The 57,174-nt window shown below is 50.7% G+C and overlaps 2 protein-coding genes and 1 pseudogene across 5 annotated transcripts; 1 reads left to right on the forward strand and 2 right to left on the reverse strand.

The window, feature by feature from the left end:
- Window positions 1-3,488: 3,488 nt before the first annotated feature.
- LOC149864273 (proteasome subunit beta type-4 pseudogene) lies at window positions 3,489-24,282 on the forward strand (annotated as a pseudogene). The gene is made up of 4 exons (XR_016442583.1): window positions 3,489-9,483; window positions 10,296-10,611; window positions 22,452-22,550; window positions 24,097-24,282. The product of XR_016442583.1 is annotated as a proteasome subunit beta type-4 pseudogene (transcript).
- Window positions 24,283-25,355: 1,073 nt separating this feature from the next.
- CHMP2A (charged multivesicular body protein 2A) lies at window positions 25,356-31,352 on the reverse strand. 3 transcript variants are annotated; one of them, XM_090049046.1, is made up of 7 exons: window positions 31,242-31,352; window positions 30,562-30,700; window positions 29,626-29,823; window positions 29,349-29,528; window positions 28,840-28,970; window positions 26,692-26,753; window positions 25,356-26,331 (listed from the first exon to the last, which is right to left on the reverse strand). In XM_090049046.1, the coding sequence occupies exons 3-7, from the start codon at window positions 29,791-29,793 to the stop codon at window positions 26,210-26,212; spliced, it is 663 nt and encodes a 220-aa protein (XP_089905172.1). In that variant the 5' UTR covers window positions 29,794-29,823; window positions 30,562-30,700; window positions 31,242-31,352; the 3' UTR covers window positions 25,356-26,209. The 3 variants fall into 3 exon arrangements, with proteins under 3 accessions (XP_089905172.1, XP_089905173.1, XP_089905174.1); XM_090049047.1 differs by having other exon boundaries at window positions 30,562-30,599; window positions 31,242-31,332; XM_090049048.1 differs by lacking the exon at window positions 31,242-31,352 and adding an exon at window positions 31,092-31,186 and having other exon boundaries at window positions 30,562-30,599.
- A 903-nt stretch (window positions 31,353-32,255) lies between these two features.
- Window positions 32,256-46,242, reverse strand: UBE2M (ubiquitin conjugating enzyme E2 M). The gene is made up of 6 exons (XM_090049049.1): window positions 45,835-46,242; window positions 39,974-40,068; window positions 39,697-39,735; window positions 39,020-39,123; window positions 38,594-38,657; window positions 32,256-33,336 (listed from the first exon to the last, which is right to left on the reverse strand). The coding sequence occupies exons 1-6, from the start codon at window positions 45,941-45,943 to the stop codon at window positions 33,196-33,198; spliced, it is 552 nt and encodes a 183-aa protein (XP_089905175.1). The 5' UTR covers window positions 45,944-46,242; the 3' UTR covers window positions 32,256-33,195.
- Window positions 46,243-57,174: the final 10,932 nt, after the last annotated feature.

Genomic DNA, 57,174 nt, shown 5'->3' on the forward strand with positions numbered 1-57,174 from the left:
AAATGTTATATTCCATTATCCAAATAGTTAATTAAAATAGTAAATAGGATGAGATCTATGGCAGACACCTGTAAGATACTAGTGAAATGTCCACCCCATTCTAATCCATTAGAACATGCTCAACCCTGGCAGATTATGGAGTCTGTTGGGCAGCTATTTATAAGAGGGAAAGCTGTTCTGATGGGCCCTGGACACCTCCTATGCAGAGAAGGGAGTTTCCCCAGAGTGTATGCACTGGGAAAAACTCTGCAACAAATGCTAGAACCCTACAAAGACATTGACAGCACAGCTGCCTCTAGAATCACTCTTCAGACCTTTCTAGATCTCCACTTGGCCTTCAAAGACGGGCCAAATATTACCCCCCTCAGGGTCTGCTTGCACATTGCTGACACTTTTGGGGACAGGGCATTTTTACAGTGATCTGCTTTATTTGGTATGCTGGACTCCATTGAATTACATAAGTTTGAATATTACTCAGTATTACCCACCCCCTCCATATTTATCTTCCCTAGATACTTCAGCTCTCACCAGGTGAACTTTTCCATCTCTGGCCTTCTGGCCTCAAATATGTCATTCTTGTTCTCACTCTTCCCAGTGCTCACTCCCCTCTCTCTGGCCTCAAAAGGATTAAAACTCACAAGGCACTGTAAGGCATCTGCAACATAGCCTACAAGACTCCTCACTGCTATCCTCAATCCTCCAGTAGTTGCTGTCCTCATCATAACAAAAAAGTATAGCCCTTCAGAGTACTCACAAAAACAACCTAATATGAGCTCAAATCTTTACCCTTCCGGTCCACTCACCACCCAGAAAAGGTTTCTGCACCCTTGTACTCTGTGACCCTATGTTTCACAGTAGCCTGCCTGCAACCTCTTCATCCTTTCTCAACCATGGCTAGAGTGAACCCTCTAGACCAGAGGTTGCCAGACTTTTTCTTATTGCACATCCCCTTCCAGATTTACCAGCTGCCCGTGTACCCCTGCTAGAATACTTTTAATATTTTAACCCCTTAAATGCCAATTATTATTACAATGAAAATTAAGTCCACCATTACAGAATTCATCCTCCGTACTCCCCAGAGATATCTTGCATACCCCCAGGAGTATGCATACCACGGTTTGGGAACCCCTACTCTGGACTGTGTGCAATCCTTTTATATTAGTAAAACCCTCACCTTCTGGCCAGCTAATCCCAGCCTCAGCCTGAGTACAGGGGTCTCTTATTAGTCCTTTCTTTGGGCCATAAAAACCCTGCTTTTAAAGGATCTTTGTCATTTTTGTTTGCCCTGAAGCCTTTTCCCAGTAACAGTGCAAGGGTTTCTTTTTACAAGGTCTCACCTACAGGGATGGGACTGTGTCCTTAAAAACAGTGACTCAGAAAAAGGACTAAAGGTTCTGGTGGAAACTAGGTGACTATGATATTCAAAGACAATGTCATAGCTAAGAGGACAAAACAAGATCTTTTGGTGCACAACAAGGGAATATCAAGTAGGAATGAGGACGTGGTGTTACCACTGGAGATGACTCTGGTGAGATGACGATTGAACACTGTGGCAGAATGCCATCTCTGTCTCTACCCAAACTCTGCTATCAGGCTCATGCCTAATCTGACAATTTGGTTACCATGGTCACGGCAGAGGACAGACACCTCTGGCCCCATCAGCTTCAGGTAACCCTGAGTTGTAACCTGAGCTGGATACATTCTTGAGGGAGGGGGGAACCTGCTCCCTCTGCCTACATGACTGGCCTGACACACCTCAGTGGGGGCTTAAACTCCCTATTGTTCTAAGCAATGGGAGGGGCTAGAGACCCTGCCAGTCTACCCAGCAACCAGTGATGCATTTCAAATTGGTTGGCTGGCAGCCAGCGGTTGCTGGCCTTCGTTAGATCAGGTAAATGAGGTCATAAGGTCTATATAAGTTAAGGACTGCCCAGAGGTGGGGCAGCAGCCATGATGCGAACTCTCAGAGAAGCTGAACCATCTGAAAATCACTCTCTCTCTTAAAACTCATGGTCAATTAACTCCTTGCCTCCAAAGGAAATTTCCACCTGCCTCTTGATGATACTTGTGAGTAAGCGACTTGAAATCAAAATAGATATATAGCTTTCAGTAACACAGATGAACATGAGCCTTCAATGTGATGCTGCAGCTAGTAAAGTGAGCAAAATGCTGACTTACATCTATAGATGCTTCTCAAGCAAATCCCTGGACGTCATTCTCCCATTGTACTCAGCTTTGATGAGGCCTCAGCTAGAGTACTGCATCCAGTTTTGGGCTCCACAATTCAAAAACGATGTGGAAAGGCTTGAGAGAGTGCAGAGGAGAGCCACGTGCATGATCAGAGGTCAGGAAAACAGACTTTATGATGAGAGGCTGAGAGCAATGGGACTCTTCAGCCTAGAAGAGTGCAGGCTTAGGGGTGATCTGGTGGCCACCTACAAGTTTATTAGGGGTTCTCATCAGGATCTGGGGGGATATCTGTTCACCAGAGCGCTCCAGGGGATGACAAGATTGAATGGTCACAAACTCCGCCGCGACTGATTCAGGCCGGACATAAGGAAGAACTTCTTTACTGTCCGAGCCCCCAAGGGTTGGAATAAACTGCCATCGGAGGCAGTTCAAGCACCCACTTTGAATGCCTTCAAGACACATTTGGATGCTTATCTTGCTGGGATCCTATGATCCCTGCTGACTTCCTGCCCATGAGGCAGGGGGCTGGACTCAATGATTCCCTGGGGTCCCTTCCAGTCTAAACGTCTATGAAATCTATGAAGTCTATGAGATGCATAATCAAAGGCTACCAAGCTGCTGTTTGGTCTAAGGGATTTCTCTGATATTGCTTTACCCTATGCCCTATTCCAAACCTACTCCTTGTAACCAATATAGTTCTCCTTTGTACCTAGCATGGGAGAACTTATTGGGAGAGAGCCTAGATTATGCCGTGGGGTCCCCTTGGTGCAGCTGACTAAGGGAGACCACTATTTGTGCTACAGACTGAGGGAAGCACCCCAAGTTCTTGCAGTAAGTCAAGTACCTTCAAGAACTACTAGGCCTGTGTTTCCCAGAGGGCACAGGGCCAATATCAATCCAGACCCTGGGTGGTGGCTGCGTTACCTCAGGCTTGCAGGTGTTCTCCAGGAAGGAGGTCAGCCGGACATGAGGTGCTCCCAGGAAGGCACTTGGAACCTGGAAGGTTACCACTTACCAAGGCCTCATACACTCATTCTGCTCTGTGGTCCACTGTTTGGAAACCACTATTCTAAAGCAGCACTCAGCTACCTTTTGAGGCTGTGCACTGGACTGATGCATTTTGGGTCAAAGGCAGGCTAGTGAGTAGAAGAATAGGCACTAGGACCCAGCTACTGCTGCCACTTTTCCCCATGGCCAGGACTGGGAAAGCACCTACCATTGCTGCTTCTCTTTGTGCCCACACCACCACTTTTCCCTGCACCCTCCCCCCCAACAGTTTTCCTTACACCAACACAAGAAGTGTCCTAACAGCTGATTGGCAGTCCCAGCCCCAGGACAGTACCAGGGTATTGAAATTCACACCAGTGCAGTTCTAGGGCAGGTGGTCCCAGTGTCAGGACCATACCAGAGTGAGTTCAACACTCCTGTGTAGTCCCAGGGCTGCAACCTTCAATCAGCTGTAAGTAAGCATTCCCCACTCACAGAGACGCACTCCAGAGATTCCCCAAGGTGTGTCTCTGCAAAAGGGGAACACATTGCCTGTTGTCCCACAGGATCAACAAGCAGGAAAATGAGCAAAGTACATTTTTCCCAGTGAAGTGTGCAGTGAAACACAGCCGATCCACTTCATTTGGTGATATCTATGTACACCCTCAGTTTCTATAATGCTAGCTTGCTGTCTTCTCAGTTTCTCTAGCTGCTGTTTGTCCCCCTCACAAACACGTTGCTCCCTTTACCAAGGAATGGATCCAGAGAGGTGCAGCAGAACAGTCATACCTCACTTTAGCAGGGCTCCACATAATCAGTGAGAGCTCACCAGTATGTCAGCAGAGCTCCTGGTGGATCACAGCAAAGGGCTATGGCCACATACCTTGCAACTGTGTGGCACATGTGCAATGAGCTCTCTTTACAATGCCTGTAAAAAAAGTCCCTAGTGATATCCCTCTATATACAGCTGTGATTCCCAACTACCTTGCAGGTTGATAGTATTTGGGAAGGCAGCTCCTATTGTTTCAGCTGCCTCCCAAAGGAAGTTCAGTTGTTCTTTACATGCATCCTGAATGAAGGGAGACTATCAGACCTATCAGCTCCAATGAGATATTGCCCAACCCTAAGAGGAAGTCTGCAAATATCCTTGGTACAGTAGCTTAAACTGTTTTACCTCAAATAAAACAGCAGTAGCTCCTGTTTGGGCCTTTGGGGAGGTCCAACTCAGTCCTCCAAGCACTGGATCTCCCTCTGAACAGATCCCCTCCCTCCAAGGGCAGTGCCTAGCTCAAGAGCCAGGCTCCCTCCAACTTGCTCTTTACCTCTGGGCTGCCCACTGCAAGAGGAGGGGAGGAAGCTGTATGGTCACATGGGTCTTTCCAAGAACAAAGCTGTGTACACTCCTAGCAGACACAGCATTTCTACTCTGGTGTACTGCACATGTGTAGAGCTATGTTTCTAATACACATTGAACACATTGCATGGACCCAGCACAGAAGGACACTTCAGGCTGCCTCAGCATTAGGGCAGCTGGTGTTGTGCATTCCACTGATGATCATGCTATCAATTAATAGCTCCTTTCTCCTCTTGCCCTGCTCCATCTTCCCACAGGGCCCAAAGTCCTGCCCTAAGATTGCTCCCACCTGCCCCAGTTCTCTTGTTGGAAAGGGGATGGCATTGTGCTACACAACCTTTCCTGGAGCTGTGAAGGCTAGTGGGCTAGGCCTGGGACCTGCAGCATTTGTGTGGCTGGGTGGGACAAGTTTGGGGACTGAATTTGAAGCCCTCCTGAGAGTACCTGTTTCTGCTGGAGCAGGCACCAAATGCAATGTGGGTCAGGCTGCAACTCCTCAAGAAGTACAGGGTGGGGGGAGACAAGTTGGTGCAAGATGAATCTGTTAGTCACAGAATTCCAGTTCAGTAGACTGTACAGCCCAAATGCCTCTCTCAGCTTATTTCACATTTACTTGATCCCTATATAATGCTTTGTGGGCCCTAGTCAGCCCCACCGTAGTGTATGGAATGCCTAAAACTCTCCAAAACCTAATTCTGCCAAGGTGCCTAGACCTAGCCACAGTTTCCATGGTTCTGCATAGCCAGAAAAAGTGTGGGTTACAGAGGCATTGGTCTGAAAGACCACTGGGGTCTGGCATTAGGTGAGAAGTTATGACAGTAGCGTTTAAGAAGAATTCTTGTTTGCCAACATTTATTGCCTGCTTGCCATGATTTGAGTGAAGTTTGAAAGGTTTTGCTGAAAATATAGTGAGGACTCTGAACTATACATTGAGGTATTGTCTAGTGGTCAAAGCAGAGATTGGGAGTCGGGACACCCAAGTAATAATTTTGCTCTGCCAGCAATTTCAGTATGGCCTTACAGTAGTAAAATCAAGGGGAGTTTGTCTTTAGTGGGAGCAAGATCAGGCCCAGCATTACTTTCAACAAATGGCTCTACCTGCCTATGGTTCAGCTTTCCCATCTATAAAATGGAAATCAACAGTGCAGAAGCGACATTCATAGATTCATAGATGTTAAGGTCAGAAGGGGGACCTCAATAGATCATCATTCTGAATACTCCTTTGTAAAAGTTCCTTTGCATTTCTCTAAGTCTTTCAGCCTCAGACAGTTTGAAAAATCCTATCTAAATTAGGGACCAAGCATATGGGTGATATCGGTAAGAGTCTGAGGTTTGTTCTATGAGGGCGCTGTGATGCTATTTTGCAGAGACAAAATTGTGGCAGTGAAATCTCTGTCAAACATGATGGCTGGGATTTGTCCCCCTGATACTCCCTGAGCAGATGTCCCGAGCTGAACCTACTTCGTTGGGATTACTGGACTATGATCAAAGACAGGGCCTTACGCAGGCTGCCAGTGTGTGCTCAGCACCAAGGCACTTCCTCAGCAAAGTTCCCCAGCCTTTGCCAAGTTCTGGGGCCAGGGCACTGCTCCCTGGGTAGAAAGGCAGACTAGTGCCTGCCAAATTGGTGGCTGAGATCCCATCCCAGCCACAGAATTCAGAGATGCCAACCCTTATCCACACTGGCCAATGGGGTTCAACAGCATTGCCCGTGGCCCCAGAGAGCTGAGCCCCAGCTCCTGCTTGCACAAATATCCCTCTGCCCCACCCATCACATTTAAGCGGAAGGCAGGGCAGGTTAGCACTTTATGACTAACTCATTTAGAGAGGCATGAGCTTTTATAGACTACAGCCTGTTATACAGGTTTCCCTTGTTTTATGTGGGTTCTGCATGTACAAATTCACTTGTATGCAATGACCCTTTTTATACCAAAAATTCATTATATGTGAGGTAAATTCGCTCTTATGCTATTGGTGTGGTGGAAGCCCGCAGCCAGCTGCTTTGTGTGGTGCATTGTGGGAGTGATGCACATCAAAATATAGTCTCCTATGTAGAGCTGTGCTCTTTGCTCGTTGTCTGCAATACGTTTCTGTAGTCCCATCCCCATTATGGCTTCTAAGCATCCAGCTATCTTATCTCCTAACCTTATCTCCTACTGTTGGTGAGTGACAAAATTGCCTTGTAAACATGGTAGAAATGGATCCGGGGGTCAGTACGGTCAAGGTCTTGGAATGTATCCCTATTTGTTACATTGTAAAGTGGATTCCCTTTTTGTGAATTTGAGTTATGCACCGTTTTCCAGGGAAGTGTGTACAGCATAAAGCGAGAGAAACCTGTAGCTAGTGGCTTGTAATGTAGAACAGCCCTTTATTACATACAGGAACATATATAACCCTTCTGCCAGGCCCTAATTGAGTGTCTAAGATAGAGGCCATGGGGATGCGGGCACTGCTGCTGCTTGGAATGAGGACCCAGCTCTGGGGCAGCTCTATGTGCCAGGCTGAGGCCGCAGCTCCAGGCCAGTGGCAGGGACCTGCCCACGCGGATGCTAAGCCAGATGGTAACAAGCATCTTGGTGTTGGGCGCACGGTTCGAGAATGGCATGGTAGTGGCAGATGATATGCTGGTCTCCTATGGCTCACTCTCCCACTTCTGTAATATCTCGTGCTTCATGAAGGTGAACAACAACACAGTGCTGGAAACACCCAGCAACTATGCCGACTTCCAGAACCTCAGGCAGGTCATTGACGAGATAATAAGAGATAATAATTGATGAGGGGCTGCTGGGCAATGGCCACAGCTACAGTCCAAAGGCATTCACTCCTGGCTGACCCAAGCCATGTACAGCTGGCAATGCAAGATGAACCCAGTCTGGAACACCATTGTTATTGGAGACTTCTACAATGGCAAGTGTTTCCTAGGTTACATGGACATGTTGGGTGTTGCCTATAAAACCCCTACATTGGGGTCAGGACATGGAGCTTATCTAGCCCAGCTGCTGATGAGGCAAACTCTGGAAAAGCAGCCCATCCTGATGAAGGAAGAGAAGCAGGACCTGATCAAGCACTGCATAAAAATCCCCCAGTACTGGGATGCCCAGTCATTCAATCAATTTGAAATTGCCATAGTAATAGAGAAAGAAGTGGAAGTGGAAGGACCTTTTTGCTTTGAAACCGATTGATTCATAGTGTACTTTATCCAGGGCTTTGAATGAGCACTAAAGAACTGCTCCGGGCACCACTCTCACTTTGTATCTTATAAATCAGTTATTTCTACTGACAATTGACACTATGATCCATGTTGACATAAACCGGTTTTGTAAATGAAATAAACATGTTGAAAGAAACAAAAAGGGCTGGGTTCCAGTTTGGGGGGTTTTTTTCTCGAGCTCCCACCCATAAAATGGAAAATCTATACTACTGGGAGTCCCAGAGGAACAACTTCCTCACTTGCAAGCGACTAGAAGTGAGCAATTTATTAAAAATGTAAATAAATAATCCTCATCAATAATTAATCTTAATCTAATTTTCTGCTTCAAATATCAGTCCCCCCAACTGTTAAATAACAAACACTTCACAATATTAAGTACTTAGAATATTAACTCTTTAGCATATTAAAACTAAACCAAGATGGTGGTGGAGTCCTGCATAACTCAGGATGAGATCAAGAAGGAGCTGGAGAAGCCCATCGACCAAGAGAAGATGTGCCCACTGCTGCTGTGGCTTTCATCACCAACAACAGGTGGCCCTACCACATGGATGAGTTTTCCCAATGCAGCGTGCCCTCCAGCAAGCTGCAGACCTACACCTCAATGGATGCAACTTTAAAAGAGCTGACAAGTTTAATGAAAGAAGTCTTTCCAGAAGCATGGAAAGAGGGAACACCCTCCTAGTGAGAAAGTTTCTCTTAATGACTAACCTAAACTTCCCTTGCTGCAACTTGAGACCGTTGCTCCTTGTTCTGTCATCTGCCACCACTAAGAACAGTCTAGCACCATCCTCTTTCGAACCTCCCTTCAGGTAGTTGAGGGCTGCTATTAAATCCCCGCTCAGTCTTCTATTCTCTAGACTAAAGAAGCCCAGTTCCTTCAGCCTCTCCTCATAAGTCCTGTGCCCCAGCCCCCTAACCATTTTTGTTACCCTCTACTGGACTTTCCAGTTTGTCCACATCCTTTCTGTAGGGGGAGGGCAAAACTGGACACAGTACTCCAGATGTGGCTTTGCTAGTGCTGAATATAGGGGAATAATCACTTCCCTTGATCTGCTGGCAACACTCCTACCAATGCAGGGCAGTATGCTGTTAGCCTTCTTGGCCACAAGGGGACAGTGTTGTCATATATCCATCTTACTGTCCACTGTAACTCCCAGGTAATTTTTTCCAGAGCTGCTGCCTAGAAAGTCAGTCCCCAGCCTGTATTTGTGCATGGGATTGTTCTGTCCTAAGTGGAAGAATTTGTGTTTGCCCCTGTTGAACCTCATGATATTTCTTTTGGTCCAATCCTCCAATTTATCTAGGTCTCTCTGAACCCTAACCCTACCCTCCAGCTATCTATTACTCCCCCTAGCTTGGTTTCATCTCCAGACTTGCTGAGGGTGAACTCTATGCCATCTTCCTTGATAAAGATATTGAACAAAGCCAGCCCCAGGACCAACCCTTGGGATGCTTCACTTGAGACTGGCTGCCGACTAGACAGAGGTCCACTTACTACTACCCTCTGAGCCCAATGCTCCAGCCTGTTTTCTATCCGCTTTACACTCCAAAGTACACCACATTCACTGGTCTTCCCACATCCACAGAGCCAGTCACCTCATCACAGAAAGCAATCAAGTTGATCAGGCACGACTTGCCCCTGGTGAATCCATGCTGACTGTTCCTAATCACTTTCTTCTCCTTCCAGTGCTTAGAAATGGATTCCTTGAGGACCTACTCCATGATTTTTCCAGGGACTGAGGTAAGCCTGACTGGTCTGTAGTTCCCTGGATCCTCCTTTTTCCTGGATTAAATATGGGCACTATATTTGCCTTTTTCCAATTGCTGAAGACCTCTCCCAATTGCCATGAGTTTTCAAAGATGATGACCAGTGGCTCTGCAATCACATCAGTCAACTCCCTCAGCACCCTCAGGTGCATTCTGTGCAGCCCCATGGACTTATATATGTCCATCTTTTCTATACAGTCTCAAACCTGTTCTTTTGCTTCAATTGGCTGCTCATGTCCTCTCGAAACTGTGCTGCCAGGTGCAGTAGTCTGGGAGCTAACCTTGCCTTGCTGCGGCACAGAAGTATAGGAGTGGATATGGGGCTTTTGGCCCCCCCCAGAGTCAGAAGGCACCAATCACCTCTGATGTGGGGACTTCCCACACATTCCCCCCCAATGGCAAACAGTGTCCACCACTGGCAGCAACAGCAGCAGCAGCAGCAGGCACTTGAGGCATTCTTGTCCTGTGCAGCCACTGACACCAAGCAGCATGCAACTCCAGCCAGCACTGCACGTGGTGGCAAGGAGTGCAGCCTGGCTGGCTGGCCGGCCTGCCTGTATTGTACAGGGCTCTGTGTGGAGCACATGCACCTCCCAGGACTCGCACGCCACCAGGGGAAGCCCCATGCGATGGAGCTAGCTACCTTTGCTGCTCCCTGCTGTGCAGGTCCCAGGACTCTGCCAGAAAGCAGGGGCTGGGGCTCGCCTCCACTTCTGGTGGCAGGATGCTGGAGATGCATAATAGACTTCCTGGTAAGGGCGGGAAATGGACGGTATTTACCTGCAGGTATGGAGCTGGGGAAGACAGAGCGACAAGTAGTTCCACGGCCACGATTCATAAGCACCTGTTTTGTGAGGCTACAGGGGCATGCAAGACGTGATGCCATAGATGCTCATCTACAGTGACCTAGAAAAACATGAGTGGAGCAGAGCATGGGGGAACAGCAGAGTACCATGACTGTATGCAACACCACAGCAACGAGAATGATAAGAAACTGAGCTCGTTCCCCCCCAGGGGGGTATCCAGCAACCCGGAGATCCAGGACTGGCCAGAGGAGGGCTCTTCATAGACCCCGGCACCCTGACACTGGAATAAGGAGTATGTGAGTGCAACAGTGGCTGTGGCCTGTGCTCGGGCACAGCAAAGTCGTTATATGTCCTTTAAGCTTTCTGTTCTTTGAAAGAAGCAGTCAATATTTGAAAGGTCAGAGGCCACTGAGGTGTGGATAAAGAGCCCTGAGTTCGGAGGAGAGTCAGGCTTGGAATACTTGAATTGGCTGTGTGAGTTAACTGGAACCAGGATGACTGAACATCCAGGAGTTAATCAGGGATGAGCACCTGATTGTCACTCATTGTGAGTTAATTTATTGACTTGATTTATTTAAGAAAACTGGTGACTTTGTCAGGCACTTTATCTAATCACGTGAGCCTATGAATTAATTTTGAACTTGATTTATTTAAGAACTGAAGGAATGAATTTCAGACTGTGTTAATTTATAAAAAACCACGTGGTGTCTGGATTAAGGCTAGACTAATCAAAGTCCCTCAAAGGTGGGCTCCAGAGCCTCAGAACTGCTTAAAGGTCGGGCATCATCCCATATTCTAAGGGAGTCAGAAGCATCAGGCCATGTCCACCTAGGACTGGAAACACTGACATCAATTGACCACGGTTGGCAAGTAGATGGGATGTAGAGGAGGAGGAGCCCCCAAAAGGACCAATGACAGGAGCAGGCACACGGGTGGTCTGTACCATCCCAGGTCTCTCCTTTCTACTTAAGATCAAGGCACGGAGAGTGAATTGACGGAAACTTCCTGTGGGCACATTGCTTGGTGCTTGAGCAAAGAGGGAGCCAAGCCAGGGAGAAAATCTCCCAAATAGCCAGGCAACTTCTGTTCTGGTATAACCAGGTACACATGGCAATCAGCTAGCACAGCTTATTTGTCACCCAGGAAACATGCTTATTTCTGTCACCAGTATAAAACTACCTCTGCAATAAGTCTAGATCTAAATGGCGCAAAATCACAAAGCTATCTCTAGGTAACTGCAAACTGACTTACCTAGTTTACTCAACTTTTCATGCACATCTTAAAATCTTTTTGCTTATGACGTTCTTTCACCAGTTATTATTAGCTTTGCTGCTTCTTTCCTTAGCTTTCTGTCTCAACCTAAATTATAGCCTAAATAATTTGTGCTAATTATAAGGGGCAGCAAAGGCCATCTGCTGCTCCAGAATGCACATTATCTATTATGTTGTAACTGTTATGCCTATATGAGCCTATAGCAACACAAGGGAGCTAAGTCAGTCTGACTATGACCCTGGGTGAAACAGGGTTAAGTTGGAGTGATCTTGCTACACTTGTGTAACAGTTGTGTGGTAAAACCCCTCTGAGCTCAATATAAAATTCACATCTGCCTGTGTTCTCTGTGGTCATGACCATGGGGCAAAATTACTGTGCTGGGAGGCAATGCCTTCAAGCACACTACTATGCACAGTCTGTCCTCAGCCTAGGGCAGCTGCCACCATGTGGCTAATTAGCACTGCCCAGTAACAGTTCTAGTTAAGCTATCCTTCCCATGTTGCCACATGGAGGCCTTCATCTTGCTTCCAGGTCAGCAGGAAGCCCACGTGGAGCAGAGGATAGTGCTGCAGGCCATGGAGAGTTCACTTTGTAGACATGGACTATGTCTAAGATGCACCTGACCTGACAGGGTCTTAGTCTCAGTTGGTCCAGGAGCAACATGCAGTGCAACAGGGCCCTGGAGGACAACCTCATATAATTTAACTAGACTGGACGGCCCCTTCTGGGCACTTGTACACCAATCAGAGATAGAAAGTAGGGTCTGGAGTTTGAGCAGGCTCAGAGACAGGAATGTTTTTTATAATAGATACATTAAACAGACTGTATAGACTTAGCATGGAGCTCCACATCCCCAACATTAGTGTACACAACATCCAATGTACAGACACAATGTGGCTCCTATGGGGCGCTGCATTAGGGAGCTCACATATCCTAGCCCCAGTCTAGTCCCCAGAGTGTGCTGTAGTCCCTATGTTAGTGCATATCTTGCGCTTTGCATATTCCTGGCCAAGCCACTGGGGGTCAATGCAGACTCACATAAGCACACAGAGAATTCATATAAAAAAATCTGTAGAAATCCCCCCCACACCCCTGAAAATTAAACATGGTGGCTTTTCAGGGTGCTGCAATAGCCTGCTGGCCCAGGGAAGGAGGGAAGAGGGGCTGCCTCTTGGAAAGGCTGCTAGGAAGATGGCTGTCAGTCTCCCATCTCTCACTGCTGATTGGCTGTGATGGCTACCTATCATGTGGCCCCACCCAGTACCGTAGCAAGGGTGCAAGGGAGGTACTGAAGGAAAGGGGCACCAACAGGCACTGCCCAGCCAGGGCAGAACATGGGATGGAGCCAGAAGAGGCTTGTCTGGTGGGGCATGGGGACGGGGAAGGGCAGTTCCCATCACAACATGCACTCCCGGGCAAGCATGGGTGGGCACATACCTCCCGGATTTGTGCATGGGGCAAGGACTGGCTGCTGCTGCGGGCTTGCCCTGAGCACCAAACTTCCTTGTTACAGTACTAGCCCCACCCATAAGGTGAATCAGGGCCTGCAAGACTGGGGGGTGGAGAGGTTTAGGGTTCTCTTCAGAACCCCTCTCCTTTGGCCTGGGCTAGACACTGTCTTGCCCTTCCCTTCCCCCACCCCTTTCCCCCCTACATGCCAACTACAGCCAGGCAGGCCCCTGGAAGAGATGTGGATTGAGGGTGTGGTATTTATCATCTTGCTCACATACACAGTGACCTGGAAAAAATTGTAGCCTCAGGGTGACACAGACAAGTTTGCTCGCGGACATGCACATACATGCACGCATGCACGCATGCAGATGCAGACTAGCACTCCCCTGCAAACACACACATACATGGTCTAAAAACACTTCTGCAAAAGACAAACCTATGCACCCCCTATAAGGACACTAACATCTCTTCCACACAGCAGCACACAAAACTGAACACACATTCACCTATACTTACAAAACCACACACCACCATCAACACTCTACAATTGTGCACACACACACACAACCTGTTTTACACACATCCACACCAACACTCCCACAATGACACCTCTGCCCAATAAATCCTAACCCAAACAGTTACACATCCAAACCCCTCCCCACACACACCCACACAACCACTCAAACAGCAACATTCATAGGCAATTGATCCCTCCTGAGTCTGGGGGACACCCACGGATGCCGGCGTCAGCAGTGGGGACGGCCCCGTTGGGACAGGGAGCATGTGCCTCCCCCCCTGCCGTGACCCCCTACCAGGTGCCTGTGGCAACATTCCTACAGTCTCCACACTCACCCTTAAAACATGCACACACAATCACTCACGGGTCCTGAAGAGCAAGGTGCCATGCCCCCCTACCCCTCCCAGAGACACCACAAATCCCTTCCCCTCCAGTAACTCAATACCCCATCTCCCCACCCCCATCCTGTTACTAGCAGATTCATGGCTGTGTCTGTAGCACATATGGCACTGGGGAACTCTACTGCCTGTTGCTGCAAGTGTGGGGAGGGAGAGTGGACTCAAGGCAGCAGGACTGGAGGAGGCAGGGACACATGGGGATGTGCCTGTGCCTGGTCTAATCTCATGGCTACAATTTTTCTGGGTCAGTGTGGATTTGAGCAAATTGATAAATACGTATACACGTATACACATGCATCCGCGCGTGGCTGTTTCTGCACCCATGCGTGGCTGTTCCTGGTGCGCGTGCACACACACACACACATGCAGCTGTTCCTGGTCCCCCATCCAGGTGCAGCTGGAGGAGGAAAGGCAGGGGGAGGGCAGTGTCAGGCCCAGGCCAGGAGTCTGAGCATGAACTCTGGCGTGGTTCTGACATATCTTGAATAACCAAGCTCCGTCCAGCCTCTCCCAAACTCCCCCCCTAACACCACCCTCACTGCTGCCTGGCACTGCTCCCACTGCACTAGACACAGGCAGCTTGGTGCACCCGCAGACGGACGCACGGCTAGACAGACACACAGTCCAGCATGTCAGACAGCCCCAGCACGGGGGAGGCTCTCAAGGACGAGACCCCTGACGCGCCCAACGGGAAGCCACCCTGTGCTGAACTCAAAACAGCCATGCAGAAATGGTGAGTGCTAATGGGTCTTGCTGTGGGCAAAGTGGACACAGCCTGGGAGTTGTGGGGAAGAAGGCTGGCACCCCACCTTCTCCAAAATATTGGGGCTGGAGACGAGGATCTCAGTGTGCATAAAAGCTCACTGGGGTGGGTGCTCAGTGTGCATGGGGACTCTACGTGGTGTTGGCAGGGCTTCACAGTTCAAGGCAGGGATCTTAGTCTGGATGGTGGAGTGGGGCAGGGATCTCTGCCTGCAGATATGAGGTAGGGGGAGGGTCCCTGTTTGAGGGGAGAGGCATATAGCTATGCTCTGTCAGCAGCTGCTTTATGTGCGGTGGCCCAGTGCACCGCAGGTGATGGCAGTGTCTGGCTGCTTCCTGGCTGTGTGTGATGGGAAGCTGATGTGGGGTGAGCGCTGTGTCCCCCTACCCAGCACACTTATAGAGGCTGAGTGAAGCTGGGTCCAGGCAAGAGCACCCAAAGGACAGGCAGGACTTGTCTGTGACCTTAGCAGGCCCGCTCTGGACTGGCTGGCGGCTGGGGTTCAAGATGCCCCCCAACACCCTGACCCCCATGTTGCTACCCCCAGTGGGGGTGTCAGAACTCACAGGATTTGAGGATCCTCTGTGAGTTGGGCAGTAGGCGCCAAAGAGGGTCAGACAGATTAGAGGCTGCCTGCAGATGGAGAGTATTGGGCAAGGGGCTCATTTAGGGTGACGGACTCAGAGGGTCCTGCCAGTGAGTCCTGTCACTGGTAGTGGTTCTGTCCAGTCCCTGCCCCCCTCTGACCCAGGCACCCCCCACTCCCTGTGCTGCCTTTTCCACCTTCCAGAGATCAGCCCTGGCTGTAGCCTCCTGCCCAGCCCCCTCCCACTTCTGCTGTGTCAGATTAAGGGATTAACTCAGTGAACTGTCCTCAGGCAATGCTGCTGGGAGCCAGCCAACCTAAAGCTGAGGGGCAGAGGGAAAGTTAACTTGGGAGCCTTCCCCACCACTCATGAATGTGCCAGGGCCTCTGCCCACACAAAGCCCTTCCTTCTCAAACCTGTTCCTCAAATCTGCCCTGGGGATATGGAGCGGGACCAAGACAATATGGGTGCAGGGATGGGGCCTGAAATAAACTCTATGTTCGATCATATGCAGGAGTGGAGGCAATCCCAGCTCAGCTCCCCTGAAACTTGGAGTGGACAGGGTCTGGGCCCTGCTCTGCAGGGATCTGGAGGTCTGCAGAGTTACAGCAGGGGGCTGGGAGCCAAACTCCTGAGCTCTATCCCAACTCTGGCAGGAAAGTGGGATCTAGCACAATGATTATCATCCTTTTTACAGTCAAAGCACCCCTGGATAGACTCATGGCTCTCCTCAGAAAATGCTAGCCCTTCGTTTTCACAAGGTTTTTGACTACAGAAAAATAATCGAACAGTTTTTTGTGTTCCAAAGAACTCAGGAAGACCACAACTATGGATTTCTATTTAAAAAATCTGGGCTTATCTTGTGAACCATTTTTGTAAACCTAGCAGTGTTAACATAGTGTAGCACCTTGCAGCACCTTTGAAAGGATCTCAGGGCACCCCAAGCTGCTGTAGCACCCTGGTTGAAAATCACTGGTCTAGCAGGTAGAGAACAGGATGGGAGCCTGGATGCCTAGGATCTGGCCCAGCTTTTTCTGTGACCATAGTTGAGGGCATGTCTCAGGCTCCTCACTATAACCGTGTCTCCCCCTCTCCACAGACAGGGTGAGGCACTTTGCTCTGTAGGACCAGCAAGCAGTTATTGCCATGATTTATATAATCCCTGCTCCCATTTCCTGCTGCCAGGCTAATCTTAGCAGTGGATTCCCCTGGGAACCTCAACAACATGCATGCAGGACTACAGTGCACTGCCAGCTACAGCCAAACACACCCAACAGGGTCCAGTCCCACATTGAGGCCAGGATCCTTACAGCCTCTGTGTGCACAGACCCTGTGGTCAGCCTGCACATGCCTCTTGCACCCAGTTCAGATATTCATAGCTCTACTGTGCACACACACATGCCTTTGTACTCTTAAAGCTGCCCTCTACATGCCCACTGACATGCATGCCTCTTGCATCATTCAGCCTGGGGAATCCAAGGAGGCTGGAAGTTGGTTGTTGACTGTCATGCTGTCAGCTCCTTGGCTCCATGTTATCAATACAGTGACATCAACAGCAGACACCATGCACATGCCCACTGCCTCACTGCAGATGCTCAGTACCCTGTCAGGGCTTTCCCTCCCTGATGGGCTGAACCGCTCCGCTCTGTCAGGGCTAATACATGGTGCCATAGAGCCCCTGCTACCACTGCAGCACACCCACACTAGGAGCAAAGTTGTGGATGCAGGCTGTACTGTCAGTCCCGACAGGCAAATCCCTTGCTCCGCACACACTGGAGTTTGAAATTCACTCCCACCCAGCACAGATATGCAGGGGGCAGCACTGAGGCAAGAGGCTATGAAGAACCCAGCAGTCCTGGCTCCCATTCCCCCTTTCCCATCCCTGCCTTGCTTGTGCTGCCCTCCCCCACCCCTACGTCGTTGCAGCTGGCATAATAGGAGTTGATGGGCCCAGGCAGAGCTTGCTGTAGAGATGCAGCCCTGCAGCGCTGGTGTCCACGTGACCCCTGTGCATCCCTGCTGCAATGACCCATTTTGGGTCTTGCCGGCATGTTGCCATGGCAGCAGGGAGCTGGTGGGGCTGGGCGAGGGAAAGGAATGAGGTAGTAGATCCGAATTGGCTGGCATAGGCAGAGGGGTGACCTAAAGTGGCTGTCCCCAATCATACCTCCTTCACTGGGTCATCTGGAAATACTCCCTTCCCCCCAACTGACCCCCAGGGTCTACTTGGGGCGCCCCATCCACCATCACCCCACAGTCCCCCTTGGCATGTTTCATCCACCCCACAGCGCCCCCCCCCAAAGAAGACACCTTCCTCGTTGCCACCTCCCCCCAGCACCAGGCCTCCCTTCCCTGTCCTGCCATCCCTCCGCCCTCCAGGGCTGGTTATCAGGGCTGAGCAGCTGTGGGGCAGGGCACTGGGTGCTGCTGCTGACTCAGCCTGGGCCTCATTAGCTCCAGAGAAAGGAGCTTGGGGGCGGCCAGGCAAGGGGTAATGAGGAGCCTGGGAAGGAGGGGGACCTTAACCCTTCCTTGTCTGTCCCTCATCCTCCACTGCCCATCCCCTGCCTTTAACCTCTTCTCTGCCAGTACATGAACTCACACCATCCCACTTTTACCCTGTTTTGGTCATAGCCTCATGCCGGTCTCCTGGACTGTGAGGACTGGCTCCCAGCTGACCCTCCCTATTCCCCATTGTACCCCTTGCCTGCTGGAAGGGCCCCTCAGGGTTCCCTCTCCGGGCTCAAAGTCCAGCTTGTCACCCCAAATCATCCCTCAAAAGCATCCTACCTGTTGCATCCCTCATCTAGGTTCATGACAGGCTCTGGCCCCTCCGTGTCCTGACAGCAGTAGGAGCAGCATCCCCTGAGTCAGCCATCTCCTCTCCTTTGTGCAGAGAGCCAGTGCTGCTGCCAGCTCTGCCTGAGCCCTAGCAGGACAGAGACAGGGCAAGACCCAGTCTGGGAGTTCAGGGCAAAACTGAGGCACAAGGCTAGCTGACCAGGTGTATCTCCACATGGACTGGGAAGTCAGTTGCTTACATATATCCTTGTCTAGAATAGCATTTCTCAATCCATTTTGCGACGCAAAAGTGGGTAGCAAGAATATATGAAAGGGTCACAAACAAACTTTAAAAAATGGACCAACAAACTTATGGATTCTCCTTTAAAGGAGAAAAATGTGGGAAACCGTGGCCTTTCCCTTGCAGCCTGGCAGAGTTCCAGCCTGCAAGGTGCTGCAGGGGGCAGAGGGTCAGGAGTGAGGGTCACTGGGCTGGGACCAGCCATTGATGTTTACAAATGGGTCCTGGTACAAAAAAGATTGAGAACCACTGGCCTAGAAGGCACTGGGCACCACAGCTTTCAGTGCAAGCAGGAGGAACATCAGGCATTTGTCCACCAAGGATCAGGCCCCACCATGTCCCAGACTGGAAACCAGACATCAATAAGCCCCAGAGCTAAATGCTGCTGATGAAAAGGAAACAGAATTCAGATGTCCTGGCACCCAGCTCCTCTGCTCTAACCCCCATCCCCTGCCAGAGCCAGGAGAGAACCCAGGAGTCCTGGCTCCCAGCCCCAATAACTTCTTGTCCACATACAGGTATATGAATCCATTAACTCTTACACTCAACATGTCAGGAAGGAGGCTAACTTGGGGTAGGGTGGGAGGGAGGCTAGGCGGTACACTGTCATCTCCAACAGCAGGAGGGCTACCAGCTATTGGCATTGTAGATTGGCAGTGAGGGGGTTAAATGGAGTATATACCAAGTTGTCCAGCATGATTAGTGGCTGTCTATGCTTCAGGCTGGCAAGAAGGGGGTTAACAAGGAGGCAGTTGCACTGGCATCCATAGCAGGGATTGAGTTCATTCAGTCGGGGACAGAGAGCTCCTATGATACATGGGCACAAAGGCAGGATCAGCATGTTCTGCTCCATCCCAGCAAGGATAGAGTTAATACAGCACAGGGATGGGACTAATGTAGCACTGGGTTAGGGCCAAGGTACCCTGCTTCTCCTGGAAAAAAGAGGGTTAATGCAGCACTAGCATCCCAGCCGGCTGCAGCATGATTGCCTTAGGGCTGCCATGTGCTCTCCCAGAAACCAGGGGAGGGTAGTGCAGAGTTAACCAGGGACAGACACAGCTTATGGCTGGGGTTAGGGAGAGTGAGGAGGCAGGGGGCTGATCCTGGCCTGGGCTTTGTTGGTCAATCTCCAACAGATGCACTGACCATCCTATATTGTCCCCAGCCCAGGTGGCACAGCAGGGCCTTGGGCCTCCTTCATAGAGGGCTAAGGAGATCTAGTGTCTAGGCAGCTCATACCTTCTCAAGCAATTTGGGGCCTCAGGGAATGAAGATAAGGGGGGGGGGGGGCAGCACTGCATCTCTGAGCAGCGGGCACTGGCTTTCTGGAGACTCAGGTAGTGTCACTGGCTATGCCAGGGGCCAAGCCTTCTAGCTTTCCTTCCCAGCCCCAAAGCTGCAGGTGGCCATGGAGGGTCTGCTGCAGGCCTAATTCCAAGGGATGGTCTGACTGGACCTGCATCTCTTCCTATTCTGCCTCTAATGAAGATTTAAAAAGGCAGCTCATCTCAGTCTCTCCTCACACCAGCCCCCCATGGGTGCATGCTCCAGCACCAGTGTCAGGGCTGCCTTCTCATGGTGCCTGAGGTGGGGCCCAGGACAAATGGTACAAGGACTTGACAGCACCTACATCCCAAACAAGCTCCCCACTTGGCCATTTGATTTTTCCAGGATAAACTTGACCTCTAGGACTGGACTCAAGCAAGGAGGATGGCAGAAGCATAGGGTAAACCTAGGTGTCCTGGCTTCCATACAAGTGGGGCACCCAGCATCTGCCACAGCCTGGTCAAAGCCCATGAAGTAAATGAGAGGACAGGGAGTCTTTCCAATGGCTCTCAACAGTGTCAATCTCAGACACCCAAACTGGGATCCCAAATGAGAACCTCCCTTCCCATCCTAGAGGACCAATACTGAAGCCTACTCCTTCTTGCAGCCCTTACTGCCTCAGAAAAGCCTCCACCTAGCCCAGGCCCAGCCCTATCTGGGAGCTCCCACTCTGCTGCCCAGGTGCCATCCTTCTAAGAGCTCTGATTCCCATTACTACAGGAGGCTCTTCCCCATAACTCAGAGGTGGTTAGTGATATTGCCTCCTATCTACAGCTGGGAAGATGGAGGCACAGAGCAGGGTGTGGCTGGCCCTATTGCAAAGCCAGGCTTGGGGCTGTGGTCCTGAACCTGGACCAGATGACATTACCTGCAGGACCATAGTGTGCAGGCTCCAACTGGCACTCAGCACTGCACACGCCAAGAGCCCTCCTCCACCAGATTTTCAAGGGAGAGCAGGCCCGCACCTGGCCCTGCTGTGCTATCTGCTGTCCTACATGTAGACATACTGGGAATACTACAGCCCATGCTGAGGTTAGTGCCCATCCCAATACGGACACACAGTAAAACAGAGAGGCTGTTCCTATCTCGGACTGTGGGAATGGCTGCAGTACAGAGAGTACAGAATGATGCTCCACAGTTTAATCTGATATCTGTCACCCTGGCATGGGGGTACCCGTCGTGTAAAACGCAGAGCCACAGCCGTCTCTCTGGTGGATTCCAAAGAGGTCATCAAAGCTGGGGTTCAAGGTAAAAGGGAGTCAGTTTGGGGGTTCAGTGAGAGCTAAAAGGCTATACAGTTTGGAGTTCAGCGAAGAAGGATGTGACCCTATTGCAGGTCTGAGGAAGGTGCAATATTTGAGCTAGAGGGTATAAGAAAGGTGTCGGTGCTGAGACTAAGTGTAGGAAAGGATGTGTGCTGGGGCTTAAGAGAGGGTGCCTGTGTTGTAACTAGCCCTTCTGGCAGGCAGTTCTCCCTGACAGGAAGGCCTAGGGTATTCCCTGGAACTTCCAGCCTGCTGGCCACTGGAAATGTCCCACGTAGCCGAAGCCCTGTGGCCCAGCTTGCCTTAGTCTCTACTCCTGAGCATAAGCACATCCTTGGGAGAGGTGGTGGTGAGGTGTCTGCTCCTTGCTGTTCGGGGACCAAAACTCAGTCACTATCCATGTGTTGGGCCTAGGGGCCCTGAACAATTCACCATACAGTCTGGTGGGATGTGAATGTTCCCATCCCCTCCAGTCCCATGCCTGTCCCACAAGCAAGTCTGCTCTCTCAGGCCCCTCTGTCCCCAACCCAGGAGAAGTCCTGCTGGATACTTTTTTCTGCAATGTGTGTGGACACTATCCTCATGGGCTGGGTTTGTGCCCAGGTGGCACCCCAGAGGTTAATGTTCCACCCTGCAGACATACTGCCTGCCTTTCCATGGCACCCTTCTGCCCAAAAGCCATTGCAAATGAGAGGAAATCTCCCCTGATGCACCCATACTTGTGCCAGCCTCACCCCAAGGATTAACTTGGCATCTAGAACTGGACTCAAGCAAAGAGGAAAGCAGAAGCATAGGCCACCCCAAGGCCCGGGGTTGGGACTCTGATCCTTGACCCTAGCCTCAGTTATTGCCTGTTTTGTGCTGCCACCTGGTGGCTCAAATAGAAGTGAGCAGCTGGCAGCAAGAGCATACACAGATTCCGGACCTGTCCAACACCAGTTGCACAGTCCAGTGCCGGGTTACAGAGAGGAGAAACGGACCCAGGGCACCTCTGGGTCCAGAGTTGGACTTCAGCAGGAGCAGGATATGGAGAGGCAAGCAAACAGACAATGGAGTGTACAAAGGGAAACACCCACTCTGTCTGCCAAAGTGGACTCAGGCTAGATCTGTCCACTTCCTTTGCCAAGAAACCTGCTTCAGAAGACAAGGAAATACCATAAATGCCATACATTCCTCCCTGTACACACTACTGCCTCCCCCACACATCTGTCTATCCAGCCAGCCATCTCCTTGTACACCCTCCATTGGGGTCTGAGAGGTGGGGAGGACATAATAGGTTAGATGGACTCCAGGGGAAATATCTGAAAAGGAAGAACATGCTGCATGGGGCTGAAGGGAAGTTATAGGGAAGATATGAGGTTGGATATGCTCTGGGACTGATCCGGGGCAGCAAGGAGTGGGAAGGATACTGGATTAGGTGTGCTCATGGATGTTATGAGGTGGGGTTTCAGACCAGTCCCGATCACCTCTGCAGTGTGAAGGAGAAAGGAGAGGACTCATGCAAGGAGCTGCTGGAATCATACCACAAGTGTCTGCATGCCCTGGGGATCAAGACCTAGAAGGAACCCCCGTGGTGAGTTTCCCCTCTACCCTGCCCCCCATGACAGAACCAGCACAGTGGGAGTGTGTGTGTGTTGGGGTGGGGGGGGGCAGGGAGAAACCCAAGGTTGGGAAAGCAGGGGGTAGTAGACTGGGAGGGGCACCAGTAGGTCAGGGATGGGACACCCTAATGCACTCTCAAAACTGGCCCTTAGCCCAGTGACACCAGCTACCCCCAAGATGTGGCACTATGCATCAAAGTGCTGGCTGCTAGAGCCCAGTCAGCTCCCAGCCAGCCAAAGGTGAAGGGGGATTGTACCTGTCTGTGCATCAAGCACAGTTAGAGCAGGGCAACATACTCATTAACAAAAGGAGAAGCAATGAGACAGGCTGAATCTCCCACATCCTGCAGTGTTCTCCCAATCCCTCAGCTGGCCCTGCTACTTTCCTGGGCCATCCTAAAATGGTAGGCTCTGTCAAGGTACCATCTGCCCTGCAGCCTGGGCTTGTCTCTCCCCTTTCCACCAAGAGAGAGACTCTGCTTCACTCACAGCCACCTGGGAGACACAAGGCAGATGCAGAACCCCTGGCAACAGTTGCCAAGCAGCTGTCTCCACAGTGATGGCATCAGAAATACACCTGAAGTCTGTTCCAGGGGTCTGTTTACCAGGGAGCAGAGGAAGGAAGGGCATTCCCCACAGCTGAAACATTTTCAATGACTTTTTTTCTGACAAAATATTAACCCAAATGACTGAAAGCAGAGATGTCCGTCCTGACCAGTACAGCTCAGCCAGACCCTAACCCTGACCTTTCCCCTTCAGGCTTCAGTACTTTACTAAGCACTCCATATCATCTGGCCCAGCCTCATTAACATAAAACATTTGCTATTTAGCATATCTTGGAAGCAGGATTCGGAGCTGCATCACAGGTGGCTGAAGCCTGCAGCCTCTTGTGAACTCACATGCTCCCACCAACTCCTCTTGCTGCTCCCAGTTCTTTTTTTTTTTTTTTTTTTTAGCTGTTTTATTCCTTTGATCATTGATAATTGATCTCGCTCAGTTCAGGCTGCACAGTAGCAGCCAAACTCCTGGCACCTCTCCCAATAACCCAACTGGCTGCCAGACGAAGGAGTGAGCCTAGGGAGGAAGCAGTGGCTCTGATGGCTACTGTGGGGTGGTGGACGGCCTGGCCATGTGCTATAATCTATACCCTGAGAAGGGAGTGGGAGGGAAGGGAGGACTTGCTCCAACCCCCTGCACTGAGCAAGGGTCAAGGGCTGGAGGGATGGGTAAAGAAGATATGAACCAGAGGGCTTGTGGAGATGAGGCCAAGCTCCTACAACTTCCTGGGGCCTCTCAATGCCAGAAACCCAGGGCAGTTTGCAGAGCTGCTTGAGTAACATGGACCTGCCTGAAGACTACAGGCACAGGGAGTGCTTCAGCAGCGGCCAGACTAACAGGGCACTGGGATCTCCAGGAGCTGGAGGGATGCCCGTTAGCGATGGGGAGAACGGACTGAACAAGCTGACGAGCCCCTGCCCTGCTCCCATGTAATTCTTTGAGATTTCTCATCTCCTGCAGGTCCTGGTGTGGCCAAGTGGCACGTGGCACCCCTACTGTCCTCTTCTCAAGGGGTTACAGTGGGGGCCAGCTGCAAGAACAAAGGGTTGGAGTGCAAGGAGCAGTGCAATGCCAAGAAAAGGTGGCAGCTGTGGATTGGGGCCATGGAGGTCCCCACTGCAATAAAATCTATACATTTTAACCTGGGCTGAGTCTGTGTGATGGCTGGGTCCAACTACACCTCACAACACCTCCTTCGTTTCCATCCCTGTTCCCATTACTGCACTCAGCAGCACCCAAACCCTGTAGTCTACATCCTATGCTATACCAACATCTACCATTTGTCTCCTTCACCCACCCATAACACCCCATCTCCCTCGCCCTAGAACCCGTTTCCCCTTCCCACCCCACTGTGGGCACAGTCTGGCTTGCATAGAGCTCCCTGGCAGTACAGCTACATACACCTCAAATGAGGAGTCAGGGAGGCAGAGGAAACCACAGGGAGGAAGCTGGTGGGCTGAGAACAAGGAGACAGCAGTGACCTAGGCTCATCCATACTTCTTCTCCCACAAAATGTTATATAGGATGCAAACGTACAAAATGTGGCAAAGGATCTAGGCCTAGGGCCTAGGGAAAGGAAATGCCACGTAGAGGCGTGCAGAGCAGAAAAGCAGCCTCCGGTAGAGGGGACAAAGACTCTACCCACTGGAGATGAACAGATCCCACAGCCCCCACCTAACTAAAGAAAGCAGCCTATGCTGGGAAAAGGCAGAGAGCCCAGGAAGGAGTGAAAAGGGCTCTTTCCACTTCTGCTTCCCAAACTGTAGGCTGGAAGGGGAAGTGGGGTTGTCTCAGCTACTCCAGTCAGGAAAAAGCAAAAGTGTGGTGCAGGAGGGCAGACTGAGCACAGCGCTCACATCTGACCTCAAATCAGGCCAGGTGAAGCCTTTGGAAAGAGGCAGTAAGGAGCAGACCCTCCCCCACAAAGCTGAGGTGGGGGCCTGCATGCCAACCTCTGCTCCAATTGATAATTTGCTAGTAACCCTAGACCAGAGCCTGTTCCCTCCCTACTCCTCAGGCTGCAACCCCATGCAAACACTTCCCAGCATGCAGTGCTGTGTCTCAGGCAGGCAGAGGCATGGGAGCATGACCAGCTGAGAACTGCAGTCCTGAGCTGCACCTGCCAAGATGGCCAAGGGTGCAGAGCAAAGATGGCTATAAAGCACACCCCTCCTCCCTGCCTGCTCCATCCGCAGAGCAAGAACCAGCCAGCCAGCACCTGGGATACAAATCTACAGCTTTATTACAACAGAGAGGATAGGCCTTTATCTGGCCAGGAGATGGCAAAGGAGCCTACAGCTACCACCTGTATCCCATGCCAAGGAGCATACTGCAGCCTGGGCCAGGCAACGGCACCATACTCAGCACAGGGGGGGAAGGGTAGCTCACACCCCAACCCACTGCTCTCTATCACCTGGGAAGGACACGGACCTGCCATATCTTGTTCTCCCTCTCCCCCCACAGGAACTGATCCCCAAACACATCCTGAGCCCTCCTCCAGTGACTGGGTGAAGAGATGTACCTACTGGACTGAGGCAGCAGCTACTATGCCCACCCTACTCTTGCCACATGGGATAGAGGAGCAGGAGTGCAGGTCCTGGAGAAGTGTGATCGTAACTAGTCACAGAACACCCCCCACCTCACCCCCATTAGTGTAATTGAGCCACAAACTGAAAGGTTGAAAGCTCAACCCCCACTCCCAGAAAATGACCCCTCCCCAGAGATAAGCAAACATGGCAGCCCCTGACCATGCCCACTTACTCCCCAGATCAGGGACCCCCAATCACACATGCAAACACACACACACCTAGGCTGACAGCATGCCAACCCTCTTCAGGAACAAGCAAGAGGCTTCCCCTGCCCCAACTCCAGCAGTATCAGCTCCACCCCCACCCCTATGGCAAACAGGGGTAGTGCTCCCCCAAGAAGGCTGGGTTGGGGTGAAAGGGCAGCAGAGAGTAGGACACACGCGGTGGGACTGGGGTTGCTGGAGAGAGGAATATGCATGTATTGGAGCACCACACCATGGGGGTGGAGTGGTGGCAGGGAGTGCAAACCCAGCTCCCACAGAAGCTCAGTCCCGGCGTAAGTTCTTGAGGCGCTCCTCCAGATCAGCATCTGCATCAGCCAGTGTGGCCGAGGGCTCTGCCTTCTTACCAGCTGCAACACTCAGTGATCCTCCAGTGGAAGGCAGGTCTGCAGGAAGAGGAGTGATGACAACCAGATGGCTGGTGTGCCCCAAGCTTATCTCTAGTCACCCACAGCCCCTCCCGCTTCCAGAAATCTCCCTCATGCTCTTAATGGGGGGGGAAGGGGTAAAGGGTGTGCACATACACAGACTGCCCCAAGCTGCCTCCTACTCCCAAGCCCACCTGCTCCACAAGGGAGATGACAGGAGGTTGGCAGGATCAGCCAGCAGACACCCTGCCCACATACTTGTAGCTAATGGGTCTATCTGAGCTAAAGCAAGTGAGCTCAGTTACCGTACTGCATGTCCCAGTACACCAGCATGCAACAGAGAGGTGAGGGATAGCCTAGCTTGAGACAGGTACTTACTGGATAGCTCATCTGTCAGGGTCAGTCCCAGCTCATCCAGCACTTGAGACACCACAGCATCACTGGTGGGGAAGGGTGACAAGAGGATTAAAGCTGCACATGAGGACTGCTCCCCAGGAGGGAAAAGCACAGCCCATCCTACCATGCCCTGGACAAGAGGGATACAGAGAAAAAGGTGCTCTGATATCCATGTGGGACTCTTAGCAGCTAGGAGGCTGTGAAGCATCTCCTCTACCCTCGAGCCAGTGGTGTTGTCTAGAGGGAAAAGGATCCACACTCCACTCCCCATAATCTGAGCCAACAAATCCCCCTACCCTAGGGTTGGATCCATGGGACCCAACCTAGAGCAGTGGAAGCCAGACTTTATGGCAGGCATGCCACAACTGGAGGATCTCCACCCCCAGAGTGCTGAGGGAATTAGCTGAGGTCATTGTGGGACCCTAGCACAGCTTTATGAGCCATGGTACTCTGGTGTGGTGCCAGAGGACTGGAAGAGGGCCAATGTGGTTCCCATTTTCAAAAAAGGGAGGAAGGAGGACCCAGGAAACTATAGGCCAGTCAGTCTTACCTTGATCCTGGGTAAGCTTTTTGAGAGAATTATTCTGGCGCATGTCCACGAGGGAGGTTATGCTTAGGGGCAACCAACATGGGTTCACTAGAGGCAGGTCCTGTCAGACCTGGTGGCCTTCTATGACCAGGTCACAAAATCCTTAGACACAGGGGTAGCAGTGGACATAATTTTTCTGGACTTTAGAAGGGGCTTTGGCACTGTCTCTCACCCCATTCTCATTAAAAAACTAGGGGACTGTGGCGTCAACTCCTACACAGTCAGATGGGCCACTAATTGGTTGGAGGGCCACACCCAGAAAGTGGTGGTGGATGGGTCATTTTCAACCTGGAGGGATGTGGGCAGTGGGGTCCCCCAGGGCTCGGTCTTCAGGCCCGCACTCTCAACATCTTCATCAGTGACTTGGATAAGGGGGTTAACAGCACCCTGTTCAAATTTGCTGACAAAACTAAGATGTGGGGAGACATGGGCACGCTAGAAGGGAGGAATAAGCTGCAATCGGACCTAGACATGTTACAGGGGTGGGCAAATGAGAACAGGATGGGTTCAACACCGACAAGTGCAAGGTGATGCACCTGGGGAGGAAGAACTAGCAGCATACCTACAGGCTGGGGAACTCCCTTCTCATCAGTGCAGAGGCAGAAAAGGATCTTGGAGTCACTGTTGATGCCAAGATGAACATGGGCCAGCAGTGTGGGGATGCAGTCAGGAAGGCTGACCGTACCTTGTCATGCATCCACAGATGCATCTTGAGCAGTTTCAAGGAGGTGATCCTCCCCCTCTGTGCAACACTGGTCAGGCCGCAGCTGGAGTACCGCATCCAGTTTTGGGTGTCACACTTCAAGAGGGGTGTGGACAACATGGAGAGGGTCCAGAGGAGGGTGACTCACATGATCAGGGGGCAGCAGAGCAGGCCCTACGAAGAGGCTAAGGGACCTAAACCTGTTCAGCCTCCAGAAGAGAAGGCTGAGGGGGGATCTAGTAGCCTGTTACAAACTAGTCAGGGGGGACCAGCAGGCATTTGGGGAGTCCCTGTTCCCCTGAGCACTGCCAGGACTGACTAGAAATAATGGTCATGAGCTGGCAGAGAGTAGATTCAGACTAGACATCAGGAGGCGCTATTTCACTGTCAGGGCAGCTAGGATCTGGAACCAACTTCCAAGCAAAGTGGTGCTGACTCCTACCCTGGGGGTCTTTAAGAGGAGGCTAGACAAACACCTTGCTAGGGTCATTTGACCCCAGTACTTTTTCCTACCATGGCAGGGGGTCGGACTAGATGATCTGCTCAGGTCCCTTCCAACCCTACCAACTATGAAACTGGTACCCCAAACCATCTGAGTGTCACTCTGATACTCTTACCCTACCCAATCTGCTGCTCTATTTTCTGTTCCCTGCCCTGTGTCCCTTGCCCAATCTAGTGTTGTTTTCTGCTCCCTGCCATATTTGCCACTGTGTTCCCTGCTCCATCCCGGATCTGCCACATGCCACAAACAGAGGCTGCTCCTCATGCCCATGCCACCCCTGCATTAGAGGAAGGCCCGATGCCCATTTTCCATCCCGAGGCAGCCCATCCTCCTCACCTTTCTTCCTCATCTTCCTCATCACCCATAGCATCGTCAATGGCATCATTCATCATCTCCTCCTTCATGTCCATAATCTCCGACTGCTTCTCAAACTCCATCATGATCTTCTGGATCTGAGGCAACTTTAGCTGGGGGATGGGAGCAGGGGCACAATCACTCTGTCCTCTCAGAGGTTGTAGAGAATGCAAAAAACTGCCTCCACATCATTGCTGACTAAACAAGTAGGGCTGAAGCACACAGAAGCTCCCCTCTGCAAAGCCAGTGCTCTTATGCCACTCCCTACAGCATGCCTACTGAGACCAATCTAGTTGAGAGCCCTCATGCTAACAAAGCTCCTGCCCTGTTCCTTGCAGCATTTGTTTACTGCACCTGAAGTAACTAGGAACTTCACCCTACAGCCAACTCCCCCTACTGCTCTGGTCCCTAGAGCACCCCTTGCTAGGAGAAGTGGGCCTGAAGTAGCCAACAGCTCCCCCTGCAGCAAAGGTTTACGGGAGAACACGCACCTGTCTGTTCATAGTGGCCATAGCCTTGGTGACACCCTTCATGGCTTGGGCCATGGAGTTGTTAGACTTGAGTGTTTGGATCTTGAGCGACACGGCCTGGATATTGGCCCGCATCATGATGAACTTCTTGACGTAGCGCCGTGTCCGCACCAGGTCCTTGGCCATGATCTTCACTGCATCCTGCACGGAATCACATTGGGGGTAGAGTCAGAGATAGAGATGCCAACTCCCTCCACCCTTCTCCTACCTTTGCTTGCAGCTTCCCCCTGCCCCTCACCATTTGTCCTTGCTTTGCCATCTTCTTGATGTCAGCAATGATTTTTTTCTCTTGCGTTTCCAGCTTCTGCCGCTCACGGTCCAGCTCCCGCATGGCTCGGTTCAGGGCCCGCTGGTTCTGACGCAGCATCTCCTCCGGTGTCTTCCGACGCCCAAACAGTAGGTCCATCTTGGCTGGCTGTGGAGGGAAAGGCTTCACCTGAGGACAAACAGGACAGAAACAAGATCAGGATGTGGACTCTGCACCAAGAGAGTGAAAAGCAGGAAGTGTGCTATATAATGGGAGATGGGAGGGTCCAGGGAAGAAAGCCTCTGGTGCTGCTTGGGAAATGGCAGTACCCCTCTGCCAACCCTCCTTCCCCCTACCATGTCACATAAGTTGCTTGTCTTCACCTCCCAGGCCTCTCTTTGCTTTCCTCTCCATCACTTCTCTTTCACAGAGAGGTCCCCTCAGGCTTCATCTGACCCATGGAGCCACCTTCATCATTTACTTGGCAAATTCTCTCACAGACCCAGGGCCTGTCTTCCCAGATGACCCCTCATGCCTTGTGAACATCCACAAAGTCACTGCAAGTGTCCTCCTTCAGACTCCACCACTTCTAGGACACCTACCAAAATCTTGTCAGTGGCTGGGCTGCTGGTGCATCACATGACACCCCTGGATACTGTCACATGGCCTTGTGACTCCCACTGTGGTCCCCTACCTGGCACAGTGGGATTCTTGTCCATGGCTAGTGCTCCAGAGCAACCCACAACACTAAGAACAATAAGGCTGTACTGGCCACCCCCCCGGAACACTCCCCACCAGCCGGCTGGCTAAGACCTACCTGAGATTGGTGACTCCAAGCAAAGACCGCTGGGAATTTCTGAAGCCTCTCCCCCACCCACAGTGCCCACCACAAACACATATGGCAGCCATCTCAAGCATAGTACTCACCCACAGGAGAGAAAAGGGTTGTTAGAGAAGGATCCTGCCTAGAGAAAGCCAAAGGAAGAGTTGGTTGCGGGGGTGTACTACCCACAAAGAAGATGGGGTAAGGAGCACTCCTCCAGCAGGATAAGCAGCCCAGGGAGTCCTGAGACAAACGGATACAAAACCAGGGCCAATGGCAGGAGACAGGACATTCAAGAGGAGAGGCTCTATCCTGCCAGGTGCTCCCCCCCCCCCAACCCCTCTTGTCCCATGCCCCTACTGAGCCCCCCCAGCCACACACATCACAGTGACCCCCCCCAGCTCCTGCTCCTGCTCCCTGCCCAGACCAGCTTGGCCTGATCAGCAGAGCACTCTGATCCCTGGAGCCAGGTCTGCTACTTCCTGGTGCCTGGCCTCCCGTCCCAGCCTCAGCCTCACTCCTACCACCCACTGATTACCCTGCCCTTCTCCCCACTCCCATCCCACCTCCCCGCTCAGCCACCACGAGCCCTCGGCCCCGCACTACCCACACCGACCCAGCCCCATGCACTAACCCCGGGGGGCACCACCAATGAACGCAGCGCCGGGGCCCGTGCTACCCGCCCCACGCCGGGCTCCCCTTTGCACCCCCCTCTCCTTCTCCTTCCCCTTCCCCTTCCCCTTCCCGGTCCTCCTGCCGACCCACTCAAAGACCCCACACCCACCTCCCACTCCTGCACTTCCGCCTTCTCCCAGCTGACATCAGAAGGGCGGAGCCGCGTGACAGCGCGTAGTCACGTGATTGAGCGTGAGGCGAGGAGCGCGCCGGAACAAACCATAGAGTATAAAGGGAAGACAGAACGCCCGCAGGAAGTGGGGGTATTCTGCTGGAAATCAGAGAGGGGGAGGCTAGAGTGGCTTTCTCCGCCCGGCTGGCGGCGGGAACGGCGGCTGTGCCTCGCTCCGAGCTCGGTGCAGGCGCAGACCGGTGCCCGCGGCCTGGAGCTGGAGCCGCTTCCCGAGGCCAGCCGCAGCGCTGGTGGTGCCGAGCTCGGGGCGGGCGAGGATCGGGTTGAGCCGGGAGGGACGCGGGGTGGAGGCAGTCCTCGGCCTTGGCTTGCCAGGGCTGCCCTTAACTTCGGGGCAAGCGTTCAGGCCGCCCCGTCTTGCTCCGTTAAGGGAGGAAGCGGCTGCTTCCCTGGTAACCCATAAACTCCCCACCCCCGGTGCTGCTTCCGGTTAGTCTTGCAACAGGGACTGGGGGGTTGCCCCGTGGGCAGCTGGGGGCAAGAACCAGCCCCTTTCTTCACAGCAGACAAGTGGCAGCAGCTCCTTATAGTCAGAGGCAGCTGAAAATCCTGGACTCCCTCCCTGGTCTAAGCTAGAGCTAAAGCTGTCTTACTGGTCCCATGGAAGAGAGGCTGGCACTACAATAGGCAAAATAACTAGGAGAAGCAGCCCTGAGCTGCTTAGCCAAAATTAAACAGAGGAGGTTGGAGCATGAAGGGATAGCTGACCCCAAACCCCCCAGAAGGGGTCACCTCCAACACCTCACCATAAACCACTTCTGCTGGTACAGTGGGTCAGCAGCTGGACTCCCAGGCTTTGGGTTGTGAGCAGAAGACAAAAGGCATGTTATACCCCTGCCAGTTAGGGCTGGAGAGAAGTCTTATCTCCCCTCTCAGGAAGAGATGGGTATACAGCGGCGTAGGAATACAGCACAGAGAGGCACTGGGCAGTGAAGTGCACTAACATTCCCCTTTAATAACCCAACACACTAGAGTACAGTGGCTTTTTGGCCAGGGGCTCCTGGGAGTCACTGGAGTGGCAGAGAAAACCAGTTCATTCATGGGCAGGCCCCAGCAGGTGGGCACAAGGGAGGGGAGGGGAAGGAGGAGGGAAACGAGCTCAGGGGCTACAGGCTCCACCCTTCCATAAAGGGAAGGCTCAGCAGGCAGAGGCTCTGCCCCCCAGGCCATTCACGGTTAATTATCAGCATTTGTTCAGTTTGAAATTGGGTGGTTTTTAAAAAAAAAAAAAAGACAGAAAAGGGAAGCAGAACCTAAAAGGGAGGGGAGCAATCCTGCCAGGCCAAGCTCACTGCCCCAGGGCCTTGGCAGAGAGGCTGCCCCACCCCCCCTGCTCTGCAACAACCCCCCTTTGTAATAAATAGTTGTACTCAGACAGGCCTTGATTTCCAGCCAGGGGAGGAGCTGGCACAGTGCCACCACACTGCAGGTAGAGGGTGCCAGAGCACAGATGTATAGGAAGGGATGTGTGCAGGGGGGGAGGGGGGGGTGTCTCTCTGCCCTTAGCAGCAAATGGGCCCCAGGAAGGCAGCTGGACTCTGTGCTCCACTTGGGGGCTGGGAACCAGCAGGAAGCCATGAGGAGCAGAACTGCGTGGTCAGGAAAGGTGGGAGCTGGGGTCCCCACCCCCTGCAACCATCTGCCCTCCCCCACAGCAAGCCAGTGGGTAAAGAGGCTTTGGCGAAAAGGGCAGGAGTAAGAGGAGGAAGGGCTGCCCAGGCAGAGGCCATTTGAGCAGCGCTGGGAAGGGGCTTTGGGGGCCCTGCAGTGCCTGGCTCCTGCATCCCCTGGTGGCTGAAGGCAGCAGTGTTGGCAGAGTCCCTCATGAAGGGGGTGGGGAGGAGGGGAGCGGGCAGCCAGCTGGTCAGTTCTATTTGAGGCAGCGCTCGAAGTAGGTGGAGCCAATGTAGCCGCCCCTCATGGAGCGCTGGACATTCTGCTCAAACAAGCGTCTGTTGTTCTGAAGGACCTCAGCGGCTTCTTTGTTCAGGGGGTCCTCGGGATTTGGCTCCTAGAAGGGAGATACAAGGATGGTTACAGGATGGCCTTCGTTGAGAGAATACAACCCCTCCAAATCCCAACTCCTCTACTCAGCTTCCACCTTCCTCCCCACCTCCCCTATCAGGAGCTTTGGCTCGAGTCATTCGAGGTGAGGTGAAACAGGGATCACTAGACCTTGCTATTTCCAGTCCCAGACTGGGATTTGGGACACTTGCATGCATTTTCAGCTCTGCCACTGGCCTGCTGGATGACCTTGGGCATATCACTACACATCTGTGTCTTGCTTTATAGCAGCGGTTCTCAACCTGTGGGTTGCAACCCAAAAGTGGGTTGCAAGAATATGACAGGGTCACAAACAAACATTAGAAACAGATTCTCCTTTGAAGGAGAAAAATGTAGGAAACTGTGGCTTTTTCCTTGCAGGCTGGCAGAGCTCCAGCCTATGAGAGGCTGCTTGGGCTCCCCCCATGTCCCAAACACTTGGGGGCTGGGTGTGGAGGGCAGCAGGTCAGGAGCGAGGGACACTGGGTTGGGACTGGCAACTGATGTTTACAAATGGGTCCTGGTACAAAAAAAAAAAGTTTGAGAACCACTGCTCTATAGAATGTATAATGACTTCTCTTTGACAAATTCTTTCAGATCAAAATATAACTGCTCTCCTCTAACTATAGCAGTATAATGTAAACCACCTCCTTACTGTGGGCACATAGCCACTACAACTATATCGATCTGTTTATTTGTATTATATTAATTATACTAATACAAGTGCATCCTTGCTAAGGATGATAAACAGCTTAACTATAGAGCATAAATGTCAAACAAGCCCACTGAGTTCTACCAATCTAAAAGTGCCTACCAGGCACTTGTTAAATTGTTTGGAATCTTGTCAGTATTCATTATTAATTAATATTTTAGGTTATAAAATTCATACTTAATTCCAGTGACTGACTGACATTTCATTTGACACCCTCAGATGCAGCTTCCCTGAGATATCCCATAATTCATCCAGCTAAGAAGCAGCTCCAATATTTTTCCCCTCCTTCCCCAACCACCACCACAAGAAATCAACAAAAAAAAGAATTATTTCCAACCTGTTCATCCATGGACAGCACCTAAGAAAAAGCAAGCCTCTGGGCTTGACCCTCTCCCCTTGCAAATCACATTAGAAGGAAGGTTCTCCTGGTATGGCTTGATGCCCAGCCAGAGAGAGCATTCAGCACAAGGTGTTTCTTAAGTGATTCCAAAGCAAAGACTACGCTTAGGAGACCAGGGAAGGGTGGGGAGTATGTTTCTATGGAAACTCCCCAGAAACACCACACTGTGCATAAAAATTCTATCAGTTACCCAAAACACCTTCCAGCATTTATTTGGGTATCTGGCACCAGACAGATAAGGGTTCCAACACACTCCCACTGCCATGTGATGCTTTATCACCATACCCAACTCCACCACTGGTCACCCAGTCTTCACAGCATTATTCAGCATGCACAGAGCACCCACAATTGTGGCATCCCATTTCCTCCTTAAGGGATAGGTTGCACTTATATGCCCATGCAACACTGGCAGAGAGCAGAGCCATCTACTATGATACTACTCATACAAGCAGGGTTGAACATCAGCAGCCATGCTGGTTAAAAATACCACCCTGCACACTGATAAACCCACACTACCATGTGATCAGGATATTTCATAACACAGGACAGTGATCATTCATAAAAATATTACTCCACTCCACTAACAGAGCATATTGCAAGATCTTGGACATGATAAAACCCCAGGCCTGTGCTCCTTTTGGCTGGAGTTCGGAGAGTCAGCAATAGTTCAGTTTACAAAGACTGCTTTAATCCTTGTCCTGTATGGTGTCCAGAAATTGTTCAGTTGGTTGGACATTTCCCCACTAGACCAATATTAAAAGGCCATTTTTCCTGCTGCAAAGCCAACAGACATCACACAACTGAAGGTCTCTGGTATGTTTGGTTAGAATACAGGGATTTTTTGGGAAGCAGCGGATAGCAGTTCTCCAAAATTTGAAAAGTAGTCATGAAAAAAAAAAAAAAAAAAAACCTAAAAAAAAATGGATTCTCTCTCGCAAAGAACACAGAGCACAAAGCGATGAGTTCAAACTGCAACAAAGCAGATTTTGATTAGACCTTGGTGAGGAGGGAGGATGGACAAGACTTCCCAACTGTAAAAGCAGAAAAACAGTGGAAGAAAGTGCCCAGGGTAGCTGCAGAATCTCTTTCACTGTATATTTCTAAGGCTGGATGGGCATTCATCTGGGATGGTTTAGGAACAGGAAATCCTGCACCTATTCAAGGGGCTCGATTAGACAACCCCTAAGGACCTTTCCAACTCCATAATTTTCTACTCTGTGCAGAAAGACACGCTGAAAGAGTAAGTGACAAGATCTCTCCAAAATGGCTCATCTGTTCTCAGTTTTCCCAGGCTTTCCATGCAGTCTCTGCAGTGAGAGGAGTCTGGGTATGGCAAATTTCAAGGTAAAATGCCAATTTTACATCACATGTGGCAGTGGCAATATCACTGCCAGAACACTACATCTGGTTCTGGTGTCTGCACTTAAGAGATAATGGGGACTGATTGGAATAGGTGCAGAGAAACGCCACAAAAAATATCTGAGCGCTTGAGAGGATAGTGGGACTAATAGGTTCACCTGTTTGCTTTCTCAAGACAGTGACTGAGCAGTGACTTGACTAAAATACCTCTGAGAGAGAAAACTCCTGGTATTAGAGAGCTCTTAAATCTAGCAGGCAAAGACACAGCTAGCAACAGCTGGAAGCTGTTACAAGAGGACAAGTTAAAAATAAGGCACATTTTTTCACAGCAAGGGCAATTCACAACTTGAATGAACTCCCAAGGACAGCAGTAGCAGCAGCATGTTCAGCTCCTCAGGCATGTTTAACCCTGGGAGCGCCTCCAAGAAGCATCCCCCACCCCACCCACCTGCTCACAGGCAGAAAATATCAAAGCTTAGTTTATATAGTTCAGAATAAGCCTGAGCACCTCTCAGTTGGGCTTCTTAGTGTGCACTCAGGAGGTCTTACTAAACCAGCAGCCTAGTCTCCACACTGGCATGTATCAAGTGGAAGTGAGCACTGTGCTTCATGGCAGTACTCCTAGGGTCAGCACAGAATCATGGAAGACACGCCCCAATGATTTTCAGATCTGGACTGGATACTTGATCTTGGAGATAATTTAAAATCATAGAAAATTAGAATTGGAAGTGTCCTCAGGTCTAGTCCAATCCCCTGTTCAAAGCACAACCATCCCCAAACTAGATCATCCCATCCAAGGCTTTGTCTAGCCATGTCTTAAAAACCTCAAAGGATGGAGAGTCCACAACTTCTCTAGGTAACCTGTTCCAGTGCTTTACTACCCTCCTTGTGAGAAAGTTTTTCCTTTTATCTAACCTAAACTTCCCTTGCTGCAACTTGAGACCATTGCTCCTTGTTCTGTCATCTGCCACCACTGAGAACAGTCTAGCTCCATACGCTTTGGAACCCCTCTTCAGGTGGTTGAAGGCTGAAGGTAGTTCAATGCAAGTTATTGGAGCCAATACATAAGTAACTGGATGGCATCTCTGCCTGTGATGGAAAGAGGTCTAACATGATCCAGTGGTCCCCTCTGGATGTGTAAAATGCAAGAAAATCCTTTTTTGTTTTCAAGGCACTTCAACAGAGACTGACATACTTTAAAAACAAAGGTTCAGGACAGGTCAGTTTGGGGAAAAAAGCTTCAACTTTATCTTGGCAACTGTTCAGAAATACTGAAAGTTACAATTCAAGCTAAATCCATTTGGATACAACAGCAAGCAGGACCTACAATCTGGAGTGCACTGGAAATCCAATTTGGCTTCATGGTATTAAGAGAGGCAGTATAGTTATGGAACTAGTATGTAACTTGAAAGACCCAAGGTTTGATGGGGCTCTGCCACAGACTGCCCATAACTTTGGTCAAGTTGCCTATCACCTCTACAACAAAAAAAGCAGCACCACCTTGCCTCACATGAGCTAACAACACATTGTAAGGTGATCAGATGTAGCTATTCAGTTATAGCTACATAACACTTAAGACAGAGGATGACAGAATTGGTGGGTTGTACTGACTTCAATGCAAGCACTGGATTAGCAGAGCAGCCCCTGGGGTATTTAAATTCGATTTGATGATGATTCTAGGGGCAGAATACATTCAATCAACTGCCTTAAAGCATTTAAGGGAATTCACATATTTACCAAATGATCCTATAAAGAGGGTTCAGTATTAATGGCAATAACTTTAAACATACTAATTCAATTTGGTTTCAGGGTCAACAGCCTATTCAGCTAATTTAAATAAAGTGAGTTGCCCCCAGCTGCCTGTGGACCCATGCAGATATCACTGGGCCAAGGTCCTTCAGTGATCAGGGTAGCCAAGGACTTCTAAATGCTGCCTGAGGGGTGGGGCTGGCACAGGACACACTCATACATGAAGCAGCAGTGCTCCGCACTGAGATGTCCTGTTCCCTTTGCTTCCAGATCTTTTCAAGATGTTCCATGGTTGTCAAAACATGATACAGCCACATACCACTGGAGAAAAGACTCTACACATATGTTCAAAGTGAGGCAGACCTCTCCAAAAGCTGCTTCAAGAGGTTAGAGATAGCTTGACCTCCTGCCTGCCCTGCTGGAGCCCTGCTGGTAGGAGCTGTTGGGTACCAAGAGTGGAAGTAGAGCAGTAGAAGAGCAGCACCAGGGACTAATGCAGATGAACGAGGAAAAAGGGCCATCGCTATGGCCACAGACCCAATTATATCACCCTCAGTATGATCTTTACATACCTGACAGACTAAGACACCACACACAGCTTAGCACAGATAGTACACCTGCTCCAGAGACAGCACTAGGATATGCTCCAGGCTTGCCAAGTGAGGACCCTGCCAACTCCCTACAAACCCTACATGATAGTCACCCATTCCCTGGAAGTGAAAGGCTACCCAAGTCTGCAGAGAGCCTAAACCAATTGCTGAGCACAAAACTGCTCCCTGAGTTCGTGGAACCACTGCATAAAACCCGAGACATGCCCTCCAAGCCATGCATCAATACTGAAACTTCAGGGTGACTCTACCTACCACAACAACTTGCTAAGATAACAGGGTTCCTTTCACAGTACCCCACAACAGTGTGTTAACACATGGTCCTTCCCACCAAGTGCCCCAGCTGTGCTGGGGAAGCCCCTTCCCCATCCCCAAGTCCCCCATTCTGGGTACTCACCAAAAAGAGATACTGCAGACCATAAATTATAGAGTTTATTGTTAGTACAGGCTTCCAGTCCTCTCTGCAGGGCATAAAAAACACATACACCACAGTAAGCACACAGAGTGAAGAAACAAAGCCAGCCCCGCAGGGAGGGGAAGGACATGACAGCACAAAAGGAAGTAATGCCAAACCAGAGGGAGATTGCCCCAGGACCTGACAGACAGATGAGATAGGTTGCCCCACAGCACATGGAAGAGGCACATGGAGCCCAGAGGTGCAATTTTGAGGAAAGAATTGTAAAGCTGATAGATTCCTCCCTCAGCCTGTGTGGAAGGGGACAGTAGTGGCACTGGAGTGGAAGCCATGACTCCTAGCAGCAACTGTCTGGGAGGGGGATGGGAAAGGTTCCCCACACCATGCCAGAGCAGGCGCACACCCTACCTGAGGATATTTAAGCAGACATTGCCCTCTAGGTCTATGTTGGGGTGGTACACCATCGTCTCACACTTCACCTTTGGAGGGTCATGTGGATAACCTTGTCCTACCTGCAGACAGACAGGAGTTATTTCCCAGAAGTCCCTCCCTTCCATAGAGCAGCTCAGCCCAAGAACTTCATGGTTCAGACAGAAAGTTTTAACGTTCAGCACACCCACCCAGTACCCTTGACACACAAGAGGTATGAGAAGACTGGGCCCTTGCAAGAACCCCAGGTCTCACAGTTCTCCCTGAATTTAGGGCTGCCTGCTCCTTTTGACCAGAGAAGGGTGGAGGAAGTGCTGGTGGCTGGGCCAGCCTCCGGATTCCTGGGTCCTCCTCCTCCACATTGACCTTGGTGGGAAAGGAGGAGGGAACAGGACAACTATGAGAAAGCTGCCAGCTCTCTAGGCTGGTTCCCTCAACCTTTAGAGCAAGGACAGGGCCAATCCCTTCAACCAGGCTAAGAGCCACCAGAGACAACTCCAAGTCAACACTCTTCTCTTACTCTTCTCCACACCAGGTCAGACACACTGCAGGGAGGGTCCAACATGAGGGGTCTAAGGTTCATCCCTAGCCTAAGAGAACACGTCTCCTCTGGGCCAGTTCTCATGGGGAGGTCAAACAATCAAGATGAGACTTACCTTGAAACTGAAGACAAACTTCCCTCCTTTATAGAAGCCCTGCAAGAGAGAAACTTTAGCTAGCAAGAGAGGCTACTCAAGGGAAGGGGGGCAGAGGGAAGGGGTCAACTCCAAGGGGCCTGGGGCTTAGCTTCACCCCACAGATCTTAGCAAAAGGAACTAGTCCTGCCAAGAGAAGCCAAATCAGATAAACAGCAGCCAGGGGTTCCCAGAGCAGGAAAACAAGGGCCAATTGTAGCATGCAGCTGCCCCCTTCCAGCTCAGCCCCTCCACTTACCTCGTCAGGGCAGATAACTAACTTGAAGTTCAGGAGATCATCCTGGTCAGAAAAGTCTATTTCACATGTTTTCGGTAAATTTAGTTCATTAATGTCTGCGGGAGGAGAAGCAGAGAAATGAGTCATCTTAAAAGAATAAGCCTGGATCCCTTCCTTGACCCCATCACCTCCCCTTGATGATGGAGAGCTCTGCCTCACTCCATACTTTATCAAGTTCCTGACAGTAGGGTGGAACCTACTGAGATACCTATGGCCCATGAAAAGGCAGAGGTGGCCCTTGGGACATTTGAATGTAGGTAAGTATGAACACATGAAACAGGATGGAAAACAACAATTCTGGTCTGATTGCTGCCCTCAGAGGGGATAGAATGGGGTGGGAAGACATGCTGTTCGTTCCCAGGGGAAAGAGATCCAGATACAATTAACCTGATCCTAGAGGGGATACAACAGAAAACTATTTTTTTCACATTTAAAGCAGCTCCTGGAAGGGACTTGTACCCATCCCCCAGCATGGGCCCCACTCTCTCAACACGGTGAGGCAGGCCCACAGGCTGACTCAACATGCAGTACGGTGTCATTTATTTCTGAGGAAGGAAGGGTGCTGAGATCACAGAAAAATCAGGTCAGTACTGAAGCATATCACAAAGAAACATATATAGGTATAATCCAAGTTGGGATCCTTCATCACTCAGAGCACAGTAAACTGAGAACATTACCAGAGAGCTAGATCCAAATTCCAGATCAGGACACAAGCAAACAAGTGCTCTGGAAGACCTGGGGGAGGTGGGGGGAAGGAAAGGGAAGGGAGACTGGAGCTTCAGCACTGAGGTCAGGATTGTGGGTCCCTGAAAAAACTGGGGACTGATTCCAGGACAAAAGTAGCATAGAAGGGCCTAGGAATCAGGCTACATGTTGTGGAACTGGTAGTACCACCACCACTGAGCAAGTTATACATAGGAAAGAAGCAGGTGAACAGTGAGCAGGACCCAAGACTCATACCTTGTCTTACAAGCCAGAAGAGGGCCATACATGGGAGGGGTGGAGAATCTCCACTCTATAGCTGTTCAAATGCAGCCCCCACCCAGGCCCTTAATTACAAGCTGAAAGGACAAGCCTTGGAACTCCCCACCCAGCCTTACAGGTTTATCATAGAATTATACAAGATTAGGGTTGGAAGAGACCTCAGGAGGTAATCTAGTCCATCTCCCTGCTCAAAGCAGGACCAGCCACAACTAGTTCATCCCAACCAAAGCTTTGTCCCACCAGGTCCTGAAAACCTCCAAGGATGCAGAGTCCACAACCTATCCAAGTAACCTGTTCCAATGCTTTACTACCCTCCTCGTGAGAACAATCTTCCTAATATCCAACCTAAACCTCCCTTGCTGCAACTTGAGACCACTGCTCCTTGTTCTGTCATTTACCACCACTGAGAACAGTCTGGCTCCATCTACTTTCAAACCTCTCTTCAGGTAGTTGAAAGCTACTATTAAATCCCCCCAGTCTTCTCTTCTCCAGACAAAATAATCCCAGTTCCCTCAGCCTCTCCTCACGAGTCATGTGCTCCAGCCTCCCCTCACCATTTTCATTACCCTCCACTGCACTCACTCCAATTTGTCCACATCCTTTCTGTAGTGGGGTGCCCAAAACTGAACACAGTTCTCCAGATGTGGCCTCATCAGTGCAGAATAGAGGGAAATAATCACTTCCCTTGACCTGCTAACAACACTCTGACCAATGCAGCCCAGTATGCCATTAGCCTTCTTGGCAACAAGGGCACACTTTTGATTCATATTCAACTTATTGTCCACCGGAACCCCCAAGTCCCTTTTTCAGAGCTGCTGCCCAACCAGTCGGCACCCAGCCTGTACTGGTGCATGGGATTGTTCTGTCTTAAGTGCAGGACTCTGCATTTGCCCTTGCTGAATCGCATGAGATTTCTTTTGGCCCAATCCTCCAATTTATCTGGGTCACTCTGAATCCTAGCCCTACCCTCCAACATACCTACTACTCCCCCCAGCTTGGTGTCATCTGCAAACTTGCTAAGGGTGCACTCTGTGCCATATTCCAGGTCATTGATAAAGATATTGAACAAAACCGGCTCCAGGAACAACTCCTGGGGCACTCCACTTGAGACCAGCTGCCAACTAGACTGTGAGCCACTGATTACTTCCCTCTAAGCCCAATGCTCCAGCCAGTTTTCTATCCACCTTACAGCTCATTCATCCAGCCTGTGCTTCCTTAGCTTAGTGACAGTGTTGTGGGAGACCATATCAAAAGCCTTGGTAAAATGAAGGTATACCACATCCACTGGTCTTCCAACAGCCACAGAGCTAGTCATCTCATCATGGAAGACAATCAGGTTAGTCAGGAAGGACTTGCCCTTGATGAATCCATGCTGACTCTTCCTAATCACCACCTTCTCCTCCAAGTGCTTAGAAATGGATTCCTTGAGGATCTGCTTCATGATTTTTGAAGGGACTGAAGTGAGGCTGACTGGCCTGTAGTCTCCTGGATCTTCCTTTTTCCCCTTTCTTAAATACAGGCACTATGTTTTCCCTTTTCCAATCATCCAGGACCTCCCCCGATCGCCATGAATTTTCAGAGATAATGGCCAGTTGCTCTGCAATCACATCAGCCAGCTCCCTCAGCACCCTCAGGTGCATCCTGTCTGGCCCCAGGGACTTGTACATGTCCAGCTTTTCTAAACAGTTTCTAGCCTGTTCTTTCACCGTTTTTGACTGCTCATATCCTCCCCACATTATGCTGCCCAATGCAGTAGTCTGGGAGCTGACCGTGCCTGTGAAGGCTGAGGTGAAAAAGGCATTGAGTACTTCAGCCATTTCTGCATCCTCTGTCACAAGGTTGCCTCCCCCATTCAGTAAGGGACCTACACTTCTCCTGACCTTCCTCTTGTTACTGACATACTTGTAGAAACCCTTCTTGTTACCCTCAGGTCCCTTGCTAGCTGCAACTCCAATTGCACTTTGGCCTGACTTCATCCCTGCATGCCCAAGCAATACTCTTATTACTCCTCCTTAGTTGTCTGTCCAAGTTTCTGCCTCTTATAACCTTCCTTTCTGTGATTTAGTTTACTAAAGAGTTCCCTGCTAAGCCAAGCTGGTCTTCTGCCATACTTGCTAGTCTTCCTGTACATCAGGGTGATTTGTTCCCATACTCTCAATAAGGCTTTTACAGCCAGTTCAACTGGACTCCTCCCCGCTTTGGACTGGCTTCCCAGGAGATCCTGCCCATAAGTTCACTGAGCAAGTTGAAATCTGCTTTTCTGAAGTCCGGGGTCCTTACTCTGTTGCTCTCTATCCTTCTTTTCTTCAGGATCCTGAACTCGATCATCTTGTGGTCGCCGCTGCCAAATTGCCACCTACTTACTACATTCCCCACCAATTCTGCCCCGTTTGTGAGCAGCAGACCAAGGAAAGCACAGCCCCTAGTTGGCTGCTCCAGCTTTTGCACCAAGAAGTTGTTCCCAGGACTCTCCAAAAACTTCTTGGCTTCCCTACGTACTGCTGTATTATCCTCCTAGCAGATGTCAGGGTGATTGAAATCCCCCATGAGAACCAACGCCTGTGATCAGAAAACTTCCACTAGTTGTTTGAAGAAAGCCTCATCCACCATTTCCTCCTGGTCTGGTGGCCTATCGCAGACCTCTAGCATGACATCATCTTTGTTGCTCTCTCCACTGACCCTAACGCAGAACTTTCAACAGGCTTATCTCCAGTTTCATACTGGAGCTCTGAGCAATCATATGGCTCTTTTACATGAAGTGCAAGTATTCTTCCTCCTGTTCTCCCCTGCCTGTCCTTCCTGAACCCATCCATGACAGTGCTAGTCATGCAAGCTATCCCACTTAGTCTCTGTTATCTCTTCCCAGCAGCCTATTAAATGAAGGCCTGTCATCCCACCTCTAGGTGCTGAGAAACAGTTTTGTTCTTTATGCCACTAACTAGTGGCCAGAGACCGAGGAAGGTTTACCCCAGTGGTCAAACATCCAGAATGGAGAACCTGTGCTCTCCATTCTTCTTCGCCTCCTGAAGGATACTCTAACTCTCTGCATCAACCATACCCTAAAAACTAATAAGAACCAGCCCCATTTCACTGCTCTCCCTCAAGTTTCCAGCTGAAGTTGACCAACACCCCAGCTTCCTTAAACTGTGGCTTGCCATAAGCCAACACCCCCCCCCCAAAAAAAAACCCCAAACAAACAAACAAAAAAACACATGGGACTAGGCCTGGTCCTCTGTACAGGATGTTTCAGGGAAGACCAACATATCAGGGAAGCTTCAGAGCTAGTCAGAAACTAGAGACAGGACTGGCAGACAGACTTTTCTGTTTCACTAGGTCCCAGATGGGGCATTTTAGAAGAGGGGAGAGGTCATATTTAAACCCTGTCACCAAGATTGTGGCCTTCATTACCAGGAACAATGCAAGTCCTGGGTTTATCGACTGCCACAAAACCACTGGAGATGCAAGAAGGAATCAATCCAGCTTGTGATTAGCACAGAGGCAGGAACAGAACCCAGGACAAAGATCAGCACAGAAAGGGCACCAGGGCTTCCAGTCTCAGTACCAACCTTTCAGATGGTGGGGAATGGATCTTGACACCCAGGAACAAACCCCTGAATCATGGAAGTTTAATAGCTTTTCTGGGGTCCAGGACCATGAACAAAGCGCTAGCCAGGATTCTTGCTGTCCTGTCTACACTGAAGAAATGGGGGCAAATGGTAGCTCTCTGGGTAACTTCTGGTATCGGTATGAAAAGTGGGCACGGAGCTGTGCTGCAGGGCATATCACCAGAGGGCTCTTAGGGGCCTCATAACAGAGGCTTCTCAGCTCTTCAATCACAAGATGTGCCAAGGCAGTAGTGATGGCCAACATGGCAGCATGGGGCAGATCCAGGTCCTGTGTTAAGGCAGACTCCAGCTGTAACATGGGTGCCCAGCAGGTGCATAATCCAAAGGGCACACTGAAGAGGAAAGAGGGGAAAGCAGGACAAGGGAAGATGGCCAGTGGGGCCCAACGTGAGGTTCCACAAATGAAAGCTAAGGCTGAGGGTATTTGATTGATGTGCTTACATCCCTGCCAGTACTCAAAAAGCCAGGAGGATCTTCCTCTTCCAGTCAGAAAATTGGTTCAATTGCCAAATCTGGGGTCAGAAAGGAACAGATCTCCTTAGGCAGATTGCCATGGATATTTTGAACAAATGTTAACAAGTTACTCCTGTCACTCATTGCCCCTGCTTTCACCATCGGCAGACTGAAGGGTCTCTCTGGTGTCATACCCTGCAATTCTGTGTCAGGTTTTGAAGCAGTGATGCTGAGGAATTCTTGGGTTTGCCTGGAACTGCAGGGAACTGGCCCCAATGGGCCAAAATGGCCCTCTCTGCCCCATGCCCCTCAAGCATGGTGCCGAGGGCTTCTCAACATGCCTGGGAGAAGAGCTAGGCCTCACTGAGAGAAGCCCTTTACAGGGGGTACAGCCTAGAGGTGGCTCCCACCATGAGGCAGGTGGGTGGCAACCCCTGGATCCCACCCCAGGGAAGGGCCCCTGCGGCAGACAGGAGAACAGGAATCCTGCACTGTCTGGGACAGGGCGGGGGAGGTCCAACCCAGGCCAGGAAGGCAAGTCTAGATGTCAGGCAGCCCGGGGTGGGAGGGGGAGGAATCCCCACGCGGGGCACAGCGGTACCTTCCGGGGAGGGGGTGGGGACTGCCGCCCCAGCCAGGCCGCCCCACGTGGGCAGGACCGGCACCAGCCCCCGGGGCTGGACTAGGCCGGGCCTGCCCTGGGAGTGCCACTGGGAGCTGGGCCCGTGGCGGGCAGACACCCCGGCCCGGCCCCGGCACCTTTCTGTATGCGGAGCTGCGCGGCAGACGCCTTCTTGCTGCTGCCCTTGGTGCCTCCAGCCGACTCCTCCTCCTTCTTCTGCTGCTTCAGCGAGAACAGCTTGATCATCCTGCCGGGCCACGGGGCCGCGCCGGGCCAGGCCGGGCCGGGCCGCGGGGGCAGGGGGGCCCGGGGCGCCGGGCCGGGAGGGCGGGGCGGGGGCCGCGCCGCAGCCGCCTGCTCCGGGCCGGGTGGGGCGGGGAGGGGAAGGGCGGGCGGGTCCCGGCGCCGGGCCGGGCTCGGGGTCGGGGCCGGACTCTCTCTCGCTGCCGGGGCCGGGGCCGGGGCCGCCCAGGCTGCTGCCGCTGCGGTGTGTCGGCAACTGCCGGCCACCTCGGCTCCTTCCGCCGCCGCTTCGGCTCTTTCCGCCCCGGCCTCGGCTCTTTCCGCCTCCGCTTCGCCTGTTTCCGAGCCCACTCGCCGCTTGCCGCTCGCCGCTCGGCGCGGCCCGGCCCACGCTCGGCACTTTCCGCCCTGCGGCTGACACCACCCACCCCGGCCTCGGCTCCTCCCGGGCGCCGCTCGGCTGTTTCCGCTGCGGCTCGTCTCTCTGCGGGCGACGAGCACCCGGCGGGGACTGAGCGCCGCGCTCTAATAGGCCCGGCGCTCAGCTGTTTCCGGCCGCGGTTCGGCTCGGCTCAGACTACGGGCGGAAGGGACCTTCACCCGGTCGCCATTTTTACTGAGGGCGCGCCATTTTCCGTTCCGGGGCAGCAGGCGGGCGGTTTGTGGGGCAGGAGGACAGGATATGAGCACGTGTAGTCGGTGCTGCGTCCCCCTCCCTTCACCGTCTTTAGAAAAGTGTCGGCATTTGCCGGGCGGGGCGGGGTTGTGTGCGTGGGTCACAGGCGAGGACAGTGCGATCTCATGTCAACTACCAGGGTCACATTTGGTTCTTGAATGACTCACTGATTTGGCTTAGAACACGAAAAAAGAATTCCTTAAAAAAAGAAAGAAAAAACGCTGCGTGCTCACACCTGTGGGGTGCCCAAGAGTTGGGTGGCATGGGCAGGAATGGCTGTCTGGACAGCATGGCCATTGAATGTACCACAGCCAGTGAGGAGGGGTGGGAACTGTCAGGGGTCGGGCACGGAAGGTTCCGCGGCAGTTGGCAGGGAGGGCCGGGGCAGCTGTCGGGCATCAGGGCAGGAGGTTCTGTGTCAGTTGTTGGACAGAGGGCTGTTGTCAGAGCCAGGAGGTTCCTGCTTGGTGGGGAGTGGGTTGGCAGGCCATGCTGGAGCTGGGAGGGAGGGCAGCTCTCTGTTTTTATGGCTGCCAAGGTTCCACATTGTTGGGCTGTGGAAGGGAACTTGGTGATGGTTGGGATTTTAGGTCTGGAAGTTTTTTACGCAGAGGATGGGGTGAAGACTTTCTGGTTGTTGCATCTGCAGGTGTCCTGGCAGTTGAGGAAAGCTGTGGGGGAATTGGGCAGGAGTCTGAATTGTTCAGCAGCTAGGGTTGGGAAGACCCGGAGGGGACTTGCTGGAATGCTGTGGTGGGACAGTCGTGTGGTCCTTGGGTTGGATGCAGAAAAGGTCTGGCTGTTAGGGCCAGACAGTTGCACGGTGGTGCTGGAGCAGGCCAGAAAGCAACTGCCCTGGAATGTGGGATCCTGAAGGTCCTGTAGCAGCAGGGAAGTGAAAGGTAAATGGAATAACAAGAGTCAAAATTACAAGCTTCTGTGTCTCCAGAAGAGCAAAAGTGATGTAGGGTTATGTGAGGCTTTTATGGCTGAAGCATGGAGGGCAGTTTTCAGGATGTCAGTGCCAGGCACTGCTGTGGCAATTAGGGAGTGAAAGGGAAGGATAACAAATGTCAGAACCATATTACCCTCCCTCAGTCCTTTAGTAATCAAGTTGTGTATCAGCATTCCTTTGCTTTGCAGGTTGATGTCAGGCATGCAGTTATATGGGTCATCCTTGTTTACTTGTATTGAATATAGAAGCATTAGTTTTTTCCAGTCCTATGGAATTTTTTGAAAATCAATGTTAATAGAATTCTCCACTGTTTATGATTCTTGGATAGATGTAGGTTACCCAGAACTGTTGATTTAAAAATATTTAGTAGCTAGTATTTAATATTCTCCTGAGTTACTATGGCAGGGCTGTCCGGGGAGGGTTGTAAATCGGGGCATCTGCCCTGGGCCTCGCGCTTTGAGGGTTCCCATGGAGCCAGGCAGAGCAACCATGGTGACTCTGTGCTGCCGCCGGCTACATGTCTGGCTGCTTGGCACCCCTACCCCTTCACTGCTGAATCTGCTGCTGGCTTCCTTGCATCTGGGGGTGGGGCCCTGCACCCTGCTTGGATCATCTGCGACTATTGGAATGGAAAGATTTTCTTTATCATAGATGGTGTATTCGTACCATGTTGGCTTGCTTTCCCATGTAGACAAGAAATATCTTTTTTGTTCTTTTCTGTGTTATTCACAGTTCTACTATTTCTGTCTAGTAGTGGGCAGCTAATTTTTACGCATCTTTTCATTGTGCATTTAGTTTTAAAATTCAGAGATACACCAATATATCAGTCCATCTCATATTGGCATTGATAAAAGTAAAATTGACATTATTGGCTACAAAAAGCCAACTGCTGATAATATCACAATAAATGCCGCGTGCGTGTTCACGGCCGTAGCATGCATGCAGTCAGGGATGCACCCCAGCAGCTTTGATACCAGCATCCAGCTGGTAAGTCTTTTGGGGGGAGTTATGTGGGAGAGGGAAAGGGCATGGGGGAGGACAGATCAAGGCCCCCACAATGAGCAAGGGAGCGGGGGCTGGGGCTGAGGTGGGGGCAGGTACTGCCCAGCTGGGACAGGGTGTGGGACAGCCCCGGCAGGCATGAGGAACCAATGCGTGCATCCTTGGGGAAGGCGTGGGGAGCACATGCCCCCCAGATTTGAGGGCAGGCTGCCTGCTGTGGGCTTGGGGCCAGGGGCTGTGTTGGCCTCTTACTGGCAGGGGGCTGGGGCTGGGGCTGCGCTCAAGGCAGGCTAGCTATGGCAAATTTTGGGGTGGCTGGAGCCTCCCCTGTAGCTCTGCCTCCCAGCACCATCCCTGCCCACCCCAAGCACGTGCCCCACATGACTCTCCTGGGGGTGCGTACAGCATCAAGAACTGCCCTCCCTCCCCCTCACGCCCCCTGGACAAGCAGCTCGTGGCTCCACCATGCATCCTGCCCCTGTCCCAGCTCCAGCCCCGCTCTTTCCTTCACTGTAAGGGCCTCGATCTGCCCCCCAACACCCCTTCCCTCCCCAACAGACTTACCAGCCAGATGATGCTCTCCAAGCTGTTGGGCTGCATATCAGCAATCGGATCAGTATCTGCTGTGCCTGGTTAATAATCAGCTGTCGATATTGGCCACCCGTATTAGAATTTATTCTGATTGTCTTCAAATCTGTTGGCCATCAATTTCTCTTTGTGCTGTTTTAATTTCTGTATTGATTTTCTAGAATTTTTGGATTGGATCCCATTCTGTCTCTTCAGTGCTTAAGAACATGATCCTATTGCAGGCTTCTCAAGCCCCTAAAAAAAAATGATAATGTGAATATGCTTGGAATGTGTTGTTATCCTAGCCTGAAAATTAAATCCCAAAAAAGCAGTGAGCAATAGGAAGATCCATCTGTCTTTTGCATTACTTATTTTTCAGGGATTTGAGCAGCATGGAATAGGATCATGCTTAGGCATCCAGTAGATGGATATATCCCCTACCTTCTGATTTGTATTTGTTGATCTGTCTTTCTTCTATTTTCCATTCGTTATTTCTTACTTCCTTTTATACCCGCTTTCATTTCTTCTGTAAGCCAGGTTGGTTTTCAGCCATGGTCACCTTGTGTCTCAGTTGTAGGACTGTGATTCTTCAGGGCTTAAACTTTCCTAAGTATTATTCATATATTATTTTTCAATGCATTTTTTCCCAGCTGATTTAGTTCACAATTGTTTTCAGTTTTGTGAAACTGACCCTTTTAAACATCCAAGTATATATATATATTTTTTTTGTTTGTTTGTTTGGACTTTATTCTGTTTGCACATTAAATATATCTTCAGGTAGAAGGTAAGAGAGATTTGCACTTTATAGTCTAACTAAATTAGAGAAAGAGTATAAGTTTTTTTGAGCTAGAGCTCATTTCATGAGATGATTTGAAAGGATGTGCACAGAGCTATGTATAGAATGGAAAGAGATTTGAATCCAAAAGGAAGTTAGAAAGGGTCAGGGTCAGTGCTGGGAGAGGCAAAAAACAAAGAATCCACAGGAACAACGTAATCACAAAAACTAATATAAATGGGATAAGAATTCTTAATCCCTGTTTAGAGTATAATTAACACAGTCCAGTCTGTGGATGACTTATTGTTATACAGTTTCCTGTTCAAGTTGGATTTTAAAGGTTTGCTGCCTAAGAACAGCTACCCTGAGGTCAGCAATGGACTGTCCAGAGAAGTTTTTAAGTGTTCTGCCCAGTGGCCTTTGTGCCTATCTGCAGCTAATGTCTGTTTGATGTTCATTCAGGTTTACACATGGATTGCTCATATGTTTAATGTAGACACCAGGGGGCTTCTGTAGGCAAGTGATGGTGTATATGTAGGTGAATGAACCTTGGATGTTATAATCAGTATTATTTGGTCTGGTGATGATGTGATCTGTGGTTCATTGTAAGGCCTGGTATCTCTGTGATAATGGGAGTTATATAGCCTGTTGCTTGAGAGATGTCATTGAGGTTGGGGGAGCTGCATGTAAGCCAGGACACGTTTTTCCCCCATAGTAACCGTGAGATGGTCATTCTTTTCCAGGAGGGATTGGAGGGTATTAATGATGCCCCCAAATTGATCAAGGGGTATAAGTGAAAACAAAAGGAACTCTGTCCTAGTCCCAGGGTTATATATAATCAGGTTACAGTCATGTCTGCCAAAGCAACCACTAATTTTTAGTCCTATGAACAAGTCCTCTTTGCCAGTCAAAAAGAGGTCTAATAAAGCATTCTGTTGAGTTTGGCAGAGCACTCTTTGAATTGAGGAATTGTAATCTATATTTAGAAACGCCAAGAACAGCTTAGTAGTGGCAACATATGCCTCTAGTACGTATCAATTCTATTGAAGTCCCCCAGGATAAAGCAGATTTTTTTTCTCTACCCATTTCAGGAAGGTGCTTGTGGAACATTTTAGATTGGTCTGTAATATGATTTGGAGATGGATAACAAATATCAGCTAGTACCCTGTCACCTGATTTATCTGTTAGAAAGAAAAGGCACTTCAAACATGACCTACGGCCATATCCAGATCCATCCTGTGGAGCTGCTCTCTTGAGCCTGCTGGGCTACTAGCAAGCCACCAGAAGTTGTGTGCGCATGTGTAGGGGTGGGGAGGCAGGACCAGGGGAAGTGGCCTACTGCAGAATTTGGGGATCCCTTGGGCCCTGGTGGACATGGCAGTCTGCTGCAGGTGAGGGCTGATACAGCCCTAGTTGCTATCTGGCCACTTTGCCTAGTGCCACTGCTGCAGCTCCAGCTCCTTGGCCCCTAGCCCTGTTGCCACCCCATGCTGGAGCTGCCACCATGTGCTCTGTTCTGGAGTTAGATCTGCTGCTGTAGTGTTAGGCATGTAGTGGCAACAGTTTCAACTGCTGTGCCATGTGCCCCAAGCTGAAGCTAGAACTGCTGCTGCCACAGCAACATGCTCTAAGTAAGAGTCAGAGCTGCTGCTGCCATGGTCTCCCAGGCTGGATCCAGCCCACAAGGAGACCTGTAGTCTGGATCTGGCCTGGGGCGAAGCAAGTTTGACCTTTGTAGAATATCGATCACTAGATAATTAAGATTATTTGCTTCTGAGTTGCCAGTAAATGGAAAACAGGCAATGCTATTTTTGATAAGAGTGCCACTGTTCCGTCATTTCTGCTTACTCAATCCTTCCTAAGTAGATTTTAACAAGAAATTTAAAATTGAGGTGGCAGAGCCTTTTAAAATTCATCCCAGGGTGCTGAAAGAACTGGCAGAACTCTTGAAGCTACTGGCAAAATATATGTGAAATCATATGACAGGTAAGATCCCAGAAGACTGGAGGCAGCCTAACATACTACCTATTTTTTGAGTAAAAAGGACCCAGAGAATTATAGACAAGTCAGCCTGATTTCAATACCTGGGAAGCTGTTGGAGCAACTTAAAACAGTGAGTTTGTACACCTGAAGGAGGACAGAGTGATCACTAGCAGCTAGCAAGGGTTTGTTGAAAACTTGATCTCTTTTGACAGGGTAGCTAGTCTCTTAAAGAGGGGGAATGCAGTGACCATAAATATATTTGGGCTTTAGTAATCTTTTGATAAGTGAACTAGAGAAATGTGGGCTAGATGGACTTACAGTTAGGTGATACATAGTTAATTAAAAACATACCAGTGTCAGAATAGCAGGAGGTCTTAAATGGAGCTTGAAAGATATCTGTCTTGGATCTAGTACTGTTTAACAGTTTTAGTAGTGATTTGGCTATAGAAATGTAGAGCTTCCTGGTCAAATTTGGAAATGAAACAAACTAGAAGGACTCACCTGGGAGCACGTGGCTGCCCCATGCCGGAACTGCAGGTAGGTGGGGGAGAGAAGGGTGGGGGGGACCCTGGGCAGGGAAGGAGTGGGGGGTGGGGAGAGAAGTGGCCCATTCCCTGCCCTGTGGCCAGTGCCCCGTGTTGCAGCTGCTCACAGCCTGCATGGGGCTGCCTGTGCTTGCTCCGGGCAGCCCTGTGAGCTGCAAGTGGCTGCAGCAGGGAGCACCAGCCATGGGGCAGGGGAGAGGCTGCTTTTCTCCCCTGTGCTCAGCTTTTCCTTGGGCTCCTTCCCCGTGTGGAGAAAAGCGGCCCCTGGCCCACCCCATAGCCGGCTCTCCCTGGTGTAGGTGCTCGCAGCCCACGTGGGGCTGCCTGGAGCAGGCACAGGTAGCCCCAGTTCGGCTGCAGCATGGGGCACCAGGCATGGGGCGGGCAAGAGGCTGCCTCCCCCCTTTCCTCCCCCTGCACTCAGCACCACCTTGTAACCTGGCCCCTCTGCCAGGCTGGCAGTGAGGCCGGCTTATAAGCTGGTGCTGAACGCAAGGAAGAGTGCTCCTCGCTCGCCATGTGGCTTGTGCCCCATGCTGCAGCTGCTTGCAGCCCACATGGGGCTGCCTGTGCCAGCTCCAGACAGCCCCACGTGGGCTGCAAACGGCTGCAGCAGGGAGCACCGGCCATGGGGTGGGCAAGGGGCCACTTTTCCTCACACTCAGCACCAGCTTCTTTCCTGCTGGCAAGCAGGGGGTTGGGGCTGTGCGCTGCCCCCTGCCTGTATTGTGGGGCTGGGGAGCACTGGGTGTGAGTAGGCAGGGAGCCAGTGGAAGCAAGGGACCTGCACCGGTGCCACCAGAGCAGGGTGGCAGGAGCGTGGGGTCCCAGCTGGCAGGGGCTCTATGGAGCTGGGCCAGCTCTGCCCCCCTCTGTGCTGATGCAGCTCAGCCTGGCTCTACAGACCCCTGGCAGCTTGCACCCTGCTTTGGGCCCCACCAGTGCTGGCCCTGAGACATTGGTCCGAAGATGGTGACCAGGGGGCGGGGCACCTGTTAAGAGGCAGGGCTAGCCTTGCGGCCCTCTACAGCCTGTCAAAACTGGGTAAGCGGCCCTCCACCTGAAATAATTGCCCACCCCTGTTTTAGAAGTATATGGAGAAGCTGGAGGGGGTCCAAAGATAAGCATAATAGATGACAGGCAGAGAGAACAAAATATATGGAGAGGACAAGGTATATTTAGTTTGAAGAAAAGATTAAGGGGAGGGATGTGATACCAGTTTTCAGATACTTGAAAGCCTACAAATAAAAGAGGGAGAACCACTACTCCTCACTATGGAGGGTAGGGGACCAAGCAGTGGATGTAAACTGCAGCAAAGCAAATTTAGATTAAACTTCAGGGGGAAGAAACCTCATGGCTAGAGCAGTGAAGCAATTAAATATCATCTAGGGAAGATTCTGAAATATACTTAATGGGAGATTTTAAAGAACAGGCTGGTTAACATGATTGGTATAGTTTAGGAATAGCACATCCTATTTTTTCTCACTGTTTCAATATCTGACTGGAGAAGATGTGCATAGTTTTTTTTATTTCTGAGTCTGTAGTTTCCTAATAGAGATTGTTCTTGCTACATACAGCTGCAGTTGGATCTGTGACACTTGATGATCAGGGATCTGGGCTTTCCATTTGCTGCAGAAAAATGTGGGTTTTCTCCTTTAAAGGAGAAAATTGCAGATTTCTCCTTTAACGGAGAAAACCGCAGGACAGACTGGCAAAGTTCCAGCCTAGAAGGAGCTGCTTAGGGCTGGGAGGAGCAGGATGCAATGTGACAGCTGGGCAGCAGTGAAGAGCGGCTCCTGTAGTTCCCTCTAGGTAAGTCTGTGGGGGTGGGGAGGAGCAGAGGCGACAAGGCAGGGTGGAGGAGGGGGAGGGGGCACATGACCCCTGAGATTGTGCCTACAGTGGTGTGCGGGGCTGCATCCAGGCCGAACCAGCTCCAGGCAGAACTGCCTCCACAGCTCAACAGGCAGGACCTGGTGCAGGAAGGAGCACCATGCCACCGTGGCCGTAAAGGTGAGGCACGGTGGTGGCGTCAAATTGTGCCTGCTGCTGTTGCTCTTGCTGCTGCTGGGCAGGGAGGGACTGCCTTAGGTTGGCAGCCATTGTGGCACAGCGTTCTCTTCTGTGCTGGGTCCTGCTCATTGGGCCATGGAGGCAGCTCCTGCCTGGAACTAGTCCATCCCAGCTACAGCCCCATGCCCTGCTGTGGGTAAGAAAAGTGGGGGAGCACATGTGCCCCCTGCCACATCACCTGTGCCCACACCCTGCATTCCCCACACACCCACTCCCTTCCTCACTTGGGGCCAGGAGGCTGTGGGGCAGGTGTGGGAGGCATGGGGGGGGCTGTGGGTTAGAAGTAAAGGGCAATGGTGGGCAGGGCACCAGCATATCGGGGCTGCTCAGCAGCTGGACCCACTTCCCAGTGAGCAAAAGGGAGCAGGAGGAGCTCTGATTTTTCCATGATAGAAAAAAAAATGCCAAAATATATTGGTATTTAGAATGCATTTAATTATAATGATTGAGGTATTGGTAGGTTTGTGAATTGCTTTGAAGTTGTAAGTATACCAATAAAACATTGCATTCAACTGATCCCTCGCCCTTCCTCCCTCTCCCTCAGCATTTCATCGTAATCGCAGAAAAAACATGGGGGAAGGGTGTTAATTAGAGAATTTGAAATTTTTTAAATAGAGAAACCCAGGATCCTCATTTATGAGTCAGCTGCCAAGAATCCTCTAAAAAGCAATACCTTTTGCCTGCCCTGTTTTTGCAGAAAGATGCTACAATTTGTGATGGAGGAAATAGCATGTAGTTAGTTGACACAGCAGGTGCTTTTGTTTCAGGCTGTTTAAGCCTGGATTTTTTTGGCAGCATTCATGATGCAAACACCCAAGCCACACAAAGGAAAAAGATTGTTTTGTTAAAGCCTCTTTCTAAATATTTGGAATGCAGAAGCCTGTGTCCTAGCTACTTTTAAAGGATCTGAGAAAATATGTAAAGTGCTAAAGCACTTCCAAGATATGTTTCAAACAATGTAAGGAAGAGAAAATTGAACTGTCCTAAAACAGATGTTACTCATGACTTTGTTGTGCTGTCTGTGTCCTGTGCCCTCCCATGTCAGGGAGAACCCAGTAGACATTTTGATTACAGCTCTATAGACTCCTAGATGGTGGGATATACAAGCCTTCACTTTTGCAGATGTAGTTTCTGTTGTGCAACCTTTGGCACAAGCAGCCTCATTCCTTGCAGAAGAGGTTCTAGGAGATATCAGAGGTAAAACAACACTGTTTTAAGCTACATTGGAGTATGTCACATGTTCTCTGACTTACCCTGGGATAACAGTATGCTCAAAGCAGGCTATTATCTGTTCCTCCCCACTCAGCAGTAGAGTACTGTAATAGCTGGCTGCTGCATGCAACTAACCTGGGAGAGTTGGTGATGTTTGCTCTAGATTGTGTTGTAATTTCCACCAATGTAAATGTGTCATATGTCCAAGCCCTTTTCTGTGTGAATTCATAGAATTTAAGGCCAAAGGGGAGTTTAGTGAAGAAACCTCACCATTAAACATTTGGCTTAATTTCTAATTTGACTATCTGGCTTTGGCTTCCAGCCACTTGTTCTGCCTTTCTTCTCAAGCCCGCTTGTACCTTGTGTATGCTCCCAGCAAAGGCATTTTCACCCTGTGATGAAGTTGTCCCTCAATCTTCATTGTGACAAACTAAGCATACTAAGCTTTCAACCTGTCACTGCCCAGTTTGTCTAACTCAGGCAGCAAGGGAACCTGGCCCCAGTGCTGTGGCAATTACGGGTGGTCTGAAATAAACTTTTGTCCCCATAGCATTTCCACTCTGCAGTAGAACTGCTGAGGAAGAGGCAGAGAAGACATCTGTAGGCATGAGACCAAGAAGTCAGCAACCTGGACAGCAGGAAGTGCAAAGCCTCAAGGACAGGAGCTTTAGGACCACTGTATCAAGAAGGAAGAGAAGAGTGGTGGTAGTTGGTGACTCCCTTCTTTGGGGAACAGAGGCACCAATTTGTCCAGATTTGGAGGCCTACTAGATGTGCTGGCTGCCTAGAGCCATATTCAGGACATCGGCCAAAGTTCATCCATCCTTCTGCTTTTCCATGTGGGTGCCAAGCATAATGCCGGGAATGTCACTGAATAGTTCAGAGGTAAATGTGAAGTTCTTGGTAGGAGGATTAAGGAGCTTGGAGTGCAAGCGGTATTCTCATTGATTTCTCCCATGGAAGACAAAAGTCCAAGCGAGGATGATCATATCCTGGAAATGAATGGGTGGCTGAGGTGGTGTCAATGTGAAGGTTTAAGCTTCTTCAACAATGGGTGGATGTTCTTGGGAGGTGGATTGCTACCAAGAGATGGGAACCATCAATGCTGACCTTGTGAAGCAACACCTTGAGTGTCTGGACACCTTCAGGTCAGCTGATCCTGAAAATCTACACCCCAGGGTACTCAAGGAATTGGCTAGCATCATAGCCCAGCCCCTCATACGGATCTTTGAGAACTCCTGGCACTCTGGTGGAGTGCCCAAAGATTGGAAGAAGGTCAAAGTGGTACCTATCTTCAAGAAAGGGAGGAAAGTGGATCTGGCAAACTACAGGCCCATCAGCCTGACCTCTATCCTGGGGAAGGTCTTAGAAAAGATTATTAAAGAGGCCATCATTAATGGACCTGCAGCATGCTTATAGGCTCGGCAGTGCTATGCTGGTTAGCAC

Source organism: Crocodylus siamensis, chromosome 5, assembly GCF_052110815.1.
Source record: "Crocodylus siamensis isolate JL-2025a chromosome 5, ASM5211081v1, whole genome shotgun sequence".
In the NCBI taxonomy this organism is placed as follows: Eukaryota; Metazoa; Chordata; order Crocodylia; family Crocodylidae; genus Crocodylus; species Crocodylus siamensis.

Excerpts from the sequence above, each read along its gene's own strand:
- UBE2M (XM_090049049.1), bottom strand. The coding sequence starts at position 45,943 with ATGATCAAGCTGTTCTCGCTGAAGCAGCAGAAGAAGGAGGAGGAGTCG. Across the intron at positions 40,069-45,834 it reads GCAGCTCCGCATACAGAAAG|ACATTAATGAACTAAATTTA; the intron begins GTGCCGGGGCCG and ends CTCCTCCCGCAG. Across the intron at positions 38,658-39,019 it reads GTCTGCTTAAATATCCTCAG|AGAGGACTGGAAGCCTGTAC; the intron begins GTAGGGTGTGCG and ends TATGCCCTGCAG.
- CHMP2A (XM_090049046.1), bottom strand. The coding sequence starts at position 29,793 with ATGGACCTACTGTTTGGGCGTCGGAAGACACCGGAGGAGATGCTGCGT. Across the intron at positions 26,754-28,839 it reads GAGGAAGATGAGGAAGAAAG|TGATGCTGTGGTGTCTCAAG; the intron begins GTGAGGAGGATG and ends CTTCCCCACCAG. Across the intron at positions 26,332-26,691 it reads CCTGACAGATGAGCTATCCA|ACCTGCCTTCCACTGGAGGA; the intron begins GTAAGTACCTGT and ends CTCTTCCTGCAG.